The 69,891-nt window shown below is 39.3% G+C and overlaps 6 protein-coding genes and 1 long non-coding RNA gene across 16 annotated transcripts; 3 read left to right on the forward strand and 4 right to left on the reverse strand.

The window, feature by feature from the left end:
- Positions 1-6,746: 6,746 nt before the first annotated feature.
- On the reverse strand, positions 6,747-12,015 carry cbx5 (chromobox homolog 5 (HP1 alpha homolog, Drosophila)). The gene is made up of 5 exons (XM_078255047.1): positions 11,840-12,015; positions 11,157-11,337; positions 10,423-10,651; positions 9,656-9,756; positions 6,747-7,997 (listed from the first exon to the last, which is right to left on the reverse strand). Exons 2-5 carry the CDS (start codon positions 11,285-11,287, stop codon positions 7,856-7,858), a joined length of 603 nt encoding a protein of 200 aa, XP_078111173.1. The 5' UTR covers positions 11,288-11,337; positions 11,840-12,015; the 3' UTR covers positions 6,747-7,855.
- A 553-nt stretch (positions 12,016-12,568) lies between these two features.
- Positions 12,569-16,347, forward strand: hnrnpa1b (heterogeneous nuclear ribonucleoprotein A1b). 3 transcript variants are annotated; one of them, XR_013502267.1, is made up of 12 exons: positions 12,569-12,677; positions 13,221-13,337; positions 13,423-13,569; positions 13,672-13,882; positions 13,968-14,063; positions 14,151-14,201; positions 14,285-14,359; positions 14,457-14,594; positions 14,684-14,821; positions 14,906-14,975; positions 16,103-16,158; positions 16,239-16,347. XR_013502267.1 is itself a non-coding variant. In XM_078255045.1 (11 exons), the coding sequence occupies exons 1-10, from the start codon at positions 12,666-12,668 to the stop codon at positions 14,965-14,967; spliced, it is 1,047 nt and encodes a 348-aa protein (XP_078111171.1). In that variant the 5' UTR covers positions 12,569-12,665; the 3' UTR covers positions 14,968-14,975; positions 15,137-15,456. The 3 variants fall into 3 exon arrangements, 2 of the variants coding, with proteins under 2 accessions (XP_078111171.1, XP_078111172.1); XM_078255045.1 differs by lacking the exons at positions 16,103-16,158; positions 16,239-16,347 and adding an exon at positions 15,137-15,456; XM_078255046.1 differs by lacking the exons at positions 16,103-16,158; positions 16,239-16,347 and adding an exon at positions 15,137-15,456 and having other exon boundaries at positions 13,968-14,051.
- Positions 15,371-22,552, reverse strand: nfe2 (nuclear factor, erythroid 2). Of its 6 annotated transcripts, none has more exons than XM_078255040.1 (5): positions 22,535-22,552; positions 21,226-21,296; positions 19,207-19,285; positions 18,975-19,112; positions 15,371-17,784 (listed from the first exon to the last, which is right to left on the reverse strand). In XM_078255040.1, the coding sequence occupies exons 3-5, from the start codon at positions 19,252-19,254 to the stop codon at positions 16,504-16,506; spliced, it is 1,467 nt and encodes a 488-aa protein (XP_078111166.1). In that variant the 5' UTR covers positions 19,255-19,285; positions 21,226-21,296; positions 22,535-22,552; the 3' UTR covers positions 15,371-16,503. The 6 variants fall into 6 exon arrangements, with proteins under 6 accessions (XP_078111166.1, XP_078111169.1, XP_078111165.1 ...); XM_078255043.1 differs by lacking the exon at positions 22,535-22,552 and adding an exon at positions 21,870-22,109 and having other exon boundaries at positions 19,207-19,270; XM_078255039.1 differs by lacking the exon at positions 22,535-22,552 and adding an exon at positions 21,870-22,109.
- A 3,638-nt stretch (positions 22,553-26,190) lies between these two features.
- On the forward strand, positions 26,191-34,044 carry copz1 (COPI coat complex subunit zeta 1). Its single transcript, XM_078255048.1, has 9 exons — positions 26,191-26,298; positions 26,769-26,837; positions 31,305-31,386; positions 31,475-31,566; positions 32,641-32,696; positions 32,808-32,885; positions 33,023-33,074; positions 33,159-33,197; positions 33,842-34,044. Exons 1-9 carry the CDS (start codon positions 26,281-26,283, stop codon positions 33,887-33,889), a joined length of 534 nt encoding a protein of 177 aa, XP_078111174.1. The 5' UTR covers positions 26,191-26,280; the 3' UTR covers positions 33,890-34,044.
- A 12,940-nt stretch (positions 34,045-46,984) lies between these two features.
- znf740b (zinc finger protein 740b) lies at positions 46,985-53,225 on the reverse strand. 3 transcript variants are annotated; one of them, XM_078255050.1, is made up of 8 exons: positions 53,120-53,216; positions 52,876-53,039; positions 51,362-51,511; positions 50,942-51,175; positions 49,652-49,780; positions 49,417-49,549; positions 48,814-48,932; positions 46,985-48,273 (listed from the first exon to the last, which is right to left on the reverse strand). In XM_078255050.1, exons 3-8 carry the CDS (start codon positions 51,404-51,406, stop codon positions 48,124-48,126), a joined length of 810 nt encoding a protein of 269 aa, XP_078111176.1. In that variant the 5' UTR covers positions 51,407-51,511; positions 52,876-53,039; positions 53,120-53,216; the 3' UTR covers positions 46,985-48,123. The 3 variants fall into 3 exon arrangements, with proteins under 3 accessions (XP_078111176.1, XP_078111175.1, XP_078111177.1); XM_078255049.1 differs by lacking the exon at positions 52,876-53,039 and having other exon boundaries at positions 53,120-53,225; XM_078255051.1 differs by lacking the exons at positions 51,362-51,511; positions 52,876-53,039 and having other exon boundaries at positions 53,120-53,224.
- A 3,332-nt stretch (positions 53,226-56,557) lies between these two features.
- On the forward strand, positions 56,558-60,976 carry LOC144520927 (uncharacterized). Its single transcript, XR_013502268.1, has 4 exons — positions 56,558-56,654; positions 57,685-57,868; positions 58,764-58,932; positions 59,084-60,976. It is a non-coding gene; the product is annotated as an uncharacterized LOC144520927 (long non-coding RNA).
- A 217-nt stretch (positions 60,977-61,193) lies between these two features.
- Positions 61,194-67,071, reverse strand: csad (cysteine sulfinic acid decarboxylase). Its single transcript, XM_078255052.1, has 14 exons — positions 66,981-67,071; positions 66,232-66,455; positions 66,022-66,148; positions 65,849-65,939; positions 64,025-64,247; positions 63,826-63,905; positions 63,398-63,452; positions 63,113-63,229; positions 62,941-63,005; positions 62,701-62,782; positions 62,413-62,612; positions 61,910-61,961; positions 61,729-61,818; positions 61,194-61,557 (listed from the first exon to the last, which is right to left on the reverse strand). Exons 1-14 carry the CDS (start codon positions 67,003-67,005, stop codon positions 61,384-61,386), a joined length of 1,605 nt encoding a protein of 534 aa, XP_078111178.1. The 5' UTR covers positions 67,006-67,071; the 3' UTR covers positions 61,194-61,383.
- Between the last annotated feature and the right edge of the window lie 2,820 nt (positions 67,072-69,891).

Genomic DNA, 69,891 nt, shown 5'->3' on the forward strand with positions numbered 1-69,891 from the left:
TAAGTCATCAAGGCAACACATCTGACATACATTTTCACATAGTTGGGCTTAACATATGCCTTTTAAAGATGACATTTTAAAGTAATGCAGCCTTGCTAACAAAACATATCAAAGGATATTTCTCTTGGCCTGTTAACATCTTCATGAAACTTTCCTTCTTTTTTTTTTTTAAAGAAAATTGTTGCCTAAAGGTGAAACCATTGTCTTCAGGTTTTAACTTGGATACTCAAGCACTCGTTGCCTGGCTTACCACTGACAACAGATTTTTTTCTTAAAATTCAGAACGCACACAGAAAAACCTTTTAGAGAGAATCTGTGTTGCAAATATTTCGACCTCTCCACTAATGAAACCACCAGCCGCTTTGCCGTCAGCTATTCCACAGAAACAGCATTCTAAACTGAACCAGGTGTGTACATGCCACAGTGGAGAGGTCAAAAGTGGAAACACATGATCCACCCTTTCTTCTTCATCCTGCTCTTCTTCCTCTAATAACAGATGCCTGGTAAAAGAAAGAAAGAAAACTGTGCTAAAATGGACCATTAAACCTTGCAACAATACTTGTGTAATGTGAAGCACAGTTAAATTAGAAGAGAGAGGGAATTAGACACATGGACAGTCAGGTAAAGTGGGGGATAGACAGCAACAGAGAACAAGGGGATAGAAGTAGGAGGTGTCTATGTTGTGGAAAGACATCTGTTTGGTCTGCTCTGCCTCCCAGATTCTCTCACGTTTACTGGACCCCTGTCACATCGCTTTGCCTTGGTTTATTTCTGGCCAACATTTGAGATGAAGAACTCAATGTTTAGACATGAGCTGTTTGGATAAATTGGCTCGTATGTGTTACGGATCCTGTAAGTAAAGCCCTGTATCACTCCTGTGCCCTCAGAAGTATGACACCTCAGACACTTTATATTTCACCAAGATTCTACCATGAATCAGCACACAGACCATCCTCCTCTATTTCACTAAGTTTTATTACAAATGTGTTTACTGCTAATCAGTGTAATGGACTGGACTGTGAGCACTTAAATGTGTGTTTAACGTATATATCCTGTGGGCCTCGGGAGATGACAGGGGCCTTTACAAGGATGGTGGTTGTAATATTGAATTATAAAACCTAGTCAAGAACCTGTCAAGAGCCCCTTTATTCAGTGTGGAGTAACATCTATGCCTTCTTTTATGTGTTAGATTTGTTATGCAACGTGGCTTTATAAAGTATTTATCAAGGCTTTATAAGCCACTAAAATTATAATCAGTCCAGGAGCCACCTCCAGCAGCAGACCAGCCCATGTAGTTGAAAGCTCTTTATTCTGAGGCCTGGGCAAGCCTTGCAGCATTATAAGTTCTGCCAGAGCTATTCCTTGTGGATCACTTGATATTAACTTCAACATCTCCTGTTGAAATAAATACTACCACAGAAAATCCTAGGGATTTCATGGCCTCTCTGAACTCTAATCCATGATGGAAATAGAAAGGACTGAAACTTCATGTTCATTTGACATCCATACGATTAAAATGTAAGATTCTGTAGACAGATGTGATTTTTTTTTTTTGCCCTACTCTGCCAATAGCTGGTCTCTTCTCACTTGGTTATAAGCCTTGCATATTGGACCTCAGGCATGTAATACTTCCCGTTCATATACAGTGTAACATTAGATAGTTTATGGCGCTGTATTATGTGGAGGCTGGCTATGGCTTGGAGCAGGGGCAGGGGCAGGGGCAGGGACAGGGGCAGGGGCAGGGGCAGGGGCAGGAGAATGTTGTTGTCAGCGGTGGGTCAAAGACTGTCAGGGCTTAGGGCTGGCAGAAAGCCAGGCTGTGTACGTGTCTGCTCTGAATGTTAATGGATTAACGCTCACCACACATACAGCTAGACTGGGAAACCCAAGATGACTTTTAACGTGAAATGCCGCCAAAAAGTCGCCATCATAAATTCAGGGACACATGCTGTCTGTAGCAGCGCGGCAGTCAGGCATGTTTCCTCCAGGAGGCCAGGGCTGAGGGACTGTGTGATGGAGAATGGGGGAGCAGGTGGGCTCTACGTTGGCGGACCTTGCCTCTCAAGCCCCACAAGATATGATCAGAGTACACTGGCAGCTGTGGCCTTGCCTAAATAACACCCAAGGTATCATGTAGAGCAGGTACACCAACGCAGTTTCCACTGACAGACTACTACTACTACTATGCTAGTCTTACTGTAACTTCACCCTCATTTACTTTACAACTTCTTGCAATCTGTATACAGTGTTTTAAACTCAGATCCTGCTGATTTAGCATTTTCCACCACAAGAAAAGCCCATTCTGTCACATCATTTCCCCCTTAATTGCTTTAACAAGTAACTTAGGCTTGTCTAATGTGAATTTCCACATGGCAAAGAGAGCAGCAGTTGTAGTGCTCAGACACTGTGCAGCGACAGCCACAATCACTGTGTAATTTAGCAGCAGGGGACAATGAGCTAATTTTGCAGGAGAGCATATACTCCCAATTTAAAATCAATCAAGATGCATTTGGTTTTTTAGGACCTCCACTTGAGCTATGCTGTAAATAAGAGTTAGGTTTAAAGCGCACAATTGTTGTCTGCCTGCGTGGGGGGTCATTTTAAATCAACTGATGGATTCACAGCACATTTCACTGCAAAGTTTCACACACATTTTGACACTAATATGCCCCATTTTTCCTAATAATTTTGCTGCTGCACTGCAAGTAATTAGGTATAATTATGTCAGTGGATGATTTCTAGCCATTTATTGAAGAACTGACTTACAAGCAATCATTAGCAGCAGCATGGTTTTAAATACTTGAAAGAAAAACAAGTGGCACATGCAGGGACAGAAAAGTTATGGTGTTGGAATTTGTAATCCAATTATCTTATTCTAGTGAATAAAACACTGTGCTGTGGTTTCCTATGATTTTCTGTCTCCAACCACCGAGGACTTACTTAATGCCTTCAATCTTTCTTGCTCTCTCTCCTCTCTGCAAATTAATTTATGGTCTAATTACAGGACAAGCCTCCAGATATGAAGGAACACAAATCACTGGTCCTTACCAGATGGCAGAAAAACGGCACAGGATAATTGAAAATGTAGAAGTGGATCAATATTTAGAAGCCCAAGGTTACACGAAGTATGACAATACTATTAATATGGAAATATGATGCATTACATCCACAGGCAAATTGGTGTTATTTGATGGTGAATGAGTGCTGTCTGAAATGTTACTAGTGCTGGCTTCTCAATGACAAAGATCCCATACTAGCTTTATCACAGGTTAACCACTTCCATACACACCCTTGATTATCTAAAATGTACCGTTGCAGTCTCATGTGCATACCTCCAGCCATATGTGCACACTTACACGCATGCATACTGTTGGTCAATGGTGTGCGGATCAGGTCTGGAGGTCCCCTTTCCACCAGAATGTACCGTGAAGGCTCAGAGCCCCACCGTGTCACAGACTACCTCTGGCCCACCCCACCCTCCTTTAGCATTTACCTCTGGCCTGTTAAAAATGATATCAGCTCATGGAGGGCAAGCATTAGCATTTGCATTTTATTGGAAGCACCGAGATTTAGAGCAGAGGATATATCAGCTCTGAGCAGACAGAATTAGTTAACAATGCATTACCTGCCTTTTATGGCAGCTATAACTCTTTCCCCTAGTGGGGAGAGGAGATGAAGGGAGGAGTGGGGGGTGAAGGGGAAATACAGCCAGCAGAGGGTTGGCGGGGAGAGCCGTGGCGCAGTAGAGGGGGCATTTAGAACGAAGAAGCTTTGTCTATGGGCCTTTACTGCACATTAAGTGTGATAGCCACCAAAATTAGAGCATCACATCGCAATCACCTTCACACAGATCAGTGCACTGTGCGGAGAAATTATGCACCAGTCATCACTACAGACTTTTTTCTCTCTGGTTGCAACAAGAAAATGGAGACACAGCTGTTGGGCAGCTGTGCCTACATGATCACAGCACGCGGAAAGTCCACATCAAATTACATCTGCCTCTGTCTGTGATACTCATGACTTACAACACTTTTAGAGAAATTTTTCACAGCTTCTCTGGGACACTAAAGACTACAAATCCTTTTTTCTTCCATATACAAGATACTCTGTGCTGTGTATTATTTGTTTGCTGTTTTAGTGGTATTCTTGAACAAGCTGTGTAACAATGATGAGGCCCACTGCAGCAGTCCCTGCCATTGCCATAGCTCCCCCGACACTCATTTGGTGAAATGTGCTGCAAGACGCCCCAACTCTGCCGTGGGCAGTACCCTGAGGAACTCATTTGCACTAGATGTTGCTGGTACAGAAGGGACTATGTTTGAAGGCTGCTGCTGTGAATAAATAAATACATTTACACCAACATTGTAACTATATTTTAATATATGATAATCATTGAGACAAAGCACATAGTACTTTGCAAGACACACCTGGATAAAAAAAGGATTCTTGTTTATAATTAAAAAATACTGCAAGTTACATTAAAATATCTGTTAAATGTATAGGTATTCAAAATATCAAATCATTCTTCAGTGCAATGTCCAAAACCTATGCATAGGTCCTGAAAAACTGTCTCTCTTTAGCTAAACAAAGCACAGACAGCTCCTTATTGACTGCCACACATACAGCACACACTCATTTTTAGCACAAGGCTTGAATCAGATCTCATTTAGATTTTTAGCTTCGGTAAAGCTTCACTCTGCACGCCGGTTGACCACGTACCAGAACTGCCTCTACAACTGTATTTGCCACACACATCACAGGCAGAGCTCCCATAAGTGCCACTGTGGCTTTCCCAACCAAACCTACTGGCCTGGGTTTGTCAGCAGACAGCTCCAGGCTCCATAAAACAGCCTGCTGCTCGCTCCCTTTGCCCAGCTTAATGGTCCCAGGGGCTGGAAATTTACTAGTGACCTTTGCATTCCATTTGGAGTGTAAAAGCCTTTTTGCTAGGAAAATTCCATCACTTTAGACGTAGCTGAGCAGCACTTTGTGTGTGTGTGTGTGTGTGTGTGTGTGTGTGTGTGTGTGTGTGAGAGAAAGAGAGCGAGAGAGAGAGAGAGACACTAAAAGGCAGCAAAAAAGAAAAAGAGGGTGGTGAGAGAAGAGCAAGGATTAGATTCAACCTTCACTGCAGTTTATTACTCATACTGCAGTAGGGCCCCATTGCAGAGACACCAGTATTGCTTATGTGCTTTTGTTCCCTTGTTATATTCATTGAGTTACTTTTAAAATGAGAACAAAACTTTTCCTCACGTATTAAAGCATTACATATTCTGTGCATTTGGTTTGTTATTCAAGCTTTTGTGGTGCTTACAATGAGTGAATATTTTTATGGCGGCATCATTACATCAAATGGAAGTGGGGTGCCTTAGTGGCCTGGGGATTTAAGGCGCCAACCATGCATGAACCATAATGTCCTCGGTTTACATCAGGCCTTCGTTGCATGTCATTCCCCATCTCTTTTTCTCTCTCCCCTCATTTCTATTGATTACTATCTCTAAATGCTTAAGGCATAACTTGGCACAGATGAACTAAATCAAATCAAATGGAAGTAATTATAAAAGTGTGTGCATGTTCTTTATTTTAGACACATTCAGCCTGACACACTGTATCTGGTGACTTTAGAAACCCCACTAGAATTTAAAATAAATCTGTGTGAGTTTGAACACTACACGAGTCACCTACAGGTGGATTCAGCAGATGTTAAGAAGCCATAGTGACTCAGAAGCCAATGGACATCCTGGAGCAAGTTGTGATGTTAGTTGGTAAACACAACATTAATTCATGCCCCTCTAAAAGATGCATATGATTCTATAAAGGCTGTTTAGAAGAGATTAATTTATGAGTAGTTTGTGTGTTTAAGTGTTTGAACTGTGAATGACTTGTATACAAATGGAGTTATGACTTTGCATTGGTGTTGTTCAATAGTGCCATCTGCTGGGGGAGAGCAGTTGGTGCTCAACCAAGAAAAACAAACTGATCTCATTTCAACAGAGGCCACATTAAACAGCTTTGGTCTCATATTTGTGACTTATGTTTTATTATTCCCCCAGGACATATGGTTATTTTCCCCTCCTGATAATACATTTCCTGATGTTGAGATAGGGTTTAGTGTACTTTATTTAATACTTGTTTCATCCAAAACATCAATGATTATTACTTTTTTTTAAACTTCCTGGCTCACAGTAATTTATTTTAATCCTAGGGTGTAGGTAAGTAACTTGTTCTGTCGGCAGGAATTCCATTCAAATCCTAAAACAAAAGCCAACTGACAGCAACTTTAACATTGAAAATGTTTATTAAAGGGTGCTACTGTACACATATTCGTAACATTTAGTCGACACAAGAAATAAGTCTACTTTTTTAAAAATTCTGCACTGGCAAAAACTGAGGACAAAGCTCAAGGGTGTGAAAGGACAAAATATATTTAATAAAAAAGGAAATTACCCCAAAACCATAATCTTTGTGATAAGGGACATGATAAATGTACTGTATGTATGAAAGGGAGAAGGTCACAGCCTTCATTTAGAAGGCTGATTAAAGCCAAAAAAGAGAAGAAAAAAAAACACATCTCAGTCTGTAGACACTAAAACATTTGGTCCTAAGAGTCCATGTTGGAAACCGGCATCGATCTTTTGTATAAGAATTGACCTCTTGCCAGGTGGCAACTTCTTCCATCTGAAAAATGTAAATACTAGATGAAAATAAAATTACTCACCACAATAAAAGCCAGGATATGAATCATCTAATCAGAAACTGGTTTTAATGTTTCAAATGATAACAAATACTCCTAGCTAATTGCGGAGTGAATTTTTCCACTTTTCTGGAAAAAAAAACTATCATAAATCACCAACAAGATCAAATACACTGTTAAAACTGCAGGGTTGTCATAGAGATTGGTCAATGGTCAAGAGACTTTCATTATTTAACCACAAGGTGGCAGACCCCAAAGACTGGTGATGAGTGCTGGTTTCATTTCATGTGGATACAGTGAAGATTGTCTAACTTGTGAACATGAGACTGGTCCAAATATAACACTGCAGTTTAAAAAAAAAAAAAAAAAGAAGGTTGAAAACAGAGCAACTTTTTTTTTTACTGTCCTTCTCTTTTACTGGAGACAGCGTAAAGAAATTAAAAACCCACACGTTTACATGTTAAACTTGGAAAGAGATAAAAAATAAACGATATAGGATATCATCACTACATTAAGAGATAATTGGCCGGCATCATCTGCACATTTGCAAATTGAGTAGTTATATCCTGGTAGAGAGGACAAACTGAAAAATCTACAAGAGATAAAAAGTTTATTTTTTTTAAAGGAAGCGATTATGCAGTCAGGAAAGTGCTGCGGTGGTTGCTTCCTGAATATTGATACCACGGTTTTCTCCTCAGTGGTGTTAGTGGGTTCTTAAAGTAAAGAGGTGCACTGCCTGTAAAGACATGATGATGGGGGTTGTGCACCTGCCATGGGGCAAGCTCATAGTTAGCACAGCTTGTACCAAGCTCTCAAGACTATGTTCTGAGTTTTAACAGATGGCCATGTGCTCATAGATGCAACATACCTTACTGACACAACCGTATCTTGTAAGCACTAAAACATGTGTTAAGACATTAAAAAGAAGGTAAAAGAATACAAAGACCGAACAGCAGAAACCCTCCCCAGTAGCATGTCACCCATGTCCGCTACAGCTTCCCCTGTCCTCCAATGGGGCATGGGTGGAGATAACACGGCTGTGTTCGCTGTCTTTGTTGGACATGGTGAAGAGCAAGGATGGGAGGTTTGGGTGTGAAAAATGTCTGACTCAAGGCTGTCCCTGCAGTGGAGGTGGTACAGTTTCCTCCTGAGGTGATGCACTCATGCACTGACCACATCCTTCTCCTTCTTGTCGCTGTCTTCATGCCAGGTGAGACGTTCCTCATAGAATGCTATGACAATTTGTGGGCACTTATGATTGGCCTCCTTGGCAAGCACGAGATCAGCCTCATCAGAGTCTTTCCTGCAAGAGATAAAGACCAAAGTGTGTCTTTAAAAACCAGTTCAGAATTGTGAATCTCTGCAAAAGTTGGATATTACACTCAATAATAAAAAATAAAAAATAATCTATGTGTAGTGTCTGTCTTGGAGCTTTTCAAAGATGGCAACTAAATGTTTCATATATTTTTAGTAGGGCTGTCAGCATTAATGCACTTTTAAAAAATTTTTTTTTTTTTTTTTTAAATCGCATGCCGCCATTAATTTATTTTCACTTCACTCAGCTTCGCGTCATGCCTAACAGGCTACTATTTTGACCCTTTGCCATACTTCCTCTTAACACATCCTGCTGCTGCAGGAATGATGGAGAAAGACAGCAGCAACAAAATTCTGAATGGCACTTTTTATTTTCCACTCCCGGATAGGTTGAAAGTCATATGCACATTGTGTAAAGCCGAATTAAAATATCACTAAAGCACGTCAAGCTTGAGCTACCACCGACGAGCTAAGCATAGTAGTACAATTAACGTGACTCAGGTTGATGCTAGCGGGCTCAGGCAAAGCACTATTTTGGAGAGTGCTACTTGTCGACCTGCAGATGAAACCAAATCCAAAAAAAGTACTACCGCTCTTGCAAAATGGGTGGCAATTAACTGCAGACCTGTCAGCATCGTAGAAGACTTGGGTCTTAAAGACTACGGTTGGCATGTTCTGACCCGTCTCATACATTGCCGTCGAGGGGGACAGTATTTTCACGCACGCATACACAGCCTGTATGACACGAGAAAGCAGCCAAACTGGAACTGCTGCAAAGGGATGCAAGGTGATCAGTGAGTAATCAAAATTATTTAGGAGTTACTGCACACTATATTGACTCTAGATTCAAATGTGTGACTAGATTCACACATTTTTTTGTTTACAGTAAATAAATAATAAACAAATACAAATCTTAAAATCAAGTTCATAAAGTAACTTTCTTTGCATTCATTTGATTCCCAGTCAAGATACACTGGTAGGAATTGCTTTCCATTGTTAATATGTACTTAGACAGTTCTGAAATGCAAAATAATAGAATTTTAATCATGTGATAAAACGTGATTAATCGCGATTAACTATAGAAATTCAACGATTAAATCGCAATAAAAAGTTCATCGTTTGACAGCCCTAATTTTTAGAAGTGTACATCATGAAGAAATGGCCCTCTGTAAGCCTGCCAACTTTATAACTTGTAAAGGCCATTATTTTCCACTATAAAAGGTTTAAAAGAAACAGTCACTAACAAGTCAGTGATATTTAAACCATCATTCAAAAATAATTGTTTTAAATTGTTTAGGTATGTGTACATTTTAATCAGCATTTCATAAAATCCCTCTGTGGGATTTTATTAACAGACGAGTTGGTTGGTTTGTGTTTTTAGGGCCTGAGCTAGACCAACGGTGCCTAGCACAAAGTGCGAGGAACCTATTGTTTTTGTACAGATTATTATTATTAAAATGCATCTCCACAAGTCTTGAGTGTCCACTTGTGATCGAATCTCACTTCCCTGCACTATATGCACATAAACCCGTAGTAAACACAGGGCTAATACGATTTAATACCAGTGAATAATCCAGATTAAATTTAAAGTTTAAATTCCAGAGCAACATTGGGCCAAAACATGATGAACATGTTAACAAAGCCTACCACTTCATAAGAAACATTAGATCTCCACACGAGTCAGTTGCTCCAATGATCTTCTCTGGCTCAAGTCCTCTCTCAAAGCCACGTGCAACTAGAATGTCATCCTGAAAGACAACGAAGAGAAAAACACATTTTTATAGTATACAAGAAATGCTAAAATGCTGTAGTATGTTACAACCAACTGTTTGTGTCAGATTGTAGACTAAATTATGTTTAGATATATTGGAAAATATCTTAGAATTCTTGCACAATTTTAACTAGCATAAAAATACACTCTACAGGTAAATTATTTGTTTCACAGTCTCTCCATTTCTTAACCTACTGATTCAATATACATTTACTGCATGCCAAAGAAAACTAGTATACGTTTTGACAAATCAATGAAAAGCTGCTACAGTGTGTCCTTGCAATGTATAAAAGATTACATTTTTTCTCTCTTCTAAAGCCCCTTTCTTTCCCTGAAATGTGCCAGAACATTTCCTGCATGGGGCCATGTGTGAATGGGAGCAGGGATATGCAGAAAATCTGCTACACCAAGATGAGACACCCAAAAGCTGTTAATTAACATACAAATAATGAGGTTTTAATCAAGAGCTAAGCTATGGCTTCTTCTAAGGGTGGAAAGCTACATTTGACTCCCCAGGGTGCAGCACACAAAGCCTGAAAAAGGTGTCAACCTCACAAATGCAAATCACCTAAAACAGACTTTCAATGCTATTTACCATGTTTTTGAAACATGATAAAAATGACTGCACCAACACATTACATACCTCCTTCTTCTTCTTGGGCTTACTTCCACCCTCCTCATCATCATCAGAGCTTCTCTTCTTCGAGCTACTCGAGTCTTTGGAGCGTGCCAAGGAGGATGTGACTGATTTGCTGCCTCCACTGCTAGGAGTGGAGCTTCCACCACTGCTGCTTTTCTTGTACGTCTTCATGAATTCTGAAATAAGCTCAGGACAGTCCAGATTCTTCTCTGGCTCCCAGGTGTTGTGCTTTCTGAGGAAGACCACAGTGCAGCAAGTCAGTACCAGTATAACCATAAGTCTTAATCAACAGCACTGATCAGAGATTATCTAATGGAAATCAATACTATAATATCAAACTTAATACCATCTGCAATGTCCATAACACAATGCATATTCTTATCTTTGTTTATTATTTCCTGGTCTTTAGGGTATTTTCTGAGCTTATTTGAATACTGTATCTGACTCAAACAGGTAGTGAATGCCCCTGCTGGCTTGGCTAATTAATTGCCAAGCAACACTTAGAATGAATTTTCCTTGGTGTCTAAGTGATAAACATTAATAGCCGTTCTCCCATTTTTGTTTCAAGGTGAAACCCTCCAATAATGCACTCGAAATATATCAAATAATTGTGATATTTCATTACAACTATTGCCCAGCACAGGGTTGATGATGTAACGTTAGCTTGAATCTGTGGCGGTGTAAGTGCAAGTAACGTTAACATTACCGGTTAGCACACTGGCAGGGAAACAACTTACTCTGAATATCCTTTCCACTTCAGGAAGAACTCAACCCTGCCTTTCACCACCCTCCTGTCCAGCACCTTCTCCACCACATATTCTTCCTCATCAGAGGATGAGGAGTCCTCTTCGCGTGACTTTTTGCCCATAGCAAAGTTTGTTGCTGAACACTACGCTGTCGCAGGCCAATGGCACTTCCCTGTACAGGAAAACGGTAGAAAGGCTAACGTTAACGTAAGATAATATGGATAATAATTTCTATCCGATACATTCGGTTATATAACGTTAAGCGCAAAGCAGGCTCTGGCTAGATAAATACTATTGTATATTAACGAAAGGCATAACGTTAATTATATTGTCGTTTCTTCAATCTGCAACAGGCACGACAATTTAAAAAAAAATGCTAAAACTAATTAGCGTGCTAAAGACCTCGGTAATTGTCCACTCTCAAAAATACTAAGGGGCTAACGCTAGATAACGTTATCCAAAAACGAATAGGTGCACAAAGGAATGAAGATATGTTGTTAGCTAAGCAACTAGCTATTCAATGGGCATGATAGACAAACTTGCTAATCGAGGTAACGTTAGCCAGAAGCTAACGTTTCAACGAGCTAACGTTACACAACGTTGATACCAAATCGCAAATGTAGAACAATACTTGTAGCAGCATGAAGCACTGTGATGTGTTAACCACTTCTTACCCTTGGACGTGTAGACCGCCGATCTTGAACAGTTCACTTCAGGGATAACGCGTCTTTTGTGGTTATACGGTGTTCAAGGCTAATGCTGGGGGCTACTTTAGCATCTAGCCTGCCCTGGATCACTTATGAAGATGCTGTGCGTAGGCTTGTCTGTGCGTAGAAAAGCGCGCGTTAAAGGCGCACAATGAAAACACGCCCCTCGGTCAGTTGATGACCTACATACCTACTGTGATTATACCTTCATTTTTCAAGAGTTCGGAACACGTTTATTGTAATGCATTTACATTGTGTTTCTCGATAGAAAATGCACATTACATATAAAGGTGTATATGTCAAGGTAGTGAAAGGTGTATTGGCGTGGCGTTGCTTCACTAAGAAAGGCACGGCTCCACCTCCACCCACATGTCAAAACATCTGAATCATTTATTATTATTAATTATTATAATTTAACGTGCTATTTTCTGTGCATTCCGTCAGTGTATTTGTGACCTTTGTGTCCATTATGTTTTCACAGCGTCGAGCACAAAAAGCCATATCTTACATATCCCTAAACACAACATAACATCCATTTTTTTATCGTCGTGGTTGTGAGATGCACCGCCTACCTTCAGATTATTGGTCGTTGATTGTGACTGATTGGATTTGGACCAATCAAGATTCAACCAATGCTGACGACAGACTGCAGCGCGAACTACTGACCAATTGCTGTGTGAAAGAGGTGTTTCCTTTGCTATTTATTCTACTGTTGAGGAGCGGGGCTAGGTTCGACTGACGCAGATCACTTCTCTCCGGCCTGTTCACAAGTCTTCAAGGATTTGCTGCCAAGATGTCCAAAGATGTGAGTACTGCTTCAGGAAGCATGTGATCCAATTTTCCTGCAAATTGGCTTTCGATAAACTAGTTATTTGAAGCTATTGTAAAAAGGCTATGCTCAATGCGGACTGCGTTTTCATCATTGCTACCGCAGCTATGAAGCATTGTAAAGCCGCCATTTTATAGCAGCTGGGCCTCGTGGCCTTTTGTTCCTGCTGGTAGCTATGCACGAAATTCAGATATTTTACTGAACTCATATATTCAGTAATCCTATACGAAAGATAAACCCTACTTGAACGTGCATGCGTTTAGTGTTCGCATACAACTGCTGCTAAAATTACTCCATATCATCAGACCTGTCCGCTAACGTTAATGGCGGCGGCGACGTCTCCTCCGCCCTGATTCGATTTTTCATATGTGAACTAAGTTTGGATAAACACCGTTACTGCATTGTTAATTCTGGGGCGGTTTATTGTGGATATAGTCGTTACCGAAATGGCACTCGCTGCTCCCTTAAGTGCTGGTGATTGTACCCTGATGCTAGTATCTTGCATTGTCCATTGTGTAGGTCCCACGTGAACCAGAGCAGCTTCGCAAGCTGTTCATTGGAGGTTTGAGCTTCGAGACCACAGATGAAAGCCTGCGGGCTCATTTTGAGCAATGGGGGAGCCTTACAGACTGTGTGGTAAGTGGCATCACCCCTTGGCACGTTTTTTGTATAGCATAAATGGAGAGCATGCCTATGTAATTTGTGGGAATAATTGTCTTAGGTCATGAGGGATCCCACCAGCAAGAGGTCCAGGGGCTTTGGCTTTGTTACATACTCATCAGTGGATGAAGTTGATGCTGCCATGTCTGCCCGTCCCCATAAGGTTGATGGAAGAGTTGTTGAACCTAAACGAGCCGTTTCCAGGGAGGTATGTTTGATTCGATACATTTGACAAAACTTTCCTTGAGGAAATTACTTTAGCATGTAAAGGAGAGGCATGTGTAGTGAACAATGGTAAATGTCTTCACAGGACTCAAACCGGCCAGGTGCCCACGTAACAGTGAAAAAGATCTTTGTTGGGGGCATCAAGGAAGATACAGAGGAGTCACATCTTCGGGATTACTTCACACAGTTTGGCAAAATTGAGGTCATTGATATTATGACTGACCGCAATACTGGAAAGAAGAGGGGCTTCGCCTTTGTGACCTTTGATGATCATGATTCAGTCGACAGGATTGTCAGTAAGTACACGTTCTCTGCTGCAGACTGAGATTTACCTTTTCTAATGTCTTGAACGGCTACCTAATAAGTTTTCCCATCACACAGTTCAGAAATACCACACAATCAACTCTCACAACTGTGAAGTGCGGAAGGCTCTCACACGGCAGGAAATGCAGACAGCAGGAATGGGTATGAGAGGAGGTAAACTTTTTATGCATTAACACAGATTAATCAATACACATCGCAGCACTTAACCTTATTCCATAGCTAATGGTTGTTTTGGTTTAGGTCGCAGCAGTGGTGGAAGGCCTTATGACTACGACCGAGGTTTCAGTCAGGGTAAGACTATCTGATAACAGATTTAATTAATACCAATATAATATACAGCGTCTGAAACCTGACACAGCATTTGCTTCTTTCAGGTGGCAGGGGTAGATATGGAGACGGTCCTTACAATTGCAATGGAGGAGATGGTGGCGGCGGTGGTGGCGGCGGCGGTAAGCAATTTTGTTGGCTTAAGTGTTTTTTCTTTTTCTTTTTTTTTATTAATAAAATTTGAAGCATGGCAATATACTGAGAATATGTATGTTGTAGGCTATGGAGGTGGTCCCGGTGGTCCTGGTGGATATAATAATGGTGGCAATCGGGGGTATAACCAAGGTTACAACCAGGGCGGTGGAGGAGGCGGCGGGGGCTATGGAGGAAATGGAGGTTATGAAAGCAATGGTTATGGTAAGTGTTTTGGCTCCCCTCAACTGACTACCGTGTTCAAGATGTGGTTAACTAAGTAGTTGTTTTTTCCTTTTGCAAATATCTCATAGGTAACTGTGGTGGAGGGGGCGGTGGTGGGGGCGGCAATAACTACAACAACATGGGCCACTACGACCCCCAGGCCTCCAACTTTGGTCCAATGAAAAACAACTTTGGTGGCGGCGGTGGTGTTGGCGGCAGGAACTTTGGTAAGATGGAGAAAGCAGATGGAAGGATGTATACTGTCATTTGGCATAGTTTCTGTATGCTAAATACTTTATTTTCATTTCCAGGTGGCTATGGAGCTAGTTCAAACAATGGTGGATATGGTGGCCGTTCAGGAGGACGATTTTGAAATGTGAAGTAAGTATTTGATGGCATGCCTAGATTATAAATTTGATATACAACCAGAGTTTGTAGTTGCAGGGACTCGTTAAGTGTAGATAAACATAAAAATCACTCTGGATCTCAGGTCATACAAAGTCAGTGCACAGTTAACGATGTTGTTCCGTATTGTTCAACAGGACTGAGTACTTAGGAGAGGAGAGCAAGGAGAGGAGAGCAAGCGAAGTGACAGGGCAGCTGCAGGTTTACCTCCTAATCTGCTCAGCCAAACAGTTGTGGCAGGTTACAGCTGCTGCAAGAAGAGATGTACAGTAGATAAATCATGGAGGGTCTTCATTTAAACGTGTTTTTTTTTTTTTTTTCATCAATGTGTTTATGGAAAGCAAGCATTCCAATGAGGTTTTATGTAGATGTTTTTTTTTTTTTCTTTAAGCCTGGTTTTTATTTGTAACTGCATCAAATCAAGCTGAAATAAACCATCATTCAGTTTTTTTACAAAGTCTTGTTAGCCTCTTGAGTGGTTTGGGAAAGGGAGGGTTCACTATTAGATGCTGCACATTACATCAGCCAAACAAATCCACCTGGGAAGCCCTGCACTAGTCACAACACGCACCATAAATCAATGCCAATAAAATACTGGTAGAGGAATGAGAAGTGGTGCACAGATACTTCAATCATAAAGAGCCCATCACTTGGTACAGACTCTACCCTGAGTTCTGCAAAGACCAACTGGAGGATGCTAGCTTACATGCAAGTCTTTGAGGCTAGTCATGGAAGCCAGCTGAGGGAGAGAAGTAGCAAAACCATCGCCAGGATCATTGAAGCAGGGGAGAGTGAGAACAGAAGCCTGAGGCTAGCAGGCAGCAGCTACCAAAAGGCTTAAGTGCTGTCTGTAGGTAAGACCAGACTTCTCAACTACTGATAGTATGTCTTGCTTTTGTCATGTAGCTGGTAGTAAGTTGTGTAGCCCAGTAATGACAACTTATGTGCATCGTTTTTTATTATGACTTACACCAATGTTGACTGGTAAAATTGGCCTCCTAATTGTGCATAGAGGCCCTACAACATTGCATGCGGTGAACATAAATCAACGCACTTTTTTGCAAAAGATTGCATTTTACTTATTTTGCATTTCTGCCCTCTAGGAAACCCACTACATGGTCTCGAAACCCTTGACTTCATTTCTGTGACAATGGCTCAGGTAAAAATAATCAAAACCCTGCACGTCACTTTCCCCCCCCCCAAAGTTTCATTTTATTTAACGGATTTATGTTTTCACAGGTTCTGATTAATCATGTGGGTGCTGGAAGACTTTTTATTTATTTTTTTATACTGAAGACTGCTATGCAGTGTCTTTTTTTTTTTTTAATAAAGTATTTTTTTAAAGGTACTCAGGTGTGGTTCCAGTCAATTGTAAGAGCATTTGTTTATTGATTCATGTTAAAGTCATAACCACATGAACATGTAATTTCCAGTTGATATGCTTTCATTTGGTACAATCAGGCAGTATACCTTCTGTAAGGGTATTAAGACTATCCCCACTTATTTAGCATTGCTCTCTGTTTTGCATAGTTGTGTGAGGTACTAAATAAATTTTACCATCGGGTGTCTGTTGTAGGGCGTATTCATCTATTGAGTATGGCTGTCCATTTTCATCTCTTAAGTGAGAAAATACTTCTGAATAGAGGCCTGTAAGGCGACACTTAATAAAACCCAAGCTGCGCTGGAACTCAAGCCTTTCCTGTGCCAGGTGCTCTCTTTGGGCCTGCAGCTCGTTCAGTTCTCTTTCAAGGTGAATTATGCTCTCAAGCTTCCTTTTCCTGCAGTTCTGAGCTGCAACTTTGTTCTTCCCTCTTCGTCTAATGTCCCTCACCAGTGCTAGTTGATTATCTGTTAGCGTGTACTGTGTCAGGAGTTCATTGAAGTCATCCACAGGTAGATTGATCATCTTCTCTGTGGGGAAGGGAATTTTCAACGACATGGCCCGCCTTTCATCTCGGCTCAGCGTACCTGGAGTGGAGTTACTTCCTTGTGGTTTTATATACATGTTATGTTGTGAGCTCCCTCTGCTGGACATTCCAGAGTCATTGAACAGGTCGCTCAGAGCAGATGCCAGGCCCTGCTGTTTCACTGCCCGGGGAGTCGGAGCATTAGGTTGTGACTGAGATAAAGTGGGTTGGGGTGAAAAATAAGGCTGTGTACCTGAGTGTAAATACAAGGAAGATTGACTCTGGTAGTCCATTGAGTAATGGATGTGTGCTCTTCTGGCATGCTCAGTCATGCTGTCTGGTTCACCATCACTATATGTCATACCAATGTCTACACTCTGGCAACCCGGTGCACCACCAACAGGATTATCTGGGGAGGCCAGAGGTGGACTAGAACCTAGAGACAGACCCGAGTCTGACTCTAGATCATCAGCTGAGCGAGCATGTGAACTTTGTCCATGTGTAGTCCACAGCATGTGTCGATGTAGATCCTGAGAGAGAAAAGCATTGGCCCTCCTGTGCCCTTGACTGGTACCAGACATGTTCATCTGTTCCCTAAAAGCCATGTGTGATGGCTGTGTGTGAGAAGAGATGGGGAGCATTCTTTGATTGAGCTGAGCTTGTCCATACATTGCCTCTGCGTTGCTGCCTAGGCGATGACAGACAGGCACTTCTTCAGAGTAACATCCATCGTAAGTGTCGGTGGGGCCGAGCTCACAAGCAGCAGGAGGCGGCTCAGAATGGGACTGAGCCATCCCATATCCTCCCATATGGACCATGGGCTCCATGGTTTGGTACTGTGTTGTTTCATAGGAGCCTTCACTGGGGACTTCAAACTCCTGTAACAAAAACAAAAGTTATGACCGACAGCAGGTACGTCAGTATACATGTCACACTAAACAGCAATAAAATGATTGAAGGCAATTATTAAATTTGCAAGACCTCTGAGTTAATTAGTGAAATGGGGTCCTTTTTTTTTTTGCATATCATCTGGCTCACTAGTTTGCCACCACTTCAGCATGCCACCCCTAGCCTATGAAGGGCTCTCATAGATGTGGTCAGGTTTCACCTGAAAACAGATGGCTATTGTGCGGTACAGGGGGCCGCAAGCAACATACAGCACTTGCCCCCTCTCGCAATCTCTTCATCCTGCCATCACTCAAATGGGCCATTGTTGCCTTCCTCAGCTGTGTATTTGTTTTTCAACAGTTAGCAACACATGAAAAGTGGGAAATATGTATTTATTCCACTAGAATGAAAAATATAACTAATAATTATAAATTTTCATTTATGAACCATATTTTAACTGTTGTATTTCATACTCTTTCAACACGACACTGATAATAACTTGTCATTAATAAAATAAATATATAAAATACAGGCTGATATAGACTGTGGTGTACAAATGTGTCATTTTCTACAGTGTCCTCATATGCATTTGTTAAAAAACTGTGGTGAATTGTAACGTAGTGCATTTACTCAAGTACTTTACTTAAGTACAAATGTGAGGTACTTGTACTTTACTTGAGTTGTTTCTTTTCATGCCACTTTCTACTTCTACTCCGCTACATTTCAGAGAGAAATATTGTACTTTTTACTCCCCTTTAAGAGTAAAATTAAGATTTTTGCACACAAAACACATGTAGTTTATAAAATGCAATGTGTTTTTATAAATTAAACTACCCAAGTACAGCTAAAATTATTTGACTTTCAACCCTTTTTGTCATGCTTTTAATGCTCTTTTTAATGCCCAGTTTCTAAAGTGTGAGGCTTTTCTGCATTGAATACTTTTACTTGTAACAGAATATTTTTACAGTGTGGTATTAGTACTTTTACTTAAGTAAAGAGTCTCAATACTTCCTCCACCACTGTTAACAATACAACCTGCACTTCCATGATAACACAGCAGGAGTCATTGTGATAACACACAGTAATTGGCATATCCAAGACACACAACCTATAGTAACATTTTGCAATAAAAAAACCTGACTTTTACAGTGCTCTCAGTGTGTCAGTGCTGAAGAGTTACCTGCAGCTCTGTGATGGCCATCAGCTCCTGCCAAGCCACATCCATCTCTGTGTCCTGAGGAGCTCCATGAGATCTGGCTCCAGGGAAATTAGTTGACATGGACACTCCACCACACAGCCTGCCTGGAGTGGCTAATACCTTGTAAAAGAAAAGAAAATGAATTACTTCATTCACAAGTCTATTTTAGGCTTGATTATGTGATTCTGTTTTCCTAGCTCTTAGACAGACCTACCTCACAGGTTCTCCTCAGAGGGAGAACATAGTTGGCTGTTGAACACATTCAGGAGAGGCTCTTGCTGCAAAAGATTAACCTGGAAATTACACGGAACAGCAAGTTGTCACCTACCCAGCCTCTAAACTTTGACACATCAGGAAGATGATATACAAAACCGTTAAGTCACGCCATGCTTTCAAACACATTTCTAATACATACAGTACATTACATATCTGTAGACCTGTCGGTGCTAAATAAATGACTGTTTGGGTGTTGTATAGCTTCTTTTGGAGCACATGAAGGGTTCAGTTGAGTTGACTCCTCCCAACAGCTGTCCTGAGTGCAGCTATGCCGACCCCTGATAAGACAATCTGCGGGAAAACAGTGCTCTCTACAAGACACACTGGGGCCAGTGGCTGCTTTGGAAAATTTGGTGTAGGCCTGTGGCTCACATGTTGGCAGTAATCTTTAAACTCTTTTGGTTAAGCTCTGACAGTAGCCATTATTATTATTATTATTTTTTTATTTATTTATTTATTTTTTTTAAGTTTTAGCAGCTCCAACTTGTATTTCAGAATTTAAGGTTTTCAACACACAAATGAAACAGTGGCTTAAACACTGAATACATTTTTTATGTATTCACTTGTCAAATGTACACCTGCATACTGTATATTTATACTCACACATACGTGCACACCGTATGTCAGTGCATTACATAGTCATGCACAATAGCCTTTGTAAACACATAAGCGCATTCTGTTTTATCGGTTCTGTTGTTTTTCATTCTGAATCTGCTTGTTTAGATGTTTTAACCTGAAATAAAAAGCCTAACCAGGGATGGGGCTGCAAATAACCTACAGCTATACCTGTTGCGTTGTTTCCCCTTATGTAACAATGTAACTAACAATAAATTAATGGTAAGAGTCTGCCTTAACACTTAACTTTTGCATGGGCTAGAGTAATGCTTTTATTCCCTACCTTTACAGTCGAAGGGTCACTTCAATAAATGTCATATGTCATTCCTAATACTTTGTTGATTCAATACATATGTTTTAATTTAGCAGGATTCCTCCCATCAATAAATGCAAAACGTGATATCATGAAGTGGAAGCCTCAAGCTACTCCACTGACAATAATACAGCAACTGCTTTGTAGTTAATACACAGGGAGTGGTTGAAGGTACCTTTGAAGTTAGAATTATTTGAAATTTTAAAAAGTTATCAAAGTCAGGCTAATTGGAGTGGAGCATCACACTCAGATGTCACAGATTACAGTCTTGGTTCAATGAGTTAAGCCTTTGAAGAGCCTTAAATGGCCTGCATCAATTAAACTGTCTCTAATCTGAAAACAAAATATACATATATATTTGCAAAATGTGGTATATTTCGGTATGAGATATGTATTTTTCAAGTAATTCTTTCTACTTGATGAACAAATGTGTTTTCTCATTTTTTATTTCAAGATTTTAATTACTGACTTACTGACCCTCAAAACTTTGTAATATTGCTCATTATTTCAGTGGGCTCGTGTAAGGCTATTTGCTATCATCTGCCGTTGGTGAATTATTTTGTTATGTGTAAAGGTTCTGAAACATGGGGTTATATTTACTGTAACCGGCATTGTGTTTCTTGACTGTAAGGAATCATAATTCACTTAAAACTACTCACTGGTTCAGTCAGTAAAATTAAAAAGTTGATAAAACAGTATGTCAAATTAAGTCAGCAGGATAAAACTTTGAATAAAATTTGTGGATTTGTGGGAATCTATTTGTCTGTGTTATTACTGTAACTGTATTATTTAAAACTTAAATGGAAGCTTATGCAACAATATAATTACATTGTTTAATAGTTTAATTGTAGTTGTTACGTGGTGATGTTTAATGTCACATTATCTGAAGTGCTACATCTACCTAAATAAATATACTGCAATAAAGATTTAATTTAAGTGGGAACACTGTGACTTGCAGCATACATAGCTTTACAATAGAAAAAGAAAAGATCTGATGAATCAGAAGAAGGAAGATGTGAATGAACATACCTGAGCGACATTCTCTGCTTCTTCAACAGGTGATGAGTGAAAAAAAAAATCTTCAGATGTGAAGCACAATCCTGGTGGTAAGAAAAAGAAAAAAAAATGAGTAAAAAGAGAGCTGTTCTTTTTCACATACAGTATATTGTGCTGTTGCTGACTTTTAACAGATCACAAGAAGTAAAACACACTAGGCCTCTTGCTCTATCTCAACTGTCTGTCTCTTTCTGCTCAGCTACACATACAGCCAGTGGCATAAATGGGATGGCTCTGTGCAGCAAACGCAATCTTCCTGTAAAGCACCCACACCACAATTTTTTGCACTCTTGTATCCTTAATAGCACACTTGCACCCCAACCTCCAAATTTCCCTTTTGCCCACATGACAAACCACAAACCAACAGTCTGGCGTACAGCACGACAATCATTCTGCCAGTCCACACTGAGGTAGGTAGATGTTTACAAAAATGAAAACCTGTAAGCAATTTTGATTCTAATTATGTAAAGACAATACACATAAAACAATCAAATTAAACAACTAAAAATGACTGAAAACTAGCCAGATGGTTGTCTCTGTCCTGGCCAAACCGTACAAGAACTGTGTCCTTTCAAATCCTCCTAAACGAAAAGTATGAGAAGTAGGATGTGGAGCACCTGGAGCCGGCATTGCTGTGAGGGGCCTGTTCAAGCAGGGGTGGGTTGGAGGTAGGATTGAGACTTTAGTTTAGCAGAGATGGAATGTACACCCTCCAACAGGTAAGAAAGACTACATTGTTCCTCTATCTGGCAGAGCAACCGTCAAGGGAGAGAGAGGAGCAGGGGGAGAATGAAGGGGAGCGTGTCTTACATAGCAAGTGACCATTAAAATCCCTCACAAAAAATCCCCTCATTGCCCTGATCTGAAGCATTGTGAGCAGTGAACTCACAAAGGCTGTGTTATGTAGAACTGCACTATTGTGCAACAGCTTTCACACAATTACTGATAGTAGAGATGTTGCTTATTTACTGTAACATAGAGCAATTTATCTTTATGCACAGTGATAGATAGCAGTCTGTCTCACAGCGACGTTGATTTTGAAGCTAATCAACATCACATTAAATATTCAAGACATTTTAAGCTCTGTAAAAGACCCCCTACTGTGTACACTGTGTACAACATAGTGGATAGATTTCCTTTTTAAAAGCATTTGTTGATTAAACCATTTGATGGAAATACTGAAATATGCATCTTGTTAATTCAGTTTCTGTGGCTACAAAATATGCTATAGCCTTCAGTCTTTGTAAAACAAGCAGATGTAAATGTATGTTTGTAGGATTACCTGCATTTAAGGGACTGTCGGTCCACTTTCTGAAAAGACAAGAAGTCTGCAGTCATTTGCACATTAAACAACTGCAATCTGCAACAAATGCAAGTAGTGTATTTAACTAAGCCTGGCTGGAACTAATTATTTTTTCTCAGAAATGCAAAGCCCGAAAACAGATGTCACAATCACTTTCTTCCTTAAATGAATACTTATTTTTTGACACTGTTAGACAGAAAACAAAACGTCTTAGAGTGGAAACAAATCTTCAATAAACTGCACCACAGAAGTATACAGTAATTCAATTAACAAATATTCCAACTTTAGTATAAATACACAAAAATTGATATACAAACTTTCAATCAATTATGTTGTGTAAAGAACTGATTAAAAGTGTTCACCTTCTTTATTAACACATGTGATAAGTCTAAATGTATAAAATAATACAGATAAAAGTACAGTAGAGTATAAAGGGGGGTTGAATATTTTTATAGTGGGTACATAAAAACTCTTATGATCTATATGATTCACAGCAGCATTACACTTAAAAGAATTCAGACTTTCAGTAAGGCACTGTATATTCAAAAACCATGAGAACATAGAGGTTTTGTCTGGCCCATTACAATATCACATCCCACAGAGACATAAATCTCAATGTTTTCTTTGTCATTGTTCTAAGATGGAAAAAGTAGGTGGCTGACAGAGTCAAGAAAGGTGAATGTCTACCAGGAATCAAAGAAGGGACTTCCCAAGTTCCTAGCACCCAGCCCCTGACTCAACCACTGCCCAAGCATGCCAAAGAGCACCCTGTTATTACTGCGACTACAGTGGTTTTGGATCTGGACACAGTTCCCAGGTCAACGCCCACTTTCCCTGTTTGTGTTTGTTTGCTTCAATTAGTCTTTGACATCTCTGCTTTCCAGCTTGCCTTAACTTAACCTCTCAGGGCTGTCAGCCTTTTCTTGTTGTGCACCTCAGTGCTACGAACAACTCTACTTCAAAAATAGGCCGGACATGTTGGCTGGAAACTGCCCACAGTTGACTCATTTAGGCTTAAATTCTCTTAATGAGCATTAAGGTTGAGTATACTAGATGTGTTACATTTTCATGTGAAATGAATGGTTAAACATTCCCCACCTCCTGTATGTGTCCTGGTGTTTCTGTGGCTTAATTTGTTCATTAAAGATGGAGGAATGTGGCATCTTTGGTTAACATCCAAAAGGCTGTATCAGACATGAGTGGAAAAACCACCTCACTGCTAAACAAAATGAATGTGTGCCTTGGGTTGTGGTATCAAAAAGGGAATATTTTTGGAGTCAGCTTCTGGGAAAGGAAAAAAGAATAGAGAGGGCAGATGGAGTATTATTATTTTTTTCTTATATTTATAATCTAACTAGTCGTAATCTTAATCTGAAATGTAAAAAATAAGGACATTTTACTTTTTTCCATCAATATTGAACTTCATAACAAAAACATTCATTGGACATAAAATGGTAATATGTGCAATTTCACATATTTGCTATCCTATTGTGGATGATATTAAAGATGCATTATTCTAATTTGTACATTTCTGATCTTTTTCAAATGAGAAATTATCTTTATTACACACAGTTCTCCTCAGAGCAACTGTAGATGTAGACAGAAATGGGATTCAGAGATAACCTTTCCATTGTTTTTCCTTAAAATGTCTGTCATGATGGTCACACATTATCACTACCTGAAACACAAGCAGATGAGGAACATAAACATGCAGCATCATTCTTCTGAATGTCTCAATAAGGCCTGCACTTATCTCAAGATGTTTAGATTAAGATAACGTTTTGTAAGAACAGTACTGTATTTCTTAACTATTTTTTTACATTTTTTTTTTTTTGCCCCTTCGTTTTTGTATTTATACATTCACATATTATACAACTGGTATTGGGGGGGAGGGGGGTGGTATTAAGAAGATTTAACAGAAATAAGTACTTTTTCTAACTCAAGGGGCTGTGCAAGTGTTGTGTGTCTATACTGTACATATGTAATTGCATAATGCAACAATGAACGTCAAGTCTGGTTGGTAATACAGACAGAGAGGGAAGGTAAGGAAAGGAGGATGTTGGTTGGCGGAAGCTCTGCTTAATGCTGATAAAAGGAGCACTTGGTTCTTAGGAAGGGAACTGCTAACTGCTGTGGTTGCTGGCATAAACTGAGAAGAGGGGAGCAGCCCATACTATCACACATTACTTAATTCTCTCGATCTATTGCTATGTTATTCATTTCTACTTTTTAATCTTTGTGAGCAATAGACAGGAATAATAATATATGGTAAATATTTGCTGAACTTTAAGCGACATTATAGTCTCTTGAACAGTTTTCTCACATCATGCTTTGAAGATTTCCTGAAATGTTTCTTCTCAATATATTCATTTATGATTAATTCTTTAAGGTCCTTCAACTATGAAGTGTATACATTTTTTTTTACATCTTATATTAGTGTGGTTCTATTTTTAAGCCAGCACCATTATATACTTTTTGCATGTTCATTCATCATGTATGTTGATTCACCATTCAATTTTTATTCATCACCATCATCAACTCTGCCAGTCATCATCATCACTGTGATGGTTTTCAAATACATATAAATGAATGTGTTTGGCTTCTAACATGAGACAGCATGACATCTGAGCATATTTTAACCTATAAGTTTGAGCTACGTTCAAGGCAGCATAGCCTACTGTTTCCTCTGCAGTCGGGGTAATTTTGAAATCTTAGTGGCTGAATTGTGTAAACATAGTGTAGTATTGCAACATTTCATGGTTTGCCCGCAGGGGTGTTTTGAATGCATGTTAAAATAGTTTGTCTCTTTTCAACATACACTTTTTGCAGTTAAATAATAGCTGTACAGCACTTGCTTTCACTGTACACATTCCAGTATTATTTAAAACTCAAGCCCAAAAAATATGTTACAGTAAGGCCAGTGATGTCATTTATGGAGTGAGATACAGGGAAATCCCCATCAGCATGGGTTCCCAGATGCTTCCCAGAAGTGGGAACTAAGATAATTGGAGTTGGTTACATGTAGGAGGATCCTGAAAAAAGATGTTGATGAGTTGAGTACCAGCAAACTAAAACAGCTGGTAGGCTAATGTGAATGTTTTTTTCCTTTTTTTATGTTACCATGCAGTCCTATAAAAAAAAGCAACTGCCTTCAGTCACCAAATGTATAATGGTTTATAATAATAATTTGGTTTCCCTATAGTAGGCTACCCATAGATATTTGAACACTGACATTACCCTCAATGGTAGACTCTAGTTCATAAGAATATGTAGAAAAGATTCCCCGACACCATCACCAGGGAATTAGATTACATCTGGGAATTACAGAACAGATTCACTTTATGTTTTATTTTAATGACAAAAGGAACAGGGTTTGGGATAGTTGTGATGTTAGCAGAGGACAGAATAACACAGAAATAAGTTTCATAGAGAACAATGTTTGACTTCACCTGAGGGACATTATCATGATGCAACTTTCTCCACTGAAGGGACAAAAGTGTTACAGATGCTGGTGAGTGTATGTACTTTATAATTAGCCATATCCGTTCACTTTCGGCATTAATGAAATGTGTTTTTTTTCCTGGCTCCGCGCCCTGTAGTGAACTGCTCTTTGCCCTGTACGCATTACGCGGGCCCTGCGTCAACCAATAGGAAAGAGCCTAATTTACTGTACGTGTTACGTAGCTTGCTGCTACCCTGCTAGCTAGTTGCTAACAAGGAAAAAGATGGATTCTCCCATACTGGTAATGTTAGCGCATGTATTCATTTGATACGGTATACGTGTTATTCAAGCTGTCAATTATAACTATTTCACACAATGATATGTTTCTCGAAACGTAGCGAAATATGGTAATTTAGCTATGAAGTTAGCGTTAACTCGACAGGGAGCTAACTAAAGTAAACGGGTTGCCTGTGTTGGCTAACCCGATAGCCTCAGAGAAATTAGCTTCGTGTGTGTATGTGTTTGTTGGTGATGTGGAAGTGTCATGTCTTCCTTTTGAATTCGCGAATAAGCAGTAATTTCTATTTGTATCACATTGGTGACTCTGACCGTTTTACGTTTGTTCCATTCATCCCTTGTTGGCGCATCGGATTTTGACGTTACCAGTTCATTGTTTGATTGTTGACTTCAAAATATATTTGATAATTTTAAGTTACTGATTAATGATACTTGCGTAAATTGAGTCAGTGCTTATGTCTCCTTTCTTAACAGGAACCGTCCTTGTACACTGTCAAAGCAGTTCTGATTCTGGACAACGATGGAGACAGGCTTTATGCCAAGGTATGATTAAGACAATTACAACAAAACTGTCCTCATTAGTTAAACTTTTCTTATGCATTGGCTGAACGTCTTGGCCCTGGGTCAACTGCATTAAAGGATAAGTCTGGTGATATTTTTTTCTTAAATACTAAAACCATTGCTGGTTTTGCAAATTAACATACCATTACCTTTTGCACTACCCTCATTCCCACTAAACCAAAGTCTCTCTAGGTATACAGGTGCTGGTCATATAATTAGAATATCATGAAAAAGTTGATTTATTTCAGTAATTCCATTCAAAAAGTGAAACTTGTATAATGTATACATTCATTCCACACAGACTGATATATTTCAAGTGTTTATTTCTTTTACTTTTGATGATTAGAACTAACAACTAATGAAAACCCCAAATTCAGTATCTCAGAAAATTAGAATATTGTGACAAGGTTCAATATTAAAGACACCAAGTGCCACACTCTAATCAGCTAATTAACTCATAACACCTGCAAAGGCCTTTAAATGGTCTCTCAGTCTAGTTCTGTAGACTACACAATCATGGGGAAGAATATACGACCATTGACACCTTGCACAAGGAGGGCAAGACACAAACGGTCATTGCTAAAGAGGCTGGCTGTTCACAGAGCTCTGTGTCCAAGCACATTAATAGAGAGGTGAAGGGAAGGAAAAGATGTGGTAGAAAAAAGTGTACAAGCAATAGGGATAACCGCACCCTGGAGAGGATTGTGAAACAAAACCCATTCAAAAATGTGGGGGAGATTCAGAAAGAGTGGACTGCAGCTGGAGTCAGTGCTTCAAGAACCACCACGCATAGACGTATGCAAGACATGGGTTTGAGCTGTCGCATTCCTTGTGTTGAGCCACTCCTGAACAAGACGCAGCGTCAGAAGCGTCTCGCCTGGGCTAAAGACAAAAAGGACTGGACTGTTGCTGAGTGGTCCAAAGTTATGTTCTCTGATGAAAGTACATTTTGCATTTCCTTTGGAAATCAAGGTCCCAGAGTCTGGAGGAAGAGAGGAGAGGCACAGAATCCACGTTGCTTGAAGTCCAGTGTAAAGTTTCCACAATCAGTGATGGTTTGGGGTGCCAGGTTATCTGCTGGTGTTGGTCCACTGTGTTTTCTGAGGTCCAGGGTCAACGCAGCCGTCTACCAGGAAGTTTTAGAGCACTTCATGCTTCCTGCTGCTGACCAACTTTATGGAGATGCAGATTTAATTTTCCAACAGGACTTGGCACCTGCACACAGTGCCAAAGCTACCAGTACCTGGTTTAAGGACCATGGTATCCCTGTTCTTAATTGGCCAGCAAACTCGCCTGACCTTAACCCTATAGAAAATATATGGCGTATTGTGAAGAGGAAGATGCGATACGCCAGACCCAACAATGCAGAAGAGCTGAAGGCCACTATCAGAGCAACCTGGGCTCTCATAACACCTGAGCAGTACCACAGACTGATCGACTCCATGCCACGCCGCATTGCTGCAGTAATTCAGGCAAAAGGAGCCCCCACTAAGTATTGAGTGCTGTACATGCTCATACTTTTCATGTTCATACTTTTCAGTTGGCCAACATTTCTAAAAATCATTTTTTGTATTGGTCTTAAGTAATATTCTAATTTTCCGAGATACTGAATTTGGGATTTTCAGTTGTCAGTTATCATCAAAAGTAAAAGAAATGAACATTTGAAATATATCACTCCGTGTGTGATGAATGAATATAATATACAAATTTCACTTTTTGAATGGAATTACTGACATAAATCAACTTTTTCATGATATTCTAATTATATGACCAGCACCTGTATATGTATATAATAATAGATATGCTATTTTAAATATTTGTATGAAGGGGCTACAACCTACATGTCATTAGAGGTGCAACGATTAATCGATTGTCAACTATTAATCTGTTTGAGTAATTTTTTTTAGTTAAAAAAAAAAAAAGCCAGCCTCTTAAATGTGAACATATTCTAGTTATTCACATCTCTGTGACAGTAAACAGAATATCTTTGAGTTGTGGACAAAACAAGATATTTGAGCATGTCATCTTCGGGTTTGGGAAACACTGATCGACAGTTTCACCATTTTATGACATTTCATAGACCAAAAAGGGAATTGATTAGCCAAGAAAAGAATTAGTAGATTAATTGACAATAAAAAATCGTTAGTTGCAGCCCTACATGTCATTGTGCAACCCTGTGTTGTAAAATGACAAATGAACCTTGTAACCAGGGTTGCAAAAGGTCGGACATTTTTTCAAATCAGATAATTTCCCAGTAGGGCTTCACAATAAATAGTTTTTTTTTTTTTATGTCACCACGATATCAAGTTACGCAAAAAACAAGGCAAAAGACTGCGACACATCGCAAAAGACACTCGGGGATATTGTAGTCAGTTGAAAGAGTATCAGTAGAAAACTGCACTTTAAAATGTAACTATCATTCTAAATGATAGTTGGTTACATTGGTGCCTTTTGTGTTCAGTTCAGTGTTCAATAAAATAATGTTGGAAATAACTTCCTTTCAATTTATTTAATTCGACAAGCAATTTGTTTTATTTTAGCAGTTGACTAAAAGCAGCAGAAAGGCAAAACTGAGTACATTTTAAAATACGTTTTATTCATTGAAAATAATTTTGTTAACGTGATATTCAACAATGTTATCACATATTTTCCATATATCTTGCAGCCCTATTTGCCAGCATCCCATTCAATAGGAATTCTGTAAAATTACAACCCTCTGCATGCACAGAGCATTCTCCCATCACAATGTCAGCCTACATTACTGCACTGTCTGAGCCAAAGAACTACATGCTTTCAGGAATATATACACTACCGGTCAAAAGTTTGGAGTCACTTAGAAATTTCCATTACAGACAGAATACCAGCTGAGATCAGTTGCATTGTTTTTTTTTAACTAGGGCAGCAGTTTTCAGATTACATTATGTGCTTACATAATTGCAAAAGTGTTCTCCAATGTTTTCTCAGTTAGCCTTTTAAAATGATATCAGATTAGTAAACAGAATGTGCCTTTGGAACATTGGATGAATGGTTGCTGATACTGGGCAATGTAGATATTACATTAAAGATCAGCCACCCACTCAGATCAGCTGGTATTCTGTCTATAATGGAGTGGAATGGAAATTTCTAAGTGACCCCAAACTTTTGAACGGTAGTGAATGATGGTTATATAACTACATATAATTTTTGTGATATGTCAGTTAACCAGTAGATAATAGCCTAAAGCAAAGATACTTTATTTATTCTGAAGGCAATTATTGAAAGTACAAACATTCAAAGTACACAGATTATAACTTGTTGAAGGCCCTGAAGACCCACACAGGTGTTTTCAGTGAATCTGGCTGATTAGATCTCTTTCCAGGACTGTGTGGGTGTGTATAGACTGACTGACATCTTCCTGAGTCTTGTTAGCTTTGTTGCACCTGTTAGGGCGGGACGAATAATGGCTTTATCATTCTTATTGGTAGAAAAGATTTGTGACCTAATACATTTCCATCTGAACTCCTGGCCAATTCAACCAGAGCAGAGGTCTAATCAGCCACAATAACTGAAATCACCTGTGTGGGTGTTCAGAGGCTTTAACACCTTCTGCTAGATTTTGCTAGCGAGATGTTACCATGTGGGATGTGGCTTGATTGTACATGCTAATTGAGAATTTTTAATTAATCTATTTCCATGCATTTTATATTGTAAAACATTTTTTTCTTTTTACAAATGTGTTGTTGGTGGCTCAAATTTTCAAAGTACCTTTCCCTGTTAGTTAACTTGCTAGCTAGCTAACTCACAACATGGCACATTTCACACTATCTATTTTACCATTGAGTGGATTTATTTGGCAAACTAATTGATTATGTCCTATATGGTGAAAGGTTTGTTTCTGTCTGCATCTGACGTGGTAAACATAGCCTGAGCAAATGACCACTACATTTCCATTTTATTCCCATTATTCCCTGTTAATTTTCCACCTTGAATATTTATAACCAACAATGAATGTACCCTACTATCAAGTATTATCTCTGATGCCAACACAGATAATGGCTTATTCCTTTGTGCCATAGACCTTAAGTTTTGTCCACAAACTATTAAAAACATGAAAGAGCCACATTGTTGCATTGGGTGACATGTTATTTAATTAGCTTGAACATGGGCACTGTAGTTTATTTTGAGTCAGTTCCACACACACTGTACCGATGCTGTAAATACTAGGGCAGCAGCAACAGTGCATCTTTTTAAATGTGTATATATATATAATTTCTTCTATATATAAGATATCGCCAGCATTACACTTTTAATCAAAATTCAAACTAGTTAGTGTTTTTGGGTTTTATATATATATATATATATATATATATATATATATATATATATATATATATATATATATATATATATATATATATATATATATATCTCAACATATAAATAACGTCTTCACTTTAAATCCATCTACAGTATTATGATGATACATACCCGACAGTCAAGGAGCAGAAGGCATTTGAGAAGAACATATTCAACAAAACACACAGGACGGACAGTAAGATGTGTTTACTACATTAAAGACTCACTTTCCTGCCTCAGTACATGTCTTATAACATGCATGGTTGCTTTTTGTGTGTACTTAGGTGAGATAGCATTACTCGAAGGCCTTACTGTTGTCTACAAGAGCAACATAGACCTCTTCTTTTATGTGATTGGAAGTTCCCATGAAAATGAGGTAAGCCTAATTTTAGGATTTTATAATGAACCATTCTTAAGTAAAAGTTGTAACCCAACTATTGAGCAATTTGTGAGCAAAGTCACACAAACTAACAGGTCTACCAAACGTGTTAATCCCATCCTTTCTCTTACAACTGGGGTAATGTTTTGAACCGTAGGAGCTCAAACAGTAATTTGTGAATTGGTAGTTTCTGCAGTGTAATACAATATCGTGAAACAATTGCGCACTCTCTTTTAATGAGTCTTAATGTCATTTTACACAGCCCATTCTGTAGTTTACATTTCCCAGTCCTTTAATATTTTTTAACTTTTCACCAACTGCAGTTTCGTTTCAAATGAATAGTTTGGCCTGCTGTCTTAAGTGATAGTTGAAGTGCCGTTACTTGGTATTTCTACATGTCACTTGTGGCGGTGGTGTTTTTTTATTTTTTGTTTGTGTTTTTTCTCCGATTCAGCATGACCTTATTGTAGACAACAGATTCATGTTCAGTTTAAAAATAAATAATGGACCCATCATACAGATTTTTACTTTCATAAAAAAAATCTCAACAAGATAATGACCTTGTTTATATTGCTCAGAGATGTTTTGCCCTTTTGTTTTAACTAGCAAATGTATTCTCTTTAGAGCTATTCAAGTGTCGCCTCATGGCTCAGATTATTTGGGATACCAGTGTTGTGGCATACAGTGCATGTTGAACTAATCTGTCTATATTTGGGTTTTATGATTATATATAATCCATTTTTTACCAAAAAATAATGCTTGTAATTAGAATTAATTTCATCCATTATAAAATAGCGTGTTATTTATACTCGATGTGTCTTTTATTTATAACCACGATAGTTGAGAGCCTGCACAGATGGATATCTGATGGATAAATTTGGCTACGGTAGAAAATATAAGAAATGATGTACCTTAAGGTCCAAAGAAAATATATGAAAACCAGAAGAAGTGATTACACACACATTATTTGTTATTTGCTGAATATTTTTTTCTCAGGTGATAGAAAAAACAATGTGGGCTCATTAGACAATAATACAATGATGATCTAATATATTCTTCTATTCTCAACAGCTTATGCTTATGGCTGTTCTAAACTGCCTTTTTGATTCGCTCAGTCAGATGTTGAGGTATGTTTTGGCAGCTGTTAATTATTCTACAACTTCAACTTTTTTGTACAATCTATCTGATGTCTAGAAAGTTAAGCTTGACATGTATGCTTTTTTTTTGTTACTCTGTAGAAAGAATGTTGAGAGAAGAGCTTTGTTGGAGAATATGGAGGGACTCTTCCTGGCTGTGGATGAAATTGTAGATGGAGGGTATGTACGAATTGAGAGGCTTGAAACTATTGATGCCAAGTCTTGTTAAAAAGACTACAGTGTTAGGACAGCGTTTTTTTTTTTTTCCCCCTCTCTTGGATTACTATATGTTGGTTTGTCTCTGCTGCCTCCTGCAGGGTGATCCTGGAGAGTGACCCACAACAAGTTGTGCACCGTGTAGCTCTCAGAGTAAGCTCCTCTCCTCTCAGAAATATTCAACACAGTTTGATGTTCGTTGTGTCGGATGTAAACATAACATAATTGTTCCTGCAGGGGGATGATGTGCCTTTGACAGAGCAAACAGTCACCCAGGTGAGAAAAACATTCCTTGCTCTTCTCTCTGTTATAAAGTTTAAAAGCTCCATTAGTTTGACTGTTAAAGCTCATTACTTTAGAATTAATGAATACAAGGGCATTGTTATAGCATCATTCTCCCCTACTCCTACTTTGTCACACGCCTCTAGCTTGTCAAATATTGCATTATCTTCTATGCATGACGGTGTACATGATTACTAATTATTCAGTGTACGGTGTTGGTAGCCAACAGTGGTTCCTGTATTGTAGTTCAAACACAAGTCTGCCTGTGTGTGTGTGTGAGCTTCTTTTGATTAATGTTGTCATTTAAGAGGCCTCAGACTGGCTATCGCCATCCCTCCTCTTGCCGTGATTAATGGCGACCCCCAATCCCCATACTTTATGGTTATGATTCGGCTTTCATTCAATGAATTAAGATGATTAATTGGAGCTTGCATATTTATCTTCATTTACATAACTTGTTCACCTTCTATATGTACGTTTTACCCTTCTTCCCTTTAACCTCCTCAACAAGATACCACTCGTTTTTTCATTTTGTTTTATTTGATACTTTATTTCTTTCTGTTGCCATTCTTATACTGGCCAGTACAGTTTTGTTGTTGAAGTGATCTGCTTGGTCAAAACCTAGTTTTCCTCCACAGGTTCTTCAGTCTGCCAAAGAACAGATCAAGTGGTCACTTCTACGATAGTCACCAGTCTACCAGTGAGCCGCTGTCCAGTAAAGTCTTTGTGGCACTGATCCGCATACTTTTCCTCTGATTTCCACTCCTTCAGTCAAAGCTGTGAGGAGTACCACTGGCTGATCCAGTCAACACTCCCAGGACTACTGCTCGACAAAGTTTTACGCCCCAATTTTTTAAAATTCTTTTTCCTCAGGCTTGCATATGTGACATAATCAACATGAGCATAATATATGGTATACATTCCAGTATGAATACTGGCCTGTTTTGTTTGTTTGATTTTTCATTACAGCATCTCTGTGTTTATTAAACCAGTGTACCTGTCTGTAAAACATTGATAATCCTCATCATAGCCTGTGGCAACATTCCAACTGTCTCCTTAAACAAGAATTGTATCTCGTTTGACAGCCCCCTGTCTTACTGTACAAAGTATTGAGCCACTATATCATTTAATTTGCATGAATATTGTGGTAAAAAAGTGTACAACTAGTACTGTAGTCATACCACTGATCACAGAGGTATGTTTTGCATATATTTTGTCCGGGAATCTTCTATTCATCAGATACTTATAATAAATGTTTAACACTGGTCTGTGAACTGCTGTGATACATCTATATTTAGAATGCCGTTTTCAACAGCAGTGGGTTGAAAACTGCATTCTTTAACATTGATTTTAGGAATGTGTAATTGTTGTGATCTGTAAACTAGCTTTCTTAGTAGTAATATGATTTGTCATACTTTTTATGTCTGCAAATGTAGCGGGCTTGTAAGAGATAGTATTTCCTTATTTCAGAGCTGCCATGCTGTGTGCTCTTTGTTCTTCAAGACTTCAGCTAGAGCCAGAGACACTAAAGCAAGGGCTCCATCTCCTGGCATCTGCAGCAAAGTGCAAGGCTGAGGTACATAAATACGGTAGACAAGAAGGTAAATAGGGGCTATGCCGCTTTGATTAGGAGCTTACACTGTACTGTTGCTGTGACATGGAGATATGTTTTATGGAGTCATACTGGATTAATTTCTGCTCTGTAGAGCGCCGCTGTGTGCAGCATGAATTCTGTGCCTCAATGTATGCACCCCCAGCTTCACACACTAACCTCATCTCATTGTAATGCAAATGAAGGATACACGAGAGAGAGAGAGTGAAATGGATGTGAGAAGGCGCACTACATCATGTTGGTACCTGATATAGGAGAATAATTAATCTATCTGCATTGTTCCAGCTAGATAGCCACATATGTTCTCATGAGGATCCGTTGAAGATATTTCTTGCTAGAAGAGATTTGTGTTGGCTGTGGAACAATCCGATTCAACCATGCCTAATTTGAACTACCTTAGGTAGCTGGTATTGTTACAGATGTGTCCTCTCCCTCCTTGTCTGTACTATCAGACACCACCTCCTACTGTACTTGGCATGCTGTGACATGTCTGTTGGCCTGAGTCAAAGGTCATTAAGCTACCGTTTGTTGCCTTTTCACAAACTGGCATAAAAACAAGTTTGCCTTTTTTCAGTTTCTTTCTCGTATCTATAGCTATGAGGCATTTGGTCTAGACATCAAAGTGAGAAGCAGATAAAGTGAATGTTCTTGATGTAGAGATGTATATGGCCAGGAGCAGTTTGTGGAAAGGACCACGGAGTGGTAATGTCGGAATGTAAATTACAGCATTTCACCTCTGTTTGCCGAACGGTAAAAGTCACACCTTTCACTGGCAAACAATCAGTTAAATCTTGCGTTTATTGCACCCTCAGTGAAATTTGATGGGAGCTGCTTTTCTCAATCACAGAAATGTTGGACAGAAAACAGCAGAAATTTAATGTAATTTAATGTGCACATACTGTAGGGTTTATGGGGTCAAATTAAATTTTAGTTATTCTGGGCCAGATATCAGTTAATTAGCTCAGCATTACAGTACATAACTAATAAATGGCTATCTGCATGTTGTGTATCAATCACAGTTAACTGCTGGCAGACACCAGCTGATACACAACAGGGCAACAGAACGTATATGTGTGGAAGCATGCATGTGGGTTGATGTTTTCACATAAAGGAGAGGAGTGTAGTCAATGAAACTGTTATGGGCTCTGACCTCTGGACCTATTGTCTTGGCTTTGCTCCAGTTTGATTCAGCCCTTGAATCTGTGGCTCTTTATGCCATTGTTGATGCTACTTTCTAACTGTTTTACTGGAGACAGAGCAGTAGGAATGGGAAAGGTAATCATTATAAATGGACTCCATTATCACACCAGTTTACTGTTATTGCACCAGTTTTCTGGTATAATGACAGCTTCTGTCTTAGTATGTGCTTTCAGTAAGGGAGGGGAAACATGAAGGTTAAAGAGGACGAGGTTAGCAGAAGTAGACAGCAGTTAATGTGATTAGATGAGATCCCAGCGAGGGCACTGCGGGAAAGAGAGAGGGTTAAAACAGATCCCACCCAAGGCGCCTGTCCAGACCCTCACTTTTAATCTAGATAGCCCTGCAGCACCATCAGGGGTGCAGTGACTTGTTTTCATCTGCTAATTACACTTGCACCATCATAAAAAAACAGCAAGGTAATTTATATCAATTATACAGGCATGAGTATAACAGTTTGAAACGCCATTGCTTGACATGCTGTACATAACATGCAGTAAAATTGTCAGAGACGTGTGGGCTAGAGCCTTGTAATTGATCGATGCATACAGTCAAAGAGTCGCTCTCTTTCTCTTGTGTGTATGTGTGTGAGTGGACTGTGTGAATTAGAGTCAATAAATTATCATCATCTGTAAGCTTACAGGGTCTTTATGTCATAGTCAATGGGCCTGAGCACCCATCCAATGGCTTGCACTGCTAAAGAGAAACAACACTGGGGAAACCGATGACAGCATGTTGGATGCAACACCGTAAACATATTAAAGGAAGTGTCATTATATTGTCTGAGCAGGACAAAGGCCAAGACCCACATAATGTTTTATGACCCAGTGTATTAAAATTAACAAGGCCATTTTAGCTCTACTGCTTTCACATTTCATTTTCAGTAGATCATGCTTAAGACTTAACATAATGAATTTAACATAATGTCTGGAAAAATGACCTAAATTGGAAATCAGCCCATCCATTGTCTTGTTGAGCTGCATTTATTCAGTTTTCAAAATAAACCCAGCCACCATCATATCCGCAGAATCATTGTAAACTTTACATAGCATTTTGATTTTAGGTCATTAAAAGCTGCTCAAAGTGTGTGTGTGTGTGTGTGTGTGTGTGTGTGTGTGTGTGTGTGAGAATGCAGAAAGCAAGTGGTATGGGCCCAGGCCTGCTCCCTTTGCCTCAGCAGCATCTCGGCAGCCTGACATGGTTTATGGCCCCAGTTGCCCCCTGTGGGTTTGTTTATGGATTTCCATAGAACAGAGAATCATGGCCACTCCAGGAAAAGCCAGCCAAAAACAACACCTCCACCGTTGCACTCTTTCCTGCCTTTGCCATAACTCAACATGCTTTTTATGTTTTCTGAAGAAAAAAAAAGTATTCATAGTAATGACATAAGATGACTGTAAATTCTGATGCTAATGTTTAATTTTTTTGTTGTTGATGTAAGATAAAAATGTCACCACAAATGTGGCTGGTTTATTTTTTGTCGTTAGAGGTTGGTGAAAAGATTGTGGGCTTTGTTAAGGAAAAGCTTTTTTCTTTGGTTTGGAGTAGCATAGCAGTTATTTTATGATACCTGTAAGATTTATTACATGAAAATGTTCAACTTTGATAGGATAATGAAAGTACACCGCCAAGGGCATTGTTAATCGAGGAAGTATTCTACCTGATGTGTTTTCCCTCTGCTGTTTTCCCCACAGTTCTGAGTGCATTACTCTTTACTGAAAGCATGCTTTAGAAGACTGATAGTGGAAGCACTCTAGATGTGAAAATACTCTCTGGTCAAAGGTGGTAGGCTACTGATTGTGTCTCTCCGTGGTGAGATGGCAAAAGAAAATCCTCAAGCGTAGTTGCTGCTGCAGGTTTGCTGTGCTGCAGGGGCAACTCCATCATCCTCTAAAGCTGCACAACTGGGGCACATCTGGTTTGTGGATGGGCTCGACTGGACTCTGCCTCTAATCCAGAGGTTAGTGTGTAGCCGGGCGCCTGCCGCTGTCATGATGACAGTCAGAGGTTACTGGGTTACTGCTGTTATCAAACAGTCAACACTAAGCTTTCGTCTCGCAATGATGCAAAAGAAACACTAAAGGAGGGTCATCCGTCATTTTCACTGTATACAGTTAACATCAGACATAGCCATGCTGGCCGTAAAGCTTTATGAGTGTTTCTGCTGGTGTTATTCAACTCCCACCGCTACCATCAGGGAAACATATTGTCTGTTTCTCTTTGTTCTGGCCTTGTTTAGTCTTGTTTTGCTCGTAAAAAAAAAAAAATCCTCCGCAAGCCACTGTTTTACTACAGCATGTGTGTATGTAGTTTTGTGGCAGGACCAAAGAATGTTAAGAAAAGCATTTTCTGTTGCATAGCTCTGAAGCCTCCATTTGTTCCCTCCTCCCTCTGTCATCTACTCTTTCTTACTTTCTCCCCTCCCTCCCCGTGGATTCCCCAACCACACCACAACACCGTTAACAGACGCAGCCCTGACAGATTTACTGCCATCGTCTTTCCATTGGCCGCTAGCGTGACAGCAGAGATTTAATGCTGCCTTCTCATTGGCCAAGACTTGACAGGTTAATTTATGGGTGCACTGTGATTTGATGTCTCCTGCCTTTGAAGTGAGTTACAGCTCTGTCGCTTATAGGACACAGAAATGGTGTCAGGTTGCAATCGTAAAATCTTAGCCCTGAAGGGAGGTGGCGCTGGAGTATAATAGTCCTGACGTCATGAGAGGAGAAGAGACCTTCTTGTGAGCAAAGAGGAAAAACAGAAATATGTGATAGGATAAAATGCTAGGTGTCACAAAATATTCTGCTAATGCCAAAGAGAGAAATCCAGTTGTGCTGCAATCTTTGTGCACGTCTGCGTGCATCCACTTACATCTTGCCTCTGATTTGAGCTTTTTCTAACTGTATGGGAATGTGCATTTGTCTTCTTCTCACATTCCACATCTCTAATGTTCAGCAGGTTTTTGCTTGACTTTGGGGTCAGAAGATTCTAAGTGACTGAGTAAATCACACATATATCTCATAGCTGATCAACAGCAGCAAACTGCCAAAGTCACTTTGCTGTTTGACTACTGTATCTGCTCACTGCAGCCCCAGCGTTCGTGCAACACCATCATCTATCTGCAGCCTATCTCTTCATCAGCCTGACAGTTTATCCTGACAAGATCAAGAAGAGCAAGAGCGTGCAGCCCTGTAACAGCCTTGACCCATGGAAATCTCTAAGGGTAAAAAGCATGGCTGCCCCTGCCCTGTTTATCAACCCCAAGTGAATTCATGCTCCGTTTCCCTTGGATATCAGATCCCTCTCTTTACTCTTTCACTTCACACTTAAGGTCGTCTGCTCAAGTGGAAAATTGTCGAAAATAAAGAGACAGAGGAAAGCCCTGGACTTGCCTTGTCAAGTGGGATTGCATAATTTCATCAGAGACCTTCTCATGAACTTGATAACTTGGGGTAACACACCTGCCCTCTGACAATGTGCCATGTAAGAGAGAGAAAACAGGTTTTACATCTTTAAGAGACATGATCCCTCTGAACTCAGAGGCATGATGGAAAGTTTGTCGGTGTGTTTGAAGAGGTTGAGACAAATATACTTGTAGAGTTAACCATTTCACTGAGGTATTTTCTGTAGAGTCATGCTCTAGCTGTAAACCTTTGTCGTTGTTGCTCTGCTGTTTGTAATATAGTTTTAATATATAATTGTAACAATTTTTCCACCGGCGTCGTTAGCATTTTTTATTTTTACTTTTTTACCAAATCTGCAGTTTTGAATTAATAAAAAATGGCTATTCTGATAAATTTATACTAGAGAAGAAATGGGTGGTTTTATTTTCATCTCTCCTGATATTTTTTAAGTGCGTTTCTAGTATGTGAAACATAAAGGTTGTGGCTTCCCAGATAAATGTCTTTCCACAGTATAGTGAGCATCCAGCACCTCCGAAGTCCAAATATGGACTCTTGTTGTGGCTGGTTGGTTGAAGAAGCAGCTCAGTCCAAATGTGTACCAACAAGCTGTAGATTAATAGGGAGGCGTAAGGCCAAGGCATGTTAATGTACAGTTGAGGCCAAAATGAATAGCCCCCCAGAAATTATGGAACATTTTCCTAAAAATCTTCCCAATGTTTGTAGCATTGATAAAACTTGATATAATCAAACATTCACCAGTGCTATTTAGTAGCTTTTGGTACATTTTGGAATATAAAATACATTTTTAGGCTTGCTTTATGTCAAATATAGTGAAAAATGGGGTGGTCAAAAATATTAGCCCCCATGTGAATTTTTGCTTTCAAAACACACCTAATTAACCAATCACCTTTCAAACCACACCTGTGCAGTCAATTGGCTTCCTAACAACACCTGAGCATTCAATCAGCATAAAAGGACTTCAAGGAATAGGGCGCTTGAACACATTATTGAGAGGGACTACTTTTACTCACCATGCCAAAGACAAAGGAAATCAGTCTTGAGCTCAGAAAGAAGATTTCCAAGCGTTTCGCCGTGTCTGGAACTGCTGTACGTTGCCTCATTGCCAAGTACAAGGAGACAAATTTTGTAATAAACAAAGCTGAGCGTGGTCGTAAGCGCAAGATTTCAAGAACTCTGGAGAGGAAAATAGAGATGTCAGCAAGATGCCCCAGACATCTGCCAAGATGATTGTTGCTGACCTGGCCTCTTCTGGAGCTGATGTTTCCAGGAACACAGTTGTGAGGGCTCTTCATCATGGTGGGCTTCAGGGCCATCGTCCCAGAAGAACCCCTTTACTCAAAGAGCGGCACGTCACAGCCAGAGACTGAGGTTTGCCCGTGAACGTTTGAAAGATAAAGATGAGTCTTGGAAGTCTGTGCTTTGGTCTGATGAGACTAAACTGGAACTGTTTGAGCACATGGATGTTGCTTATGTTTGGCAAAGAAAGAGAAAGGCCTTCACCCCTAAGAACACAGTTCCCACAGTTAAACATGGTGGTGGGAGCATCATGCTGTGGGGCTGTTTTGCAGCCTCAGGCACAGGGAGCCTTGTTCGGGTGCATGGCATCATGAAAAAAAGAAAATTATGTTGAAATTTTGAGGGATAATATGCAGAAATCTGCTCGTAGTCTAGCCTTAGGTCATCGCTGGGTCTTCCAACAAGACAGTGACCCAAAGCATACATCAAAATTGGTCCAACAGTTCCTGAAGGATACCAAAACCAAGGTCCTGGAGAGCACAGAGTCCAGACCTCAATCCTATTGAGAATCTGTGGTGGGTGCTCAAAGTGAATGTCCATGCTCGGAAACCACGCAATTTGGACCAGCTGGAGCAATCTGCAATGGAAGAATGGGCCAAAATCCCTCAGGAGACCTCTGCCAACCTAGTAAAGAACTACTCTAAGAGGTTGTTGTCAGTTGTGGCTCAGAAAGGGTACACTATTGACTATTAATGGCCAGGGGGCTAATAATTTTGGACGTCTCATTTTTTGCCCTTTCTTGTGTCACTATATCAATAAAATATCCTAATCAAACTTAGTGGACATTTTGTCTTTGTTATTTTGGAAACAAATACACTATAAACACTTGTTAATGGTCATTTCCATGGAGAAATCAAGAGTTTTGTCTAATTTCATAAGGGGGGCTAATCATTTTGGCCTCAACTGTATCTGTCGAGGCTAAACGCACCTCTGTTGGAAAGGGATTTTTACACAGTCGGCATCCTGTCTCTTTGTGAGCGCTGAGTATTACAAAAAAAATTTAATTGATGCAGAAGATTAAGTGATGGTTTGAATTGAGGACTGGCAGTCCGGTACATTAGAAACTCAGATATACACTCATTGGCCACTTTATTAGGTACACCTGGTACACTGCTTGTTTACGCAAATATCTAATCGGCCAATCGTGGCAGCAACGCAATGCATTTAGACATGCAGACATGGTCCAGCTGATCTACTGAAGTTCAAACCAAGCATCAGAATGGAGAAGAAAAGTGAATTTAAATGTAGCATGGTTGTTGGTGCCAGACAGGCTGGTTTGAGTATTTCAGAAACTGCTGATCTACTGGGATTTTCACACCCAACCGTCTCTAGGTTTACAGAGACTGGTCCAAAAAAAGAGAAAATATTATCTTGGCACACATTGGGCCCTTTAGTACTAATTGAGCATCGTTTAAACGGCGTACCTATCTTCTAATGGCTACTTCCAGTCCGATTACACGTCATGTCACAAAGCTCAAATCATCTCAAACTGGTTTCTTGAACATGACAATGAGTTCACTGTACTCAAATGCCTCCACAGTCACCAGATCTCAATCCAGTAGGGTACCTTTGGGACGTCGTGAAACAGGAGATTCGCATCATGGATGTGCAGCCGACAAATCTGTAGCAACTGTGTGGTGCTATCGCGTCAATATGGACCAAAATCTCATAGGAATGTTTCCAGCACCTTTTTGAATCTATGCCACTAAGAATTAAGGCAGTTCTGAAGGCAAAAGGGGGTCCAAACCAGTACTAGCAAAGTGTACCTAATAAAGTGGCCAGTCAGTGCAAATGAACACTCTGAAACCAAAGCAACTAAATGGAATTCAGCCATCGTTAATTTATTATTTACACATGTACTTTTCCTACTGTGACATGTCAGAGGTGCCATTGGTCACAGGTTTAAAAGCTTTAAGCCTTTTTTCGAACCTCTGCTTCGCTGTTCCCCCTAACAGTTTCTCTTCTTCTCTCTCAAATCTCTCGGGCTTCACTCCATATGATTGAGCCAGATTGCAAAAAAATATTTTGAAGATTCAGGTTGCAACTTGACTGAAGATTAATTTTCATGTATGAATATTCATGATTTAAATGTATCAAAACACGCAAGTAGGTCAAACTTTACTTTTCCCTTGTTACCAGTCACATGGCTGATGGCTTTCGCTTCTCCTCCTCTCTGTGATACCGTTTGTAGTACTGGGAATGATATGCAGAAGCTAATTAATCTTGTTGAGTTACACTAATTAGAAAAGTAGTGGCAGACATCTGAATATGGGACAGTTTGAAGCATGATATGACAGAACATTCCCCGTCGGAGACGTTTTGTTAAGCAGGTGGCTGGCAGGCATCCAGTTGGTAATTTCCATACATTTACTAGATTTTGGTAACGCCAACAGTATGGCACTATGGACACTGTGTATACACCAACTTTGTATCCACTTTGGAGGCCATTTTGTCCATCTCAGATTAGGGGGAAATGGCTGCCGCTAAGACGCCCTTCACTTAACCCACCTTTCTTTAATTCTAGATTACTAAAGTTTTCATACTGGTGCAGGATGCCTTTTGGTTATAAGGCAGACCAGAATTCAGCTACATACATAATTTATTTCTGAATAATAGCCCCCCAGTATAAGAGAATATTACAATATTTGGTAATCATTAATAAGTAATGCATTCACACTTTCACTGCTCATTGTTTGACGAGAACTTTAGATTTATGGCAAATTCTTTCATATAATATCAAATAGTTATTATTGAGCAAGTGCGATAAGTTAAATTGATGTTTTTACATTTATGCTAACACACTTGGGTTAATATTAAAATGCATGCGTGAGTGCCCCCAATAGAGTTATGTTCACAATTAATTCATTTAATTTCATATACAGTTACATTTCTGCTTTACATTTCTTTGAGAGAAAAACAGCTGTTGTGTTCTCATTTATTGTCAGGTCTTGATTGCCACTTGCAGTGAACACTCGACCTGTTCCTCTGTGTAAATGTTTGAGGAGGTGTTCACTGAGGTGTCCAGGAAAATGGGAGTAACCCGGACAGAGGAATTGAAATTTTAATGATGAGCAGCACCACCACGCTGATGGCCATTGAGCACCTCAGACAGCTTAAATATCACCGCTAATTAACACAGAGAGGTGGGCTGTCACAGGCATGATGGATGTTCGGCGGCGGGGAGGGTGAGGGCAGATCGCTGCTTTCAACCAACCAGTGATTCCTTTATTAATCAAAGCCTGAGATGAAAAGGCTCTCCCACACCTCGGGGAGAGGGAGATAGCAGGAGCCATTGTTGGGAGGGTTTCAATCATTCACCGTGAGCCTGTGATGTATTTGATCAGGGGGCATCCAAACATTTGTAGGAGACAGAACATTTCTGCTGCTAAGCGCTTGTTTTTGTAAACCTCTGAACCATCCACATGTTTACAGAGCACAGTATGCACAGACAACTGAGATTTACTGGTTCTTGGGAAAGTTTCTGTTTGGAGGACCTATTTTTTTTGTCCCTCTGACAGGAGAGGTGAGCATGTAGAGAGTTGGCTATCACTCTTAAACAGCTCTCCTCCCTGATGGAGTGAGCCAGACTGAGCACAAGGCGGCACCCCTACACTTTACCTCTGGACTGACTCCATGAACAGTCTGTCTCGCAGATATGATTTCGAACCTAGATGATTTCAGCACTTTGTGTATGAAGAGTGTTATCTCCCCCTCTCTGGTCTCCTCCCTATCTATCTCACTTAAGGAGGTCCATTGTTAAGTGCCAGGGGCCTGTGGGTGCTGTAAATCAGGCAGCAGTGGGAGAGGATGTCTCTCACGGGGGAAGGCGCACACTCCCAGCAGCCTTCAGGCTGATCTCATCCTGCCTATCTTAATGCTTTAATTAAGGAACTGGTCAATAGCAAAGAGGAAGGTGCTAAAGGGTATGATCTGCACTTCCTAATGTACAACTGATGTTATGTCTGTTTGACTACCCAGTTTGACAATTATACTTCTTACCAGCAACATCTTTAACAAATCATATTTCTTAAAACAGGACTGACTGCTGTGTATAATTTTAGCAAGCTGTGCTAACGTGACTGTTTTGATCTAAACAACTTTTACCTGATTTTTTTGTTACATTTCTTTGCAAGTTCCAAGTACTAGGATTCAACATCAGATCTGGGTCATCTATTTCCAACCAACTCCAGGCCATGATATCAGTGATTGGTATTGTATAAGTGTATTGATTATCTTTAAGCCCCTGAAAACTACAGAGCACTTGGCTTTGCACAATGCAAATACCATCAGTTTCCTTACTGTCTCAAGGAAGGTTGTGAAGAGACAATAGCTTAGGATACACCTCCCTCTTGTGGTGCAGACAAGGCTTTGTATGATGTGTTAAAACTGTATTGCAGTGTGTACTTATGCTTGTTGATTAATTGATGCTGATAAAAAGAAAGTATTCACTGACAATTTTCAGTATTTTCTTATCAACCAAAAAATGTGAAGGCTTCTTAAATATGAGGATTTGCTTCATGTCATTATAAATTGAATAGGTTTGGTTTTGCTGAACGGTCAGAAAAAAGTTACTCAGTTTTAAGACTCTGGGCTCTGGTTCAAGGACATTTGTCATTATTTCTGAAATCAATTTATTTTGAGAAGTAGTTAGTAGATTAAAACAGGCTAATTCCGCAGCCTTATCTGAAACAGAATAGTAAATGCCTTCATGTCATACAGTATACAATGATTAATTGGCCAAATGAATGTGAAGACAGGATTTGACTCCCCTTGACCTCACTCCAGGTGTGTTTTCTACAAACCTGCCTCCCAAGACTCACTGTGTGCCATTCAATTGATTATTAAAACAACAGAGTATTAATCTTTATAGAAAGGGAGCACTATCTGCTTTTATCTCATTCATGTCAATCCCTTTTTTTTTTAATCCAGAGCACTGAACACAGTACGGTGATGGATGCCATCTGCTGACAAGTTTGGTGCATTACATGTTTCTGAAATGTTTTGCAGTCTTTCTAGACTGGAGGATTCAGTAAGTAATGTGCCATTTGAAGACAACTAATTCAATTTCTCATTTTATGTCCTCACATCCACTTTTGCTATCTAGAAAACAAATAGAAAATCTGGATCCTTAAAAACATCACTCTAGAACCACTGTTGCAGAAACTTTGAAAGACATGCATTTGTTTAAAAAGTGTAACGGCTTTATTGAGACAGTTGGGGCCCTAAAACAGTTTACTACAGTATGATTGACCGAGTCAAATTAATTTCACTTTACCCCTGAAAAGACAAAAAAGGTGGGGCTCAGATTTAAAAAAAAAAAAAAAATATATATATATATATAAATATCTTTACCAAAACCAAAATGTATACAAGATCCTCCAACAAATACATGCAAAAGAGAAATTAAAAAATATGCTGACTAATCATGGCTGCTATTCTAAAAAGGGAAAGAGTGGCAGCTTTTACTTTACTCCTAATAGCAAGTTGAAGGTTGACTTTTTCAATTTTTAGTTGTAATAAGTAATGATCAGACTAAGGATTATAACTTTGTAAATACTTTGCTTTTCTTTTGAAGTGTAGGTCCCATACATACTATTTTCTACCCCTAATACAATTTAAATATATATTAACTTCGTAAAAAGTAGACAAGTCGGTGATGGGCCCCAAACTCCTTTCACATAATCTAAATGTCTGACAGCAATAGAAGTACCTGTCTACAATACAATCCATTACAATTGAGCTAACAACTTCTGTCCAGTGTTTACAGTCTGATTTCATCATACAGAGGCCTTAACAGAATATAATGTAGGTTATCGTCGTACAAACAAAAAACACGTGGACTTTATATTCCCCTGTCCACTGCTCTTCATTGTAGATACACCAGGTTAAACTGGAGATGAAATGACATGGCACTGTGTTCAGATCACATTCCGTCAGGTCAAGATGGAGGTGAGTCTTCTCACCTGAAAACTGTTTGAATTCATCTGGGCACTGAATTAGACTAGTCAGCACCACATTTTCCCCAGTACCTCAGGTAAATATAACTTCAGGTCTAGGACTAGTTTTAGTCCTATTGTGTGCTAACGCACTCTCACAAACTTCCAGGTGTATATCAGGATTTCAGAATACACGCTGACCCAGCCTCACTTACCAAAATACTTTTGAACGGATGGACATCTTTCAAAGTCAGAAAAATCTATCAATGCTGAGCAGGGAAAAAAAGAATGACAGCAGTTTTCTAGGAACAGAGAGACAGTAGACAATTCATTTATATTGAGGGGGTTATTACAGAAGCACCTATTACTGCAACAGACAGGTGGTTCCTACATCCAGTTATTATATAAACAAAAAAGCTCACTAACTTTGTTCAAGAACATCAAAAAAATCTTCCTACAAAACCTGTCAGCCTTCTACTGTATTTCAACAGTAACCTATAAACAGTCAGGACAAAACCCCTCTAAAACAAGGTACAACAGTGAATATGTGAGCAAACAGTCGCTACACAACTTAATACCAAGATTAGTTGAAAAAGTTACATTTCAGGAGCATCTAGTTAACTTTTAGTGTTTTTCCACCCGTTTGTACACATCGCTGTCACCTGTCATTCAGTTTTACAGCTGGACGAATAGCAGTAAAAAATTATTTTAGATCCATTTAGATTGTGTGTTTGAAAAAAGGTGAACTACCACATGAAGTGAAAATAGACTACCAGTTTGCAGTTTACTATGTAATAAGCCCCTTTCATGTTTAGATTGGTGTTATCAAAAATGACATTAAATTTAATTTCAGATTACGCAGACAACACCTTGAGTGTTGGATAGGTGGCAGCACAGACCACCAGTCTGCTGTGACCTGTCACTTAGAAGCAATAGCTGGTACTTCGTTAGTTGCATAAGGAACACAAAATGAGAAAACCTGAACACTAAAAAGCTACACAGTTCTGTATGTGTGTCCTTTAGTGAACAGTCCACATGTAGTAGAGGGCAGCACTGGGGTTGATTGCAGGTCAACAGGATACCTAAGAGGTACTGCACGATACACTGACAGTCAATGCAGTCAAAAATACTTGCAACAAAACAAAAAACCTGCAACCTGTCAGATAAAGAGACTTGCGTTTTCATTCAGTTACTGCCATAATAGCAAGACCTGTTGTCCAAAATCGTGAATTAGTCCTTCCCATTTTGTCTGTATAGTGAATGGAACAGTAGATTAAAAAACTACAAAAATCCACTATCAAGCTCTGTGAAAGAGCCGGCCAGAGCAAAGTAAAGTTTGGTTGTGTTTAAGCTAGGCTGTTTTTCTGGTTACAGTACTGTTGAGCTCCAACGTGAGACGTTTTTGAGCTGCAGACTGCGGTTTGCTGTCTGTAGGGTCTCTGGAAAACGGTGGGTCAGACAGTCAGACGGTTGTTGGAAGGCTGTAGGGGGCTCCAGGAAGCTGGATGAGCAGATGTGTCCTGTGAGTACTGGTTCTCCTCTTTGCTCATCCCAACTGTACATAGCCGTCGGTGTCTCAGTAGCCTGTCTGTCCGTGAGAAGTTCTGGAGGCAAAGAAAGACGTTTGTTTCAGTCAAAGTTAGCGGAACAATGCTACTGACACTGCTAAAACGGATGGATTCGTTGAATGCGGTAAGATCCAGAATAATATGCAGAAACCTAGAAGTACATGTAAATAGGGCTGGGCGATATGGAGAAAATCAAATATCACGATTTTTGACCAAACACCTCGATGTTGATATTGCAACGATATTGTAAGGTTGACACTTGGTGTTCTCACAACTTATCTCCCACATTTAGATTTTAGATAAATAACCATCATAATGTGGATATAATGTCTAAGTGGTTAAAGGCAAATAATAGAACAGCTAGAACAGTCTGGTAAGTTCAGAAAATGACATCACTTTACTGTAATGCAGCTTTTGAAACCAGGAAAAGACTAAACTTACCATGTAACGATATTAAAATTCTTCAAAATCTAAGACGATATCTAGTCTCATATCACGATCTCGATATAATATTGAAATATTGCTCAGCCCTACATGTAAAGCATATGCTCTATGCTGAAACAACGGCGAACTAACCTGATTGCAGCGATCACACTGGTACGGCTTCTCTCCGCTGTGCACCCTCTTGTGTCTGTCCAGGTGGTAACGCTGAATGAACCGCATATCACATGCATCACAAGCAAATGGCTTCTCTCCTGTGAACAACCACAGGCCGGCCATTTAGCAGAATATATCAAGACTCAAGGCATATTTCACTGGATACAAGATACTTTTAAAATTAATTAGTAATTATAATCTCTTTTTTGAGAGGCATGGCCAAAAGAGCAGCACAATTACATCACATGGACTAACACAGAACCAACATTCACAAAAAGAAGAGTAAGGACAGGTAGAAATACATATAAGGAATTATAACAAATTAAAAACATGCATACCATTCATTAAACAATTGTAGCCACCCAATTTAGTTGTGAGGTTAGGTTTGAGTCTTTGTTTTTTGTTGTTGTGGTTTAATCCAAGCAGATGGAGCTTCAGAAGGGTGGATGCTGACTAAGGTCCACAGGCTGAATAGTGGCCTCGCTACTCATTACACCAGCCTGTTTCCCATAATATAACCACTAAATGCAAAGGAGCGAGAATGGTCACACTGAAGTGAAGACGTGAGCTGTGAGTTCTCACCTGTATGTGTAAGTATGTGACGCTTGAGGTGGTAGCTACTCCGGAAAGCTCCATAGCAGTGGTCACAGATGAAGTTCTTCTGGACTTTCAAGGAACTGTCGTCGTCGTCCATATCCATTGGTGGAATTGAATGCTAACAACAATAACAAAATGAGATGAACGCGAACTGAACATCAACAGCTGATATTTGCACTTTTGCATGTATACTTCAAAGTGTAGCTGTAACTATCCTTACCTCCACTTTAACTTTGCTGGACGACCCTGATTTTTTGTGCTTCTTCTTGGGTTGCATATTCTGGTTTGCCTGCATGTCCTTTCCATCCATCATTCTTGATGAGTGATAATCCCCGTCTTTTCGAATCAGCTTTTGGAGGAAGGAATGGTATTAGATAAACTGCACTGAAGGCTAGCTTGCAATCAAGCAGCAAACACTTAGTCACATATACAGGGTAACACTTTAACCCCTTTTAGAATTCATATGCAGTATATAAACACTGAATAAATGGTTCTGCGGTCTGCTATTTCTGTATAACAGACTGTTGCCATGGACGGAGTCTGATCATTTTTAAATCAATAAATTCGTTAAAATCAATATGTGCTCATACAGTACTGCAAATCAGAGAGAGAGATCGAGATTCCACCACAGAATTAGAGCTATCGTTTTCCACCTTAGTTTTAAGTTTAGTTAAGTTTAGTTTCACTGCAATAGCATCTGTCTATTAAAAGGAACACGCCGACTTATTGGGACTTCAGCTTATTCACCGTAACCCCCAGAGTTAGACAAGTCGATACATACCCTTCTCATCTCCGTGTGTGCTACAACGCTGTCTGATGCCCCCAGCATTAGCTTAGCCTAGCACAGATCATGCAGGTAACCGGTTCCAACTAGCCGACTGCTCCGAATAAGTGACAAAATAACTTAAACATGTTCCTATTTACATGTTGTGATTTGTATAGTCACAGGTGTACAAATAATAAGGTCACATGAGACACAGCCATATTCTAACCGTATACTAAGTGGGAACTATATTCTCAGAAAGTGGAAGCACTGCTACTTGGGTGGAGTGATTAGCGCAACACCGAAAAGCACAGTTACTTCCGTCAACAAAACCAATGTGAATAGCTAGTTAGTAGCGAACGTGACTGGTGATCATGGAATTATTTGTACACCCTGTGACTATACAAATCACAACATGTAAATAGGAACATGTTTGCGTTATTTTGTCACTTATTCGGAGCAGTCGGCTAGTTGGAACCAGTTACCTGCATGATCTGTGCTAGGCTAAGCTAATGCTGGGGGGCGTCAGACAGCGTTACAGCACGCACGGAGATGAAAAGGGTATCTATCGACTTGTCTAACTCTGGGGGTTACGGTGAATAAGCTAAAGTCCCAATAAGTCGGCGTGTTCCTTTAACAACTTACACTTTCATCAGGAAAGCAAAGAAATAACAGAGTTAGAAATAACAGATTTAACTTTCTGAGTGACCCTGCCCAGTTCTCTCTCTCTCTCTCTCTCTCTCTTACCAGGGGTGGACAGCTCCCGGCTGAAGGATGGCCCATGTGGCTGTTGTGGGGTTGTCCATGGTGAACCTGGTGTCCATGGTGGTTGTGGCTGTGCTGCGAGTGGGTTTGGTGGCTCTCAGGACTAGCCCTGTGCCCTTGACCCAAGGGGGACATCATCCTCTTCTGGCCTGGGATGTTGTTGGCTTGCATCAGGGCCATGCTGGACAGCACCGCCTCGCAGCCCAGCAACCCAGCCTGGCAACACAAACAACATGTCAGAGCAGAAAGAGCGGGCCACAGGACTCCTCACAGAGACAAGGAGTCAGGGGAAAGAGAGAGAGAGAGATATGAGTAATGGGAGTAACAGAGAAATGCACTGGGATTGGGAATACAAACTAAAAACACAATGGTGAATCTGGAGATGAAGAGACTTCCACTGACCCATTTCATATGGTCTCGAACAGAGTTGTTGGAATGGTGTGTCATCGCCGTGGTTTGAATGCGTGTGTGTTTGGGGGAACAGAGGGGGCTTCACTTAGGATGAGGGGTAACAGAAGAGACCACACCCACCCAAATCATCAGGGGCCAAGCCTGAAAGTAGAGGCATGACAACATATGGCTAACATTTTTACATGCTTGAATCAGGAGCTGGAAAACCAGACCAATCTAATAAGTTTCACAAATCTGGATATATGACCAGAAATTTAGATCCAGCATATGTGCACTTTATCAGGCAAGTATGCCCCAGTGGTTTGGTGCATGCCACATTTTCATGGGTGAGTAAAACGGTCAGATTGAGAAAAGAAATGACATCCAATGGGGAAAATTAAAACAGTCAAAAAGAAAAAAAATACATCAGTGTCGGTATGATACATTGATCAAACAAATGCTTCATACATGGAGTGATACTGACGTGTATATATAAAAGACAAGTATCTAAAAGATGAGCTGCTGTTTGAGAGCAGCAAGGGTACTGTAAAACAGTACGCATGTGTAGGCATCTTAAAATAGAATACAGGCAACGATGGAATGTTTTCTAAACTGTAGCTGTAGTTTGACCTAATAACTGTGGACGCTTTAAAGCACAATTGTGCAAATGTTAAATAAATAAGTTCACATGCTTAAATAAGTCTACATCTAAGAACGTTATATTGGCTTTGTCATGTTTCATAGCACAAACCAATTGATGAAACATTAAAAGGTAATGTATAGTTCAGTAGCCAGTTAATGATTATACAGTAAACTGCATTTCAGGCAATACAATCTGTCAATGAGGTTGCAGATGATATTAACCCAATGACCTGTGGTGAATTGTACTACAGGTCATTAAAGCATTACATGTAAATGGCTGAACACCACAAACTATTTCCTTGGAATATGTATAGTAAGTAAGTAAAGTAAGTGGGGAATTATTAAATCCTTGGCACTGGAAAGCACATTATTTGATATAAACACATTAATTTCCTGGCAGCAAGGCAAATTAACATAAAACCACAATGTAGATACCGCTTTATTGACTTACAGAGAATATACCATAAGTAGCATTATGATTATTGCAATTTTATATTGTTTTTTGACATCAAATAGGCTGTGAATACAAATATATAGCAGATATACCGACCATGCATGAAAGCTTTGATAGTAAACAAACACTGCTATACATAATTTAATTCATTGTGAATCATTCTTATCTGTAAGCGTGTGGTTTTATGATCTTGCACACAGGATAAGTCGCTAGCTAGCTCACTTGAGCTAGCTAGCTAGCTAGCTAGCGACTTATCCTAAAAACGTTAGAGTTTCTGTTGGAAAGGCGACTATGTCTGAACGGGACTAACGTTATATCTAGAGCAACTGGAAAGGCAGTTTGTATTTATATACGACATTTAGACTAGCTATAGGTTTAAAAGTGTGAAGCATGCTGAGAGTCTCTGCTGAATGAAACAGAAAAGGCTAACCTGCTAGCTAGCCAGTAGTTGGGGTTTTGGGGCAACTCTTGTATGAGTGAACCCCCACCCCCCGCCAGACAACACAACAACAGCCAGCCAGCCAGCCAAGCAGGCAGGCAGGGCGTGCGGGCTCAGCGCCGACCGCTAAATTACATCTCCCTCACAGGCTACAGCTGTTAGAAACAGACACGTAGCAGATTACAAAACGTTTAAAGAGCCACGAGTGAAATTCTTTGGAAAAGTGACTGCTTACCTTTTGATTTTCAGAGTTGTGTAGGTTATTATTTCTTGTCGCACTTCCAATTTTTTCTCAGTTTACAAACACTGACAGGAAACGCCACCGGAAGTGCTCTCCGCAGCGAGTGATGATTGGCCAGACGCCCTGCCACGTGACTGAAGCGGAATGACCCACATTTACGGCCATAGTTGTGAGGGAGTGAAACCTTTTTATAATACATTCAATGAGTGAGACAGAAACGTAATCGGCAACTATTTTTGCTACTACATTTAAGTAATTCTTCAAGTAAAAATTCCAAACATCTGATTTCTTTCCTTGTCTTACATTATAGTTCATGGACGATCTTTGAGGTTTTGTACTTTTAGTCAGGCAAAACAAGACATTTCAAGCCATCACTTTGGCATTTTTCATTGTTTTCTGATGTTATCCAGATCAGAGGTTCTCACATCTTCTTACAAGATGGAGAATATACCAGGGACCCCAAATGTATGTCCCTTGGAATAATTTGACGTAACCTCTTTATTTTTTTATTATTATTTTTTTTTACATTTCTACAGTCTTAATTTTGTAAACAACACAAGAGAAATTTATTGGAAATGCATTACAATTATTTGCACGTTATCAACACAGTATACCCATAAAACAATGCAGTTGACATTAATTCAATTAGCTGCAAGTAACACTGTGCCTAAACAAAATACCAATGGCAAATCAAGAGAAAAGGGCTAATTTGAAGTGCATTTCAGAACATACGCACACATATATCAGAGAAGTGTGACGTGTTTTACTTTAAGTGCACACGTAGTCTAAATAAAATGTGGATTCTGATTAAAGTATTTCAAATATACAATTTGTTAGATTAAAACATAATCCATGAACTATTTTAAATTTACAAATTAAAATAACCTTCATCGTTGAACTATGAAGCCTTTTGTAATTAAAAAATGTATGTCATGATCATTTAAATGAATGAAGAGTGTCACGGACCCCACTTTGAGAAATCACTTTTTTATAAAACAAAACATTATTGAAAAGAATCAGAATTAGTTGCAGCATAGAGTTGTGGAATATGGGGGATCAGCTGACATTAAGTCTCTGAATAAATGCCTTCCATTCAGAAGCTTCACCAAAAAGTCAAATATAAAAGAATACATCTCAACAAATGATAGCAGGGCCGGCGATTGCTATAGGCGAATTAGGCGATTGCCTAGGGCGTCAAATGGTCTACTTCTCTTTAATAACAGAATTAGAATGACATGCGAAATAAAACATGTTTATTAAACATGATCATCCTAGGGCGCCCCCTCAGCCACACGTTTACGTGTCAATCTGATTATTAGATTGAACTGATAATTATTGTCGATCATTTCCTAATTGGGGGAAAACTTCAAACTAATGATTTAGTTTGAAGTTCCCGTGACGTGACGTTTGCCGTCTATGGGTCAGACTCAAACACACGGAGCTCTGAAGCAGACCTGTGCGTCTCTTAGCGTCCACTCTCGCTGTAACAATAGAGACGAGCAGCGGCACAGACCACGGAGCTGCTGCAGCGCGTCTTCAGGTTTATAAAGGACGCGCTCTGCTGTGGACATGCTGCAGCAGATATCTCCCGTTTGTGCTCCGTGTATTTCTGCAGTAGGTCTAGTTTCGGGTTTCCACCTCCGATGTAAAGTAACGTACTGCCACTTCCCTAAACTTTGTCTCGTTCAGAGACCAGAGTCTCAAACGGGGCTCTGAGTCTGTCAGACGGTCTGAGATCTACTGTATCAGCAGAGCAATCCGGTAATGCACAGCAGGCTATGGTGCAGGTAGATTATTTTCTGAAATATAGTGACTTTATTCTCGTAATAGCCTATTATCACTTTATTTTTCTCAAAATATCACGACTCCTCCAAATCTCAGAGAGCACAGATGAGATATATTTTGAATGTGCACAAAGTTTTGGACATGAGCAGAAATATTGCTCAAACACATCTGAAATATTACAGTCCAGGGGTTTATTAATTCTTTAAAATGAATTAATGTATCATTGAGGTGAATAATTGTGATATGCACATTTAAGGAGGTTAATTCCCCAACAAAAGACGCAAAAGAGGAGGGAGGAGTAAATGATGCTAGGCTACATGTGTGCTGACTCAGATATAATTAGAAAAGTCGATCTACAGGAGAATAAATAGATGAAAGCAATACAGATTTCCTGAGAGCCTTATTGCTAAATATTCCATTATGTTTTTATATTTGGATTGTAATCTATGTTTCCCTTTACATAAAGATATTTCCAGCATAAATTGATTCAGAAAAAGGTAGAAATAGGTGCATAAAAATTCACCTGAATGCAGGAAATTAAGTGTTTAATGCTCAAAATGTTCAGGGGGTGGACCCCCAGACCCACCCATCATAAGTCACCATGCACACAAATCTGGAAACAAAGCACTGGCCTTTGGGTTGCCAGACCAGTTATGATTAGACCAAATGTTGGTGCCATCTAACTTACATGGAAGCTAGAAACTAAAATGGACATACATTGCTACTCTATCGCTGACACAGTGCTGTGATCTGGCAATGCGAGACTGGGGGGCGCAAAACTCAATCTTGCCTAGGGCAACCAAAAGGCTAGAGCCAGCCCTGAATGATAGGGTAGTAATTCTCCAGCATTGCAAAAATGGTTTTAAAAAAAAGTGTCTGGCAGACTGATTTCACAACAGTTGTTTAATTTATCGGAAATATTTCAAAAGAATAAGGACCTTCTATTTGTTTATTTATTCATTCATTCAGATTTAGTTCCATGGTTACACTGTCAGAAAAAGAGGTACAATACAGGTCGATTTTTGTTCCATAAGATACAAACTTAGCAAATGTTCCCTTAAAAGTACAAAAATGTATCTTTAAGGTACAATTATGCACCTTTAAGGTACAATTGTGCAACTTCCATTGTACATTGTGGACTTTCCGAGGTGTAAGGTACATATTTGTTCCTTACATATTTGTACCTTAATGTTTAAATGTAAAACGGCAGGAATTACTGGATGCTCATCACAGCAGAAAATGTCATCTCTCAATATAGAAACACAAGTTAACGTATACTATCAAACTCAATAACTCAATAATTGTCAAACTAAATTAACTGTAAAGTTTTGGGACAATGGCAAAATAAATTACAATGTTTTTTTAGTGAAGTGTCCCTTTGAATCATTTTTAATCATGTTAATGAGGAGTATGTAATAATTTATATTCACAAACAGTATTGAAGAATTTAATTTTCAAACCCTTTGCCCTATTTATATTAGAATGAAACTGACAAATAATTGTTAACGCTTTAAGTTGTGTTCTATTGAAAGGATCTAGCTACAGGCTAACGAGAGCTCGATTCGGCGGAAGCATAAATATTGCAGCGCGGAAGGATACATGAGTGAATAGACAGTGATCCAACTGTCAGTGTCGGTCAAAGTCGGGAGGATGGCGCTTGGACATTTATCAATGGAGGATTTAATCATGGGGTTACTTCGTTTTGGAATAGAGGTCACTGAAGGGGAGATAAGTAAATTAAAAGGTAAATTATGTGAATTTTTAATCTGTGTTTGTGGTGTTAATATTCAAAGTTGGAAGTTAACTTTACCGTTAGCACTAGCTAGTCAAGTTCATACTCTGTCAACATTAGCTAGCTACACTCGACATTGATGATTGCCATTATTAACGTTAACAAGTTAGTTAGTTAAAACATTAGCAGTATTATGTTCCATATTGCCATTCTACACGTTATGACATGGTACTTAGCTACAGTTCACCATCGAGCTAGCTAGCTAACATTAACGTTAGCTATAAAACTACTGCGTCAGAGGAGAAAAAAAGCGTTTTTGCCGCCAAAAAGTCTTTTGTTCTGTCTTACGTTAACGTTAGCTGGACTCAGAGGAGAACGATGAAAAGCGTGTTTGCCGCCTAACAGTCTTTTGTTCTTAAATATAGCTATGTTAATGCTAAAGCAAAGCCACTTGGGCGGAATGTGTCTACAGGTAGCCAGTGAGGGTTTGAAATGATGATTTATTCTTTATTTTGTCGTCAAACTGTCTTAGAACTTTTTCGTAAAACCATGTAATGTTAACGTTAATTAACGTACAAAGACTAACGTCAAGTTACAACACCAGTCACGTTAACGTTAACTGACAGGACCGACCAACGGTTAACCTCCCTTTCGAGTAGCTAGCTAAGCTTAACTTTTAACGTTAGCTAGCTGCTGTCTTCAAAATAACCCGATTACTATCATTAATAAAAAAAGTAAGATAGGCCTAACGTTACGTTATATTAATATATTCTGTGTGTGTGTGTGTGTGTGTGTGTGTGTGTGTGTGTGTGTGAGAGAGAGAGAGACAGAGACACACATTTCCAGCGTCTCCAATGAGGTAGCTACGCCTAAATACTTCGTGTTTTTATATGGATATTAGGTCCGGACCAAACGGAGGATGATAGAGAAGCGTGATTTAGGCATCAGCATAATGTGCCATTTAAATTGTGTAACGGTACATTATGCTGTTACCACAGTGGTGGTTAACATTGCTGTTTTTCTTTTCTGTATTGTACGTTAGATAATGAAGTTGACGGAGAAGCAGTGGACTATGGATTGACTGAGAGGATGGTTTCATACCTCTTTGAAGGATCGTTTAAGAAGCAAGCCAAATTCAACCGATTTGTTCAGCAGTGGAAAGAAACCGTGACACTAACCCTTGAGCCTATCCCGGTACATTCAGAGAAGGCTACAGTGGAATCAAGGTACCTGTAACAGTAATGTTATGTGATTGTTATAACATTTGGCCTAAGTAGAACCATGGAAAATAACTCTATAATCTCATAGACATATAAATAATATAAATTAAAATGTAAAGGTTACTACTGAAGAAGTTTTTATCTGGATCTGAATTCACCTGGCTCCGGTAGTTTATGTAGTGTAACATTATGCATTAGGGTGTAATGCATAATCTTAAACAGTCTTTGTAGTCCGAACACAGGGGTAGAATGTAACTAAGTACATTTACTCCAGTACTGTACTTCAGTCTAAATGTTGAGGTACTTTACTTGAGTCTTTTCTTTTCATGCCACTTTCTACTTCTACTCTGCTACACTTCAGAGAGAAATATTGTACTTTTTACTACACTACATTCATCTGTTACAGCTTTAGTTACTAGTTACTTTAGTTACTCCACTACATTCATCTGTTACAGCTTTAGTTACAACTGGTAGTTACATGTAGTTTATAAATCTGATGTTTGATTCTAAAGTAAACTAGCCAACAATATAACGGCTACAAGTCCAGCTGAGATGATGAGACCATTACACACACAACTGGTTGGATCCTTTACACTTTCTACAATGTTTTAATACTTTAACTACATTTTCGTGATGATACTTACAGATTTCTGCTTAAGTAACATTTTCACTGCAGGACTTTATTTACTGTAACAGTATTGTTACAGTATGGTTAATTTGCCATGCATTTTAAGACTATTGTTTTATTTAAGAGTCCATGCAGGGTTTGTCAACATGTTTTATTTCCCTATATTTGTGTTGGAGTTCATATTAAATTACTAAAGGCTCTCTTTGAAATTTAATTTTAAAATCTTATGATAATGTTGTGACATGTTTCCTCTTTGTTTGTGCTGTGTTGCAGCTATTTCAGGAAATGGGCCAGCTTCACGATGAAATGAATATCTGCCGAAGATTTAAAGATGGCTTTAAGATCCTAGTACCCACAGTGCTTAGATTGACTCAAAGGAAATCTCCCCTTGCAGATCTGGCTTTGGAGGAAAGAGAAGCTGCCCTCACAGAAGATGTCCCTGGTAAGTGACTCACTGATCAGCCATGGTCACCCCTAGTGTTGTGGAGCCATTTAAGCTTAATTTCTTTTCTATTTGTCTTCAGACAAGATAAGGCCTAACCAACCAAAATACACTGTACATTCACGTGATACACTTTTTACTTATTTTTCAGGGATTTATTTCAGAGCTGCAATCCTGCTGTTGCCGATCCTGTTCAGGGAGAAAAATGACATTCTCGTCATACTTGGGGAGGTGTGTAATTTGCGTATAATTATTTTTTGTTTAAATTACTTCACGCAGAGACTGGGAGAATTATATGCAATAACACGTCCCTTGGACATACCTGCAAACGTCGCTTTTCGGCGAAAATCGCTGCTTTGAATGGAAAAATGTCATCCACGTGAATCGTGTAGATCAGAAGAGTTTTTATTTTGGGGGGAGAGAGAGAGAGAGAGAGAGAGAGAGAGAGAGAGAGAGAGAGAGAGAGAGACTTGCAGGATCAGCCAGTCTGCTGATGCCCTTCAAATCTCAGGCACCGTAAAGGACCGTAGGACAACATTAGATGAGAAATGACATTTTGGAGTTGTCACATTTTCCAAACTCTTTTTCCATACCACACCAAAAACTCAGAAACTAATTGGTCAAGAAGAGACTTTTTTTTATTTATTATTTTATTTTACAACCGGTGCCATTACAATGTCGGCAATTTCATGACACAATAAATAGATCCGCCAGTAACTGCAGCCTTTAGGTACCCTATGTGCCATCAAGAAGGGAAGTAGGCGGAATAAACACCACTTCTGTGAAGCAGATCCAACAACACTGGAGCCCTGTAACATATTTTCTTAGACAGGCGCAGGCTTATTTGTCCTATCATTTTGTCCAAAGGACTTCTTTCTTAGTTCCTCATTTAGTTCTTGTATGGTTATGTTTTTCTTGATGAGCTTTACATACAACAAGCCTCAATACCAACGGTGCTACACCCTCCAAGAAATCATGCATGCCATCTGGAGGAAGAGATGTGACTTCAAAGTAATCTAACTGGTCAAATACACATCCACCACGAATTCCATACATTCCTTTGTTTTCTGGATTTTGTTTTACACATTCTAAATGGTATCTGTGTACATCAACATTTCTTAAAACAAAATCTGATTCACTAAAGTTCTTTTTCATCTCAGAGTGAGTAACAATGGAGTATCTACAGATTCCACCAGTAGCAAAAGACCAAGTTAATCCACCTATCATGTGAGATGACAGATTGTCTCCCAATATTGCAGCTACAGCTCCAAAAACATTCTTCTCCATGCCATGAACAAGGATAATAAGTCCCTCTGATGATAGTTTCTTATGGTCATCCAGTAATGGTTTCAAAATGACATCTAAACCAAACTTTGACGTGGACAAGCAAAGCTAGATGGATATGTTTTAGCTGTGAGCAGTACTTTGAACCTACGTTTCCAACAGGGTTGTAGAGCGTTGTGGATGAGCTCAAAGCTTGTTTTTTTTTTAATGCAGAACACAGACATCATTCAGCGTCATGTAGTTTATCCTTTAAATGACTCTCATGATTGCATTGTTTGCTTGGTGTGCTAAAGTGTTTTGCTTGGTCTTTGATAAAAGACTGTTTTTATATTGTGTTTTTCTGCACTATAGTGCTGTTCTGATTAGTGATGTTCATGAAATTGAAAGAAGGAAAAGATAAATGGTGCCATTGTATTTATTCCCATTCAGCTATTCTCTGATATCACTGTTCCTTTGTTTTCGGAGTGCCAGTATGAAGTTGTCAGTTGGTCAATGAAATGCTTAAAAAAATTATTAAATTTTTTTTTAAAAAAGGTTTTTATATTGGACATGACATCCTAAAACATTGTGGCATTTTATTTTGGGATGTTACATCGTATGGTTGTGAGATGAATTATTGAATCTGTGAATTAAACTGTTTTGCATTTCAAGGACTAAAATAAATGTCTAAAATTCAGTTAGTTTGCCTTTTTTATTTCACTTCTTAATGAATAAATAGGAACGTTTCTGCCACTTAAAGGTACAAAATGGCTTTGTCACTGGGTCGGTACCTTAATGGGACAAAATTGTACCTTTTCCAGGGGTACTTTTGTTGTACCTTTGTTTAAGGTACATTATTGATCCTCAAAGGTACAATATTGCCCCTTTAGAAGGTACAAACAAGTAAGGTACAAATTTGCTCCTCTGAATCAAGGTACAACAATGTACCTTTGAGGGTACCACCCCAGTGACAAGCTTTTGTTCCTTTAAAGGTACCGTTTTGTACTTTTTTTTTTCTGAGAGTGTAGTATCTCTCCTTATAGAATCACAGCTGTCTAAATTAAACAAATCACATCTTTGAGTTGGTACAGTCAAGTTGTTATGTCTGATGTTACAATGGAAGGCTTTGTACACAACAATTAATTTTAGATAGACAATATGTACATCCTATAAGTTGTTTTTCTGTGTTCACAAGTCCTTTCCTAGTCTTTCAATTTCATCGAGAAAGAAGTCCATATCTTTCTGGGACAGCAATGGAGAGAAAACAACCATGCGGAAAAAGTTGACCTTGTTTCCCAAAGGTTGGTAGCCCACCATCATAGTGCCTTCTTTTATCATGCGTTCCTTGATGACTGGAGCTACCTATTACCAAGAACAAAAACACAAGAGTTATCTGTTTGATTCAGAAGTGTTGCACATAAGTGGTAAATATTCAAAGATGGTGGCCTCCATGTTTTTTGACAAAGCATGCACACTACAAATAATTAAGAAGTTGAATCTGAGTCAGTCCACTGATGTAAAACAGTAACTTACTTTTGCCAGTCTGTCCTGGTAATCTTTATTCCCTTCCTTCCCTCTTATACTGGGTGGTACAAACCAGAAGCATACATTCACAAACTCCGGCTGTCCATGGAAACAAACACACACAGGTACTCAAGATTATGCAAGGAGAAAACAACCCATTTTTCTCAGTATGCTTGAGATATTTACTTACGTCATGCAAAAGATGAAACCCTTCTCTTTTCTTCATCTGCTCCACCAGATACCTACCAGGAGAGATGTTACGTTTTCACTTTCTGTTGGCCTGGATAAGCTAAATGTTTTGTTTAACAAACAACTGCCTCTCATGCTGTGGTATTTATTTAAAAAAAAAAAGAAGATTTTAATAATAATGTTCCTGCTGTTCTAGATAGGAATCAATGGTTAGCCAAGATGAGGAAAATAAGGGGAATTAGATGTCAAAAAGTAGCCTAAAAGTATCTTAACCTTAAAAGATGGGCCAAAAATGTTCCTTCTTCCATGATGTTTACATTCAGGAAAATCAACATCTAAATAGCCAACTCACTAATAAAGGGGTAAATTATTTTGACATGCAAAAATGTGATTAGATAAATAGCAGCGCTTTTCAATTAGGCCTCTTAAAGATTAGATCATTTTGAATGTCCTTCTTGACTCAACCTACGCCAGGCTCATGTTGTGTTACAGCTGCATGCCTACCTTGCATGGAAAAAAGCCTTGTCTACACGCTTGGCCAAGCCACTGGAGCCAACAGCTTTCCACATCAACCATAACTTCACACAGTCAACCTTGCGGCTGCACTGTATTGACTTATCCCCGAGATCCAGATTCACATCATAAAATTTGTCTTGCTGGAAGAGGTATGTGGCGTTAGCACTGTGGCACTTCTTCAACAAGTTCTGAGGACAAGCAGAAATGATTGATTGTCAAATATATTTTAAACATAAACCTTCAATATGTGTATCAGATAATGCTGTAGCCTCAAACCGTGGTATCCTGTAGCAGCAAGGCAGAACACTGCAGGCCAGCCGTCAGCATCTTGTGTGGATTCCAGGCTACTGAATTTGCTCTTGTCACAGACACAGAAAAACACACGCCATTAGCTATGAAATGTTTATATCTTACATATGACCATATCTGCCCAACTGTGTAGCTCTACTCAGGTGCAGGCAAAATGTTGCCATCCTCATAATGAAAATTTTATTTTTCTGGCATGCATATTAATACCTGTCAACCCCTTTCATCAGATGTCTGTGTTGTTTGGAAAAGAGCACGCTCCCTCCCCAGGCAGCCTGAAACACACGACAAAACAGACAAAACTCAGCATGTTCTTAAATTTGAACAAATACAACAGAAGCTTGTCAACAGACATGGATTTAGCGTGTACAGGAGGACTCACATCTACATGCATCCAGAGCTTGTGTTTCTCACAGACATCAGCTATGTGGTCCAGTGGGTCAAACGCACCCTGCACTGTGGTCCCTGCTGTGCAGCTGACTAGCAAAGGCACAGCACCCTGGTAGAAACAAACTGAAAGTGAACGAAGCTTTCTTGCACTTGTTGCTTTCTGCTTCAACGTGTTTTATGATTAGTTATACCTCGTGGATAATCATTGTTAAAACCAATACAAGTGACCCTACAACCACAACATGTATATCTGAGTGCTACACGCCAGTGAATGTACCTGAGATTTTGCCAGCTTTATCTTTTCATCCAGGTCCTCTGGAATCATGCGCCCTCTGAAGGGCACAAGAGAGCATAGAAAAGGTATTATTTTGACTATTTAGAACCCTGAGATTCATAATGAATAGTGCTGCAACTAACAATTATTTTCATAATAGATTTTTTGATAATTGTCTAGGATATAAAATGTCTATATATATATATATATATATATATATATATATATATATATATATATATATAAGCATATATTCCCAGGGTAATGTCTTCAAATTGTTTATTTTATCGGATCAACAGTACAAAAGATGTTCAATTTACAATGGAACCATTTTTGGGCCTTTTTAACCTTTAAGCAATTAATTGATTATGAAAAGTGATGGTCTCATTTATTATCAATGGCTTTCGCTTTTATTATGAAAAATACATTACCCATCATCCACTTTCACCAAGATGATATTGTCTGTCCCAATGCCCAGAAAGGCAGCCCCTTTCTTCACAGAGTAATGGCTCTGGAAAAACAATCATATTTATGTAGAGACAAAACATATACTACAGTGTAATCTTCAATAAATACCTCTGATACATCATCATCCCCTCAGACATGCAGTGTTTAACAGCCATTCCTGACCTCTAGAGATGTAAAGATGGTTAGTCGTGGGAGACCCCACAGCCCCTGGCTTTTGACCTCTGGGAAGAGTTGGTAGCGTGCAAGGTTCATGGCGTACATGTTAGAGATGGAACCTCCAGGACAGAAAAGACCATCCCCTTCGGTCCATCCAACCAGCTGCCGTAGCCCTCTCAGAACCTCGAGCTCCATCAGCACAAACACCGGGGCCACCTCATAGGTGTAGCTGCAATTGACACACAAAATCTGTGATAAGATTGTATGTACAAAACATATGATCACCCAATATGATTTTAACTCTAGAACACAATATAACAATAATGAAAGCTATCAGTGAGATCAACTGATACTGATTTTTCTGTTAAGAACCTGCTGTTCTTTGATAAAACCTTCATAAACACATAAACTAATAAGTATAACTGCATGTATATCAACTTTAAAAAAAAAAAAAATACATTTACTTACATACACCCCTATTCTGAGTAACGAATGATTAGTTACGGTTTTTTCAGAAGGGTAGTTACTGTTGTTTGAAAGAGTAACAAATGATTAGTTACTGTTTTTTCAGAAGGGTAGTTACTGTTGTTTGAAAGAGTAACGAATGATTAGTTAATGATTACTTACTGATTGACTGTGATTCAAGCACTAATGATTAGTTACTGTTAAACAGACTGTGTGTGTGTGTTACTGTATTAATGGATCTTTAGGAAATCTGTTCATGGGATTTATAGTAATAAAAATAATAGACATGATACAGGATGATTGTCATGATATTAAATGTTTTGAAACAGTGTTTTATTGTTTTATACGTAACCCCAACATGGTACACTCAACCACTTAGTATGATGCCTCACTTTATCTCCAGGTACGCACAATGCTTAACTAATGGTATTGAATGCTTTAATAATAATTTGTTAATGATTAACCACCACTCAGTACCAATGGTAGTGAAAGCTTAACTAATCATTCATTAATGATTAACCACTCAGTATGATATCTTACTTTATCTCCAGGTACCACAATGCTTAACTAATGGTGGTGAATGCTTAACTTATCATTCGTTAATGATTAACCACTCAGTATGATGCATCACTTTATTGGCAGGTACGCACAATGCTTCAGTAATGGTAATGGTACCAGCTAACTAATGATCAATCATTCTTTGGTCTTTAACTACTGCTCAACAGCGCACGAAACAGAGGGTGGCAGAATTAAAGCATGCCCTGCAGCAGCATACAATTGCTTCAAATTGCCTTCAACAATGTCAGTGCTACAGAATATACCTTGTTTGTCAATGTAAATGTTTTGTGAATATCATTATTAAAATATATTATGAGAATCATCCTGTATCATGTCTATTATTTTTATTACTATAAATCCCATGAACAGATTTCCTAATGATCCATTAACACACACACACACACACACACACACACACACACACACACACACACACACACACACACACAGTCTGTTTATCAGTAACTAATCATTAGTGCTTGAATCACAGTCAATCAGTAAGTAATCATTAACTAATCATTCGTTACTCTTTCAAACAACAGTAACTAATCATTAACTACCTATTTTTTTGTATACCTTATTGTAAAGTGTTCCCACATATTATTTTTTTTTAGCTTAAAGTGTATTAATATTGTTTTTGGTAGATAGTGATGCTCAATCTGATAACAATAAAAGATCAATATTAAAGCCCTTTGGCTCCAAGCCCTTGTGTGCACATGACTAATAAAGACATTGGAGACTGATTAATCCATCCCCTATATGAGGTTGTGCATATATGCTTTAAATAAATATTATGTTGACTCTTACAGGTTCGTGTTGAGGGCCTCAGTGAGGAATCTGCCTGCTAGGGCATGATAGTCAACTCCTGCAAACAGCTGATTAAAAAAACGTGGGTGACCTGAAAGAAACGAGAAAAGTCTCATCGTGAAAGAAAACGGGTCAATCTTTTAACATGTCTAAACTGTCTTTGGCAGTCTTACTTGTCTTGATGCTGTACTTGGCGACATCTTCTACTCTCTGTAGGAGCCTGTGCTGTGACTCTCCTGTCGCCCTCAGCTCCAGATCTAGCAGCAGAGCCAGCTGCTCCGGCTCTTTCCACTCACAAACCTGCAAGAAAAGCACATGGATATTGAGTTTAGCTGAGAACTCACTGTGATGTGACACCATTGTGATTTGAGGCTTTACAAGACCTTTTGCTTGACATCCGTGCCCTTGCAGAGCACCTCCTCCACAATAATCTTGAAGGCTTCATTCAAGAAGAGTTGCCCCTCCGAGTTGTCAACAAAGGGCTCACTCAGGTCATGGAGATTAGCTGCTTCCTTCCCATTTATAACTGGTTCCAGCCCGTTTGTAACTGGTTCCAGCCCGTTTGTAGCTGGTTCCATCCCGTTTGTAGCTGGTTCCAGCCCGTTTGCTGTTGTTAGATTCAGACGCATTCTTTATTGTCATAGAGGAAATTTGCTTTTACAGTCTGTAATCAATCAAACACTCAAAACAAGTAAAGGGTCTTTAAGACTGGCGGCAACGGCACCGCTGCGCTCTGAAACCCATTGTTTCCAATATCTTGCGCGGCGCCACGAAGGCGTTTCGTCTGGTTTCAAACCTTTTTTTGGTCTGAAGGCCTATTATTATTTCACCCAGGATAATAGTAATTTCAATAGTCCAGCGCACATCTACAGCGTCAAGTTTTCTTTTATCAAGTTATATAAAAAAAAAAAACAAGAACATCACAACATCACAACACAAGTATGTAAATGTGTAAAACTGTGTAACTGTGAATGTGCTATTTAAAGCACTGCCATAAATAGCCAGGCCTTAATAGCCCGGCACACTGTAACAGTATAGGCAGTGAAAGCTTATAGTTAGAAAGTTAAACGCATAAACAATCACTTCCAAAAGGCAAGCGTTACAAACAACATATATCACACACTGTACTTACATGAGAATGGTAACATGTTTGCCATATCCACGCTTTTGAAAAGCCGGTGAATCCTGACCCCTCTTTAATTGGTTGCACTAACAAGGCAGACCGCGGAAAAATGGCTGCAGAGAAAAGGGAGAGTGGGGTACAGTTGAAGTGGGAGGGAGTAAACCTTTGCCCCAGTTAAGTTAATCAGTGTCTTAGTTTGAAAACTCCGGGGTTGCGTTGTACTGGGGTTTTTCCATTTGCACTTCTGCCTGCGTGATTGCAGCCTGAGATGCTGAACAATGGAAAAATCCATGGAGAATGTAGGCAGAAGAACGGTTCCAAGTCACTCTTCTGGCAAAAAAAGTTAAACGCCTTTAGTTGGATGGCTATATCATGTTGAAAGTATAACTAGTAGGCCTACATGTTACAGCTGAGTAACAACTCACGCGTAGCGGCACAAACAGCTGCTGACTCGCATTAAATGAAAAAAGGTATTGTGCATTTCATTAAATGATTCTCATTGATCTCAATCTATTTAGCGTACAACTTTATTTTCAAGATATCAGACTTGTAGAATTTTACAGAGAAGGAAACTTTTAGAGGCAGCAACTGTGATATAATAAGTTAATTCAGTGTATTTGTGGCCAGGGCTGGGTTTTAATCTGTTTTATAGCATATAGGCTGGTAAAAGTAATACATAGGTGGGCGGTTATAGCCTAGAGGTTAGAAGCCCAAAGGTTGCTAGTTCAAAACCCTATGGCACAAAAAAAGTGGCCAAATGACAGCTGGCCTGGCAACCCAAAGGCATTCAGGTTTTGTAGGTATGGACATTTTGAGCATTAAATACTTTATTTCCTGCATTCTGGTCAATTTTAAGCACCTATTTCTACCATTTTCTGCATCATTACATTACATGTCATTTAGCTGACGATTTTATCCAAAGCGACTTCCAATTAAGTGCTTTCAACCCTGAAGGTGCAACCTCCAGACAACAAGTAGTAAGTGCAAGTACATTAGCTTTAAATAAGCAAAACTACAAAGAGCCATATGAAAGTGCAGCTTCTAGAAAGAAAAAAGAATATATATATATAAATATATACACATATGTTTAGTTGTCCCTCGCTGTGAGGGAGCAGCAAGCAGGTTGGCTGACGCAGAGCAGAGTGGGCGGGTTGGGGTATAGGGTTTGATCATGTCCTGGATGTATGCTGGGGCTGATCCGTTCGTCATTTCATCATCATGTCATCATCATGTCATCATCATCGTCATTTATGATGGAAATGTCTTAATCTTCTTTCAAATATTTATTCTCCTGTAGATCAACTTCTCTCATTTAATGTTATCTCTGCTGAGTCAACACACATGTAGGCATGATTTACTCTTCCCACCTCTTTTGTATCTTTTGTTTGAGAAAGTATCCTCTTTAAATGTGCATGTGGCACTTACATTAAGTCAATGACACATTCATTCATTTGGTTGTGGCACTGCTTATCTATCCTCCTTTGCATGATGTCAAGAGTCGACATCTCAAAAGACACATCAAGATGTAAGGTACATTTAATTTAACAGACCAACATATGTAGAGCAATAGGGAACATGTCAGCATAACTGTTTTGACTCGTAATCATCTGTACACGAAAAATGAAATCAATTTAAGTAGTGTCTTTTTTCACCTACGTAATATTGCAAAAAATAGGCAAATCCTGTCTTAAAAAGATGCAGAAAAACTAGACCATGCATGTGTTACTTCGTGGCTGGACTATTCTTGTTCCTTATTATAAGGTTGCTCCAATAAGTTCCTCAAAACTCTCCAGTTGATCTAGAATTCTGCAGCACGTGTACTGACAAGAAAATGATCATATATCTCCAGTATTAGCTTCTCTGACCAGCTCCCAGTTTTGGTTCAGGAGGCAGACCCATCTCCACATTTAATGCCACATCCTTTTGTGCCTGGCACCGTCTACTGCAGTTTAAAGTCATGCACAGGGCCCTTATATCTAAATCCAAATGATCTCGATTCTATCCCGAGGTGAACCCCTGCTGTGACAAATGTAAAATAAGTGCCTCCTTTATCCACATGCTCTGGCCTCACCCTAGTCTGGAAAAATTCTGTAGAGAGGTCTTTGAAACGCTATCTAAAATCCTTAACATTATTCTAGACCCTAACCTTTTGGTGGCCCTCTTTTACACTAGGATGATGCGCGCCTGACTCCATCTAAAGCTGAATCTCATTTCTCTGTCTTACCCCTTCCCCCTACCCCTTCGTCTTACCCCTAGCCCTTGTCCCTCGAAACCAAGTGGTAAGGGGTAGGGGTGAAAACATACCCCTATGAAATGAGACACCACTTGGTTACGTCATCATACATACTTAGGTCTGTTTGCAATCAGTGATGCCAGTAACGCGTTACTTAGTAACGCGTTACTTAGTAACTTAGTACTTAGTAACGCGTTACTCTAATCTGACCACTTTTTTCAGTAACGAGTAATCTAACACGTTACTATTTTCAAACCAGTAATCAGATTAAAGTTACTTATCCAAGTCACTGTGCGTTACTATTTTTGTCATTTTCCTTAGTAAAAATATATATTTTTGCTTTCTTCTTGCGTCTCTGGGAGTGAAGTAATGTATGCGACAAGTCACGTTTTCAGCATGAGGACAGGTCACGTTTTCAGCATGTGGACAGTTCACGTGTACCACGCAGCGACACAAACGTAAACAACAATGGAGGGAGGAGAGAGAGATGTGCGTTTTCTAGCTGGAAATACAGTCACTATTTTGCAATATTAAGGTTTGTTGTACACTCTGTGCTGGTGGCGACAAAGTGCTACCTAGCTACAAAAACACTATGTCAAATTTGAAGAAACATTTGGAGTCGCAGCACTGCAGTCAAACTTACAGAGCAAGTCCCACCAGGTGATGCGAAGCAGAGAGCAGGAGGTC

This window comes from Sander vitreus, chromosome 7 (assembly GCF_031162955.1).
Source record: "Sander vitreus isolate 19-12246 chromosome 7, sanVit1, whole genome shotgun sequence".
Taxonomy (NCBI): Eukaryota; Metazoa; Chordata; class Actinopteri; order Perciformes; family Percidae; genus Sander; species Sander vitreus.

Coding starts and splice junctions, on each gene's coding strand:
- csad (XM_078255052.1), bottom strand. CDS start 67,005: ATGGCAAACATGTTACCATTCTCAT. Junction 65,940..66,021: donor CAAGTACAGCATCAAGACAA/GTAAGACTGCCA, acceptor CGTTTCTTTCAG/GTCACCCACGTTTTTTTAAT. Junction 63,906..64,024: donor CCATCTTTACATCTCTAGAG/GTCAGGAATGGC, acceptor TTGTTTTTCCAG/AGCCATTACTCTGTGAAGAA.
- hnrnpa1b (XM_078255045.1), top strand. Junction 14,202..14,284: donor CGACCGAGGTTTCAGTCAGG/GTAAGACTATCT, acceptor TGCTTCTTTCAG/GTGGCAGGGGTAGATATGGA. Junction 14,595..14,683: donor TTATGAAAGCAATGGTTATG/GTAAGTGTTTTG, acceptor AATATCTCATAG/GTAACTGTGGTGGAGGGGGC.
- cbx5 (XM_078255047.1), bottom strand. CDS start 11,287: ATGGGCAAAAAGTCACGCGAAGAGGACTCCTCATCCTCTGATGAGGAA. Junction 10,652..11,156: donor AAGTGGAAAGGATATTCAGA/GTAAGTTGTTTC, acceptor GGTCTTCCTCAG/AAAGCACAACACCTGGGAGC. Junction 7,998..9,655: donor CTAATGTTTCTTATGAAGTG/GTAGGCTTTGTT, acceptor TATCTCTTGCAG/GAAAGACTCTGATGAGGCTG.
- copz1 (XM_078255048.1), top strand. Junction 26,838..31,304: donor GAGACAGGCTTTATGCCAAG/GTATGATTAAGA, acceptor ATCCATCTACAG/TATTATGATGATACATACCC. Junction 31,567..32,640: donor GAAGTTCCCATGAAAATGAG/GTAAGCCTAATT, acceptor TATTCTCAACAG/CTTATGCTTATGGCTGTTCT.
- nfe2 (XM_078255040.1), bottom strand. CDS start 19,254: ATGTGTTCAACAGCCAACTATGTTCTCCCTCTGAGGAGAACCTGTGAG. Junction 19,113..19,206: donor CTCTGAGGAGAACCTGTGAG/GTAGGTCTGTCT, acceptor TTCTTTTACAAG/GTATTAGCCACTCCAGGCAG. Junction 17,785..18,974: donor TGGCCATCACAGAGCTGCAG/GTAACTCTTCAG, acceptor TTTTTGTTACAG/GAGTTTGAAGTCCCCAGTGA.
- znf740b (XM_078255049.1), bottom strand. CDS start 51,406: ATGACACACCATTCCAACAACTCTGTTCGAGACCATATGAAATGG. Junction 49,781..50,941: donor CCGGGAGCTGTCCACCCCTG/GTAAGAGAGAGA, acceptor TTCCTCCAAAAG/CTGATTCGAAAAGACGGGGA. Junction 49,550..49,651: donor CCAGCAAAGTTAAAGTGGAG/GTAAGGATAGTT, acceptor TATTGTTGTTAG/CATTCAATTCCACCAATGGA.